Raw genomic sequence first — 60948 nt, 5'->3', positions numbered from 1 at the left:
ACATTAAGTTACACTTTAACGTTATGTTGACGTTGAATGTACATTTCAGTATGCAAGTATCACCGTTAACATTACGTTTATTTTAAGTTGTCTGAGTTCAGAGAGTGCAGTTATAGTTAGTTTCGCAACCAGATCAATTTCTGTGCCTGGTAGTATCTATCTGACAATCAGCGTTTAGTTGTGATTTCTTGACACAAAACAGCGTGTTTTTGCTGTGTCAAAATATAGAAGGATAATGGTTCCTCGTCAATTTCAGATTCCAAATTCAATTCCTCGTCAATGTCTCATGTCAATTTAATCTTTATTTAGTTCTCTCTTGCTCTCATTCTTCCTCGCTCTCCAGATATCACTTATAAATCATTAAGCAGTGATAGAGCAAACAGAGTATTATACATGTGTGTTATAAACACTATTAACACTGTCTTGTCTTCCAAATCAACTTTCATCGTCATTGACGCATGAGCACACAAGGATCAAAGCCAGTTTCCCTCACTGCTGAGTAACGTTGTGATTAATACATTTTCTGTGAGGATATGAGGTGATAGTGATTTTAGAAAATAAGACTGTTACACAGCCTCACAATTATAGGATTCATATCAAATAACTAGTTGTGGAGATATAATTTCTACAGGCGACGGTGACGTAGTGACAAGCAAAGTCCAGCTCCACACAGGTTAATGTGTGGATTAAAACTTCATCAATGCTCTAAATTGAAATGAGCTCATCTGCAATGTTCTGATCATTATCCTGTTTTACATCAAATTAATCTTTCGTATTTATCATTATTGGTGTTGTTATATGGTCTTGTTGCAAAGAACATTGAATTCATAGAAGTGATGTTGTTGCTGATAGAAAACATTTGAACTGCGCAGAGTTCAGCTCAGTCGAGGCAGGAGCAAGGAGAGGGCAGAAAGCGGCGAGATCGTTCGTGCTTTTATTATGCTCAATTTGGTCAGTTATTACAAACCCAACCGCTCGGATCCATGGTGAAGAGAAAGAAGACGTCGCCTGCTACCGAAGAGCACCAGAATGGGTAAAATTATCCCCAAAATAAACACTTTATTTAGAGGTCGAATGCACTGGAGGTTTTCGTTGTCGTTTCTGCAGGGCGCTAAACTGAAAGGCGCTCGCATTTGAATTTAGTTGAAATTCAACCCCAAATATTCGTCAAACGAGCTAAAAGACAGCTGGTTAAACACCGCGGTCAGTTGCTAAACTGTTATGATCATTGAATGTGAATAATCTCAAAACGTTAGATATATATATTTGGTGTTGTTTTGTTGGGACTGGAGAAGGGATTTGAAACAAACAGCGGCGGCCATGTTGAGAGAGAGAACGTCGTCTTTAGAAGTTAATTTCGCACACCGCTTTCCTCCAAATGTGATATATCTTCTTTGAATGTGTTTTGTCAGAATGACACTGGACTCCCGGGAAGGGATCGGTGTCGATGGGGGAAAGAAGTCGTCCAGAAAGCCTGAAGGTTGTGACGAGGAGGAGAGCGGAGAGCAGGGCAGCGAGGAGCGCAGTACAAAGGGAGACGACGGAGGAGTGGAAATCCTTAATCCATCAACCACGGCTCTCAGCCCGGGTCCACCAGCACCAGGACCCACCGGCTCGACCCAGTCCTCTACAGACCCAGCCCCTCCATGTCCCGACCAACATCATTTTCTCCGATCCAGCGTTCGACCTCCGAGCAAGCGGATCCGGAAGGATTCCATCAGCTCGACCATCAATGGACATGGCGGGGCAAAATCGAAAGGTAGGTGACCCAGCTCTGGGGAGAGTCAGTGAGGGGGTCCGCTCTCAATTTTAACTGGCCCGGTTGCACTATTTTTGTTAGTTTGTATCAAATTGTATGTTATCATATCATTTACTCATCTGCGTAGTGGCAGTGTGGTGTATTGTATTCCCTCTGGGCCCAGTGACGGGTGTGAGGAGCTGTATTCCTCTGGGTTGTGTTCAGAGTAGATTTGGGCTGCTTCACTCCCAAGTTGCAACACCAGTTCAGGGAAAAATATGAGAATTATTAGCCAGGACTTAAATTTCTATTAGGATATCATCTGAGACAGTATTTTAAATTATAATAACATTTCTTGGAAACTTGCCATTATGACATTGAAAACATCCCGACTGTTAGGACTGTCACTGCTTGTTAGAATTTTTTTTAAATGGACAACTAAACAATGACTCAACCTTTTGTATTATTATTATTATTATTATTATTATTATTATTATTATTATTATTATTATTATTATTATTATTAATTATTATTACTAGTGGACCCATGAGAGTTAGACCTCCCCCTGGGAGTTAGACCCCCTCTGGTCTGGAACACAGTTCTAGAAAGGTACTTTTAAATCAAGGGGAGAAGATGAATGACTCGCATAGTAAGCTTGTCAATTATTTTTGATCAGTCGGCTGACAAGATTACTAATATGTGCAGAGAGCAGAGCCCATGTGCAAATAGGTATTTTAAACACATCTAAGGCTTATCCATGAATTAATTTATTAATTACAAATAGCTTACCCAGCATAACTGAAACCTGGCTTAAACCAAATGTATCCGTTAAGTAAGACATCACCTCCTGGGTTTCCCTACCACATCACACACACTAGAGCCAGAAAGGGGTGTGTGTGTGGGTGGGGGGGGGGGGGGGGGGGGGGGGGTAGCAGTGATCTGTCACTGGAACTTGAGCAACATTTATAAAACTGGCTTTGCCTTGTTGTCCTCATTTGAAATCCTGTCGGTGAAGTCCCTCCAGGGCAAACAACTGCACACCTCTGTTTTTCAAGAATTTCTTATTTCCTCACAGATCTTTTGAGAAATTATTGCAGACTTGTTAATGGATTTTTATGCTGCTCGGCACATACTTGCAAACTAGTCACCTTTAGGTGACAGTCACCTTTTTGATCCCAAAATAGGGCACTTAAGTGAATGATTTCCGAGTGGTTTTGTGTCTGCCCCGGACCGGTATGTCACCTTTTTCACTCTCCATGAGTTTGCAATTTATGTCAAACTTGATAGTTAAAAGGGCTTTACGAATGGAATTAAAGTTAAATTTGACTTGGATGAAACAAACGTAAACATTTGGTTTGGTGGATTTCTCTGCTCTTCTCTGCTGGGATTCATTTTGATGTTGTTGGAAGAGAGAAATAGACTGATTGTTTCACAAAATCTATTTAAGTCGACCAAGCATCGACCAGTTGACCAAGGTTCAGCCCTACTTTCTTTCACATGATGCTATATTGGTGCTCATCTATTTGAAGCAAGCGCATTTAGGCCAGAACCTATGAGACGTACATTTGTCCCACAGATTTGCATTTGTGTTTTAAATGAACACCCGTTTTGGTTGAAAACCTACAGTTGTCCTAATAAGGGCCAATGTTGCAACAGTCTCACTGTTTGTGTTTAAACCTGCTGGCATTGTGCTCTGCTGCCTGGGGTAAACATGGCCATTCAAGCCTACCACAAGTTGGTTTTGGACCTGTGTACTGTCACCTGGCCATAGGGACTGATTTATTTTCCTGTCTCCTCGCCAGTGCTGAACCACAGAAGGGGGACCTCTGCAGGTTGTGTGCTGTAATGGCAGCGGGCAGATTTGTGTGCATGTATTTTGGGTTTTGGCATCTCTCAAAACTGGTACAGTTGTGTTTACCTTTAGCTATACTTCATGTCATGCAAAACACGTGGGGGAAGACTAGCAGAAACCTTTGGCTCAGTGCCTACATTTTCAATGTGATATCTTAAGTTGTGTTTTTCATGGCTGATGGATTTGTGGGGTCCTTGTGTGCCACAGGGGCAGAGAATGGCTCTTCCTCCCACGGGGCAGCAGGTCAGTCGGGCTCTGTGACTGGCTCCAGCGGGGGCGTGTCCAAGGCATCCAGGGGCCAAGGCACGGCTGACAAGGAGGAGCAAGCTGGGAACCAGAAGAGGGCCCGGCGCCAGTGGGAGTCCTGGAGTGCTGAGGACAAAAACAGCTTCTTTGAGGGACTTTATGAGGTACAAGTTGGAGCTTAATGGCTTGTCATTATTACTTAAGAACTGCACTTGCCTTATGATTACATACAGTATAGTATATGGGCACTATTGTGACACAAATCCTAGCTTTCTATTGGTATTTATGTTTATCACAGGACACACACAACACACACAATACCATGTCTTTACTCTTCTGTCCCCAGCATGGTAAGGATTTTGAGGCTATCCAGAACAACATTGCAATGAAATACAAGAAGAGAGGCAAGCCAGCCAACATGGTGAAGAACAAGGAGCAAGTCCGCCATTTCTACTACCGCACCTGGCACAAGATCTCCAAACACATTGACTTTGCCAATGGTGAGCCCTCCCTTACCTCTGCCTGCACCATCTTTTCTTTTATATAAAGGAGTGGTTTTCTGATTTCATGGCCCACTTGGAAATCTCAAAAATGTTCATGGCCCAGATCCACCCGTAAACAGTACCGAGGCCAAATAATGCCTTCTCAGAGCACTTTTTATTTTAACAATAAAATGCGTTGTCAATCAACACCGCACTGAAATCAGAAACTAAAAACGAGGGTCTGTCTGCAATGCAATAGGCTAATTAACAAATAATTGATTACAAATTAAATAACTATCATTCAACAATGGAGAAATGCATTCTCATAATAATAATATATATACATTTTTTCCCCCACGAAGATCGGAATGATTTGGTGGCCCACTTGCAACACCTTCTCGGCCCACCAGTGGGCCGCCATCCACAGGTTGGGAATTGCTGTTATAAAGGTTTTATGGCGGGCATCAAATGGTGAAAGTACCAGGTTCAACTGTAAAACGCACTTTGAGAATGACGCTGCAAACCTAAAGACATAAGATCCTTTCACACATGCAGCGTCACCAGAACCTTTCAAATAATTGTCTGTTTCTGGGCTTATGTGTAAACGGTAGCCACTAGCCAGAGTCAAAATTCTGTCAAAGTTGATCTGGAAACATCCCCCCTCTTAACCTAGTGAAATTCCTGGGAATCCTTTGTGACGTAAGTGTGAACAAAAGCAGCAAGATTCCCGGGTCGAGGACACAAATGGTTATGAGAGTTTTCCATAACGCGCTTTCATGAAGAGCCAACAAACCAATCGCAAGAGACTCTGGGGTGACAGAAGAGACTCTGGGGTGACAGAAGAGACTCTGGGGTGACAGGAAAACCAGAATATAAACTAATCACCAAGATCAGATGCAGCAGAGATGTTCAGAGTTTTACTTCCCATTCATTTGAATGAAGCCACAAAAATAGCCCGAAAAGTGACATTTACAAATTTTACAGTAACACGTTGGTGAACACAGATCCTGCTACTGTGATTTTCAATGGACCTTTGGTTCTGCCGTTTCAGAACGTAATTTTGCCAAATAGCATTTTTATTGATAAAACATAGTGGAGGTATACTATTTAGGAGAGATACCGGTAGTTCCTGTTTGGGGGACCCGATCTACTTTTATTTTTAAATACTAATTTTAGTGTAAACTAACAATAGGAATGCAAAATGAGGGCGGACAAATTACTGCTTTGAAAATGAGATGATATGTGGCTTAATTTATATGCAACAAACTGGCTGTATCTGATCTTGGTGATGAGCTTATATTCTGCTTTTCATGGTGGTCAAGTGCTGAATAACCCCCATATTTAAAGGGTTTCGCCTCGCTTATACAGGACAGTCATGTCGTGTGTGACTGTGAAGACATTTGACAGATAGCAGCTAAGAGTATGAACAGAGGAACACAAGTGCTGCCAGAAAAGTTAACCCGGCAATTTTACGGGTTCAATGTGTGAAAGAGGTTATAGTTGTACTTACTCGCATGGTATCGTACGTACACTAGGGAGGGAGACTTGGCCTTCTAGGCCCTGTTTTAATGGTGCTTCTTGAAACAATCTGTCAAAAAAGAAATTGGCTGAATCAAGATAAAGTGCGGTTTGAATATCAAGTCCTATCTAGTCGTACTCGTAAATTTTCCAGAGGGCTTCTCTTCCAACCACTCCTGCACTGATGTTTGTTTATACAGCAATTTGTATGGTAGGGTGAGTCTGTCTGTCCCAAAACATATGGTAAAGAATCTCACTAGATAAGCATGAGCCCCTCTCCCTTCTAATAGCCTCCTGCTGTGGTTATCTTTACATTGCATACCCATCGCTTCCTGCCTTGCTAGGTGACAGCAGTGTTATTAACATGTTCCATCTTTCCCACTCAGCGTACTCCCGAGCGCTGAAGAAGTCCTCCCAAGAACTGTACGGGCTCATCTGCTACGCCGAGCTCCGCAAAAAAGTTGGAGGACGTAAGTGAAAGCTGTGCATGCATTTGAGTGCAGGGTTTTTCCTGCATAGAGGAATTTTTGGCGCCCCCCAAAGAGGTTTTACCCGCCACCCCCCAAAGGCCCCAAATGCCTGATGACAAGCCAGACTGCATACTGACTCAAAATCAATCGTTTTACGCTATCATTTTAGAGAATTTCAAAGTTAACATCCCACATTTGTACCTTCAAATGGCTTCCTTTCTAAAAGTCGGTGGTGCTGTAAAAACACATTGCTCCATCATTTCTGACAGTAAGCATGATCAGATCAGACCCATCATGCTTACTGTCATGCGTAGCCACCCCCCATGGCCCATTCTGAGCCATTAAACCCAGCCTCCACGTGACCTCTATGTGCTATCAGTCATGAAGAACTTACGTTACAGGCATAGCCTGTGATGTCAGGTTGAAGGCTGGGTTCACCCAGGCTGGGAAAAATCCACTTTCAAAGTTGTTTGTGTGTGAGTGTTTTGGTGCAGCTACCGGTAGTTGTTTGTGTGTGAGTGTTTTGGTGCAGCTAGTTGGGGACACAAGGGAAGTAATTAAACTGTGCAATGGCACGCTATGCTCCTGGCATGTATGTTCAGCTCCTGAGGGCTGGCGTGTAGGTTCAGCTCCTGAGGGCTGGCGTGTAGGTTCAGCTCCTGAGGGCTGGCGTGTAGGTTCAGCTCCTGAGGGCTGGCTTGTATGTTCAGCTCCTGAGGGCTGGCGTGTAGGTTCAGCTCCTGAGGGCTGGCTTGTATGTTCAGCTCCTGAGGGCTGGCGTGTAGGTTCAGCTCCTGAGGGCTGGCGTGTAGGTTCAGCTCCTGAGGGCTGGCGTGTAGGTTCAGCTCCTGAGGGCTGGCGTGTAGGTTCAGCTCCTGAGGGCTGGCGTGTAGGTTCAGCTCTTGAGGGCTGGCGTGTAGGTTCAGCTCTTGAGGGCTGGCGTGTAGGTTCAGCTCTTGAGGGCTGGCGTGTAGGTTCAGCTCTTGAGGGCTGGCGTGTAGGTTCAGCTCTTGAGGGCTGGCGTGTAGGTTCAGCTCTTGAGGGCTGGCGTGTAGGTTCAGCTCCTGAGGGCCGGTGTTGTAAATGGCTCTCTGGCTTGTGTTTTCTCTCTCCGACAGTAATGGATGATAAGAATGTGACGAAGCTCAACGAACTCATCCAGCAAGGGTAAGTAGGCATAACATCCAGACGCAATACAGAGATGTCCAGCTAGTCATTGTTTGACATTTTGGATGTAAAAACAAAAACAAAAAAAGTTTGTGCATACATGCACACATTATTGTTTCGTCAAGTATAGTATAGTGAAGTATCCCATTTTAGAGTTGGCGTACATAAACATATGACTCATCCCATTTGATTTTAATTCTTGCAGTCTATGCATGTTCAGTTTCCATGCTAATATTCTGTCAATACTGTTTATTCATGTATACAGGGATATTTGAGATTTGCATTTGTGGTATAGATGTATAGAGCCCATTCTGAATAAGTTCTTAATCAGGATATGAATGATGAGAATAATTTCTGCATGTAAACGTGCTGAGCGACAGTGAGGCTCCATTGTACTCTACTGAATGGTGTGACACGGTGCTGAGAAATCATCCTCTAAACTGGGAATGGATCTCTGTCTGTTGTCCCACAATCTGTTTGCGCAGGGCCACCACTGTGCGCTCCAAAGGGAGGAACCTGCGGATCAAAGCGCCCATGTGCCGCGCACTAAAGAAACTCTGTGACCCAGATGGTGAGCATGCCCACACACGCACGCAAAGTAAACAAACATCAGCATCCAACACACTAACCCGTCTCAATGGAGAGGAGTAGGGTTTGTGTGGGCGGGGTTTTGGCGGTAACACTGGCACCATGTGGGCTGGAGGGGTTGGGTTTCCATGGTAACACTGTTGGAATAGAGTGATGAGGAGGAGGTAGTGGAGATGACTGCTCTGACCGGCTGTCATCTAGTCCTCCTCTGTGCAATAAAACACACTCAACAAAGTTGGAGGAAACATTTTGTTTCATAAAAGAACACGAAAGCAGGATCCCGCCTCTGCATCTGCCATCCTCCTCGTGTAGTCTGCCTTTCTTTTCCTTCCTGCTTCAATGCTATACAAAAAAGGAAACACTGACAAAGTGCCTCTTTCGGGTTTATTCGCTTCCAAAATCAGAAGGGAAAAACAAACGTGTTTCTCAAAAAAGCTTTGGCTGGGTGCCCTGCCACAAGCTAGTCAACAGTAAACTTACTTTACTCTCAAAAAACACGAGGAGAAACGGACCTCCAATAGTTTAATAATAAAAAAAGAGACTCTGTTATGATGAAGGCCAAAACACGTCAGTGTGCTGTCCAGCTGTCCAAACTAAATAAAGCAGGAACATGAAGAATTGAGGTGATTATTTTAGCGACTATTGGAGTAAGTGTGGTTTCTGCCCTTTCTGCAAACCAAGCGCACCCTAAAGTGTACTGGTCAATTGTTCTTTCCATGCAGTCTTCTAGCAGCACATTTTGCTTCAGTATTGTGATGTGCTGTTGTAGTGGCGTTTCTCTCTGCTCAGGCCTTGCTTCTCCTCACTGTGCATGGTCACAACAAAAACACCTTTTCTCCGGGCAGAGCTGTGTGGTACATCTCAGTCGGTCTCATTCTGTCTTCCTCTCCCTGCAGGAGTGAGTGATGAGGAGGACCAGAAGCCGGTGCGCCTCCCGCTGAAGGTGGCAGTGGAGCTCCAGCCACGCAGTAACCACTCCTGGGCCCGCGTCCAGAGCCTGGCCCACAACCCCCGCCTCAGGTCAGATTGCCTAAATGTGTCCTTCCCAAATGGCTTTATATTGTTTCTTTCAAGATTTGAATATGATGGACTTGCTATATTTTGGCTGTTCTGCACTATTGGCAAATTAAATTCTATGCGGCCTTAAAATCAACTGTCATACTGCATATCCAAGAATTAGTCATGCATTATTTATCAAACTTATTTTATGAAGTAGCAAACAGTTTATCTTTAAGAAATGTTAAATGGGGCATCTGGGTAGTGTAGAGGTAAAAGCACTCGCCTACCGCCGCGGAGACCGGGTTTAATTCCCGATAGCGGTACTTCTGGCTTGGTCAGACGACCCATGTGTGAATCCTAGAAATGTGAGAAACGTAATAAGGTTTAAAGACTGAATTACCGGTACTCATCCATCCTAACACCATCCTGCATGATCTTACCATAGCAGCTTCTTGTGCATCAAATTGTCGATCACCTGTTGCTAAACCAAGTGTTTTGGTTTTCTTTTCCAACCCAGGATGATGGTGGAGCTCCACCGGAAAGTCTCCAGTCTCATTGAGTATCTGAAACAGAAGTGGGCCTTCCATGACCAGCGGATTGTATCCTTAAATGCATCATGTGGTCAGCAAATTGTTACACGATGTGCAAACAATATTCTTACTACTTTTGGGGGATTATCTATCCCATGTGGCACTGACCCCCCCCGCCCCCTCATATCAAGGTCATACGCCATGCTTAAACGGTTTATTGGTTCAATAAAGTTGATTAATCTTTCCTACAAGTCTCTCATGATTGAAGTGTTGCCTCGACTATTTCAATCATGGAAGACCTACTTCTACAGCATCATTTAGTGCCCCCCATGCTGTTCATGCCCCGGTCATTCGAGGGGGTAACTCCATGCTCAAGTGACATCACTGATGACGTCACAATTGCTCGAGTGACGTCACCGGTGACGTCACGGTTGCTTGAGTGGCATCACTGGTGATGTCACAACTGCCCCTTTCTCCTGGTAGTATATAGAGCCCATGTCTCTATGTCATTACCCACATTCGTGCAGTCATCACTCACATCTGTGCCGGCATCCTCAGCTGCTGTTCATCATCACTGGAGCAGTTGTTTCGCCCCACCCCCTTCCCTGATCACCATCAACGTCATGGCTCCTGTAGAAATCCCTATGGGGGATTATCTATCCCATACGGCACTGACCCCTCCCCCCTCTCTCTCATATCAAGAGGAGCGTCGTCATATCATGGAGTCATAATACAATTATTTATACAAAAGTTTTTTATATTTAATTTTAGAAATATACCGTACATTTTATATAGCTAGCCAGCAGTGATCTTAGGGATCAGTGGCTCAGTGATCATTCGGTCATCCAACCAGACACCTCAAGCAAATATGTATTAATTCCCCCCCAGCAAGTGGCCTACCAACTATCAAATCATTGTTGGCGGGTTTCCTGAGCCGAGTCTGGCAGACCCCTACTTCATTCCACCTCTTCTTTTTGGAGTTCATCTGAATATTTTTTTTATTGTGGGAATAAAGAGTCTATTTTTCTGATGTTAGTGAAGGCACTTTGGAATTCAGTAATGGCGCTGCTGCACTTCCACTGTAAATGTTTGGGGGGAATGCTGATGCTCTTATGTCAAAACCACTGCAGTGTTGTGTGAGTCCTTGACACTGAGGCGTCCAGCTGAAGAGTCTTCTGGAGAGAGAGGCTCTAGAGGGCAACCAGTCCAGCGCCGCCTCTCCCAGCAAAGCCCAGCAGGAGGAGCTGTTCCTTTACCCGGCCGAGTGCAACACCATGACCATGCTGCCTGGTGTGGCACGCGTGGTCCACTCCAAGGCCTCCTGCACTGTGCACTGGCTGGAGAGCGGCAAGAACCGGCCGGGCTCCAAGGAGCTGCCTGCCGCCCAGATCCTTGGCATCCACACAGCTCCACCCCCGCGGGGCGGGGCCAGAGCTGGACGTGGTGGCGCCGCTGCTGCTACTAGTGTGACGCTAACTGTGTTGGGCGACAGTCGTCGAGCTGAGCCCCCTCTCCCTGACCCTCCACTGGACAGTTCTGCAAAAGTAGAGGAGAGGAGACCTCCGTCTTTGTCTGTGCCCCCTTCCTCTCAGCAGACTTTGGCTCCTAGAGAGGAGGGGAGTGGGGCTAGACCGTTGGAAGGGAGCAAGACATGTACTGGTGTGGAGTCCAGTGGAGTGCTTGTGGGGACCAAAAGCAAAGAGAAGTGGTGTAGCGGTGCAGAGAGCTCATCAGAGCAGTGTAGAGAGGAGCAGAACACCGGTACCTCTTCGCCAGAGGTCAACAGGACTCCTCCAGGCAAGTCTGCAGTGATTAGCTCAGAGGACGGCAGCGCCCTGGCAGCCAAGGAGCGGACTGTGGAGCAGATCAGGGAGGAGGGCTGGAGCGCCCGCGCCGCAGACAGCGTCACCTTGGCTGAGCTCTACCTGATGTTGGGGAAGCCCAGCAAGCTGCAGCTGGAGTACGAGTGGCTGCCCCCTGCAGTGCCACCCTCCTCCCGGGAAAACGGACAAGCCCTCCAGCCTCGGAGGCCCTCCAGCACACACCGCGTTCTGCGCTGCCTGCTCAAGCTGGTGGCCACCGAGGTCAACCCTAAACCTCTGGTAGGGACACATTGTTTATTATTGGTTATTATTGTTTATTAAGGCCATTTGGGCTATGGTCTTTAAAGTAAAGTACTTTAGGTAGGACTGCAAAGATTTGTCAACAACATTGTTACTTGCATCATGTCAATTTGTTGATTTTGCATATTCATAATCAATGCATCATATTGTTTACAACACGTCTGTGGCAAGCCGGAATGCTGAGTGCATCTATTCCCAATTATGGGAATACTGTAGAACTACAGAATATGGTGCTTCACGGCTTTGTTCCCACTTTGTTCACAAAGCTGAAATGGCTTCCCACAGCAACAACTGCTGCACACAGTGCACAGAGCCAACACACAGTGCACACAGTGCACAGAGCCAAAACATCTGATTGCAATTATAAGCACATAGGCACATGACACAGAGAGAAGGCAAGGGTGATAGTTAGGTAGCTTGCCATAACCGTATGCAATAACCTATTTGATCAATAAAAAAAATATATATAATGGAACTGGTAACAAAATAATCATTGGTAGCAGCAGGGCATTTTCCACTTACAGTATCTCCTAAAAGTAGCCCCAAAGATTTAAAACTAAGGGAGTCCTGATTACACGTCTGCACTGAATCTATATACATGTTAGATAAGCATCTGAAAAGCTTACCAACACTAATCCTCCTGTATAGACAGAGGACAGGAAGTTGCAGTCGTAGAACTTGAGCTTGTACTCAACAATGTGGTCAGCTGTTCCACCATGTCAGTATAGTGACATGAACTCACACTTGATTCATACACACCCTGCTTCTTCCCATGGGTCCTCTTCTTTCACTCGAGTGATATGAGTCAAGCAAATCATCACTCGTCATATCCAGATACTTCAGTACACAAATACATTAAAGGGGAAATAAGTAAATATTTTAGTATTGTCCCCTTAGCAAAAATGACTGTAATGAATCTGCAAGAGGCTGATAGGGTTGTTGATCAATTCCAGGCTTTCAAAAACTCACTGTCTGGCACATGCTGTCTGTTTTGGATCAAAAACTTCCCAACCATTGGAATTTCAAGCCACTCCCAGTCTCCTCCCCCCACCTACTACCTACCCATTCCTTGCTCCATGGATTTTCAGCTGCTCAACAATGGAATATAAAACAAATAAGCCAGTGAAGCAAATGACAAAGCAGTATTATTATTACTGCGATGTTTTGCATTGTGATGTATTACCTCTTCACTGGGCACTTCTGTTGTTTCTCTGCTCTAAAGACCTAGCTTGGTCATCTCTATTATCTAATACCCTCCTATCCTCTACCATAATATCATTTAAAAATTAGGTCTATTTCCAAAAAATAAATAAATAAACAAATGTCGCTGCCATCTTAAGCCCGAAACGCACAGGGAGCAAACTTGACGCTCGTCATTTGACGGGCGTCAATTTCTGCCCCTATAGCGCACTGCAAGCGTCAGATCTGAAATGTATACACCACAGAATGACAGAACCATCACTATTTGGGGGAAAAGGCCACTCATTTATATGTAATCAGGCACAATTGACCGATAAAAAAAAACAAAAAGTTATACCGTAGTTTTGAGCCCCTGTAAACATTTAAACATGTAAACATTTGAGCCTCTTCTAAACATGAACTGCGCATTATAACCGTAGAATCAGGTCTCCGACTATCCGCCGCAGTTGCCCTGCTAGACATGACTCAATAAACCGCTTAATCACTTTCTAAACATGGGGAGAAGCTCCCGCGCGCTTTGGAGCACAGTGCTGCTGCCTACTGCAGAGGAAAGGTAGGCTACAAAATAGGCTACAATTCTCTCCTCTGGATCAATATGTTTCAAATGCATTTATTCCTCTAGTATTCTTCTCAGAGATCGACTTCGCAGCGGGAAATATAGCCTTTTGTTCGGCACGTCATTCTGGGCAAGCTTGGGATAGAGGCTGTTGGATCATCCTACCTGTCTGTCGGTCTGCCGTGCAGAGGGGGAGAGAAAAAAGGCAGCGCTGCGGGCAGAAATTATGCAATTCTGTCCAAACTTATTCTAATCTCATCATGACATCCAGGGATAGGCTATGTTTTGCTAGCCGATGTGTTTAGAACCTTATTCTCACGTTGTAGTTTTAATGCCTGCTGTATTTAAACTGCCGTGAGAGTTTGAGGAGACACTACTTATCGAGACAGAGACGGGGATGGAAGTGGGCAGAGAGGGAGGGGGGGAGCTCAGAGGCTTTGGTCGCTGCTGGAACCTCATTTGACGCTCAAAAATCGAAACAGCTTCGGAGTACGAGCGTCAAGGCAGTTTGACGCACGTCAAAACGCTCTTGGTGTGTGTTCGGCCGTTTAAAACAATGGGTGGGCTTCCAAACACTGGGATCATCTGATGCTCCCTGTGCGTGTGGGCCTTTAAACTCCAATGATCGTATTATACAGACATGTAGAGGTAGAGCAGCAGTGTGTCATTAATAATGTCCCCTCTTCCTCCTCCAGGCTCCGGAGCTGTGCTCCACAGCCACATCACCGCTCAAGACCCCCCAGGAGGAGCAAAGCCAGGCCCTCACCCCTCCAGGGAAGGGTCCCATTGTGGGGGTCCGCAGCCCCAGCTGTGGCCGGGCACAGGCCTCTGTCCGAGGGGCCAAGCTACTCCTGCCAAACACTGGTGCCTCAGGTAAGTTTTGGTCTGTCTGACACACTCTAAACCTGCCACTCTGTCCATTAGAGAGGCATCTACTTTGGGTATAGTTGATTCCCCAATGAAGATTGTCGCTGCAGTCTTTAGCTCATTGCATACTTTAGGTTAGGGTAAAGTTGTTTAAGAATGCTTATAGTTTTGGGTTATGTGTGAGCTGATATAAAATATATCAGCTGTTTCTTGATGAACCACCAAGTCGTCTGTCTATTCATAAACTTGAGCGTTTAACTGATCATTTGTGTTTAATACTGACAGTATTATTGATTTTTGATAATGTGTTTGGCTATGGGCATTAATAGATTGCAATGCAATTGTTCCCTATATAGATTGTTTGTTGGTATATTGACACTTGCTGCTGCTTTATTTATTCTGTATTCTCAGTGGAGTGTCTAACAGACACATGCTGTCTCCTCTCCTGCTTGCCCCCCTCCTCTGCTCTCCAGGTGGGCGTAACTTGCCGCGCTCTCTGCTGGGCGCGGCCGCGGGCAGCGACTCTGAAGGCGGTGTGTTTGCAGTTCCCACCACGCTGCCACCCAATAGCTCGCGCCACTCCAGAATGTTCTCCCCCAACAAAGAAGCAGAGCTGGCCTTCAGACAGCAGCTAGACTCTATCAATGTAAGAACCTCTGCATGCACACACAGAGCTGGCCTTCAGACAGCAGCTAGACTCTATCAATGTAAGAACCTCTGCATGCACACACAGAGCTGGCCTTCAGACAGCAGCTAGACTCTATCAATGTAAGAACCTCTGCATGCACACACACAGCTGGCCTTGAGACAGCAGCTAGACTCTATCAGTGTAAGAACCTCTGCATGCACACACAGAGCTGGCCTTCAGACAGCAGCTAGACTCTATCAATGTAAGAACCTCTGCATGCACACACAGAGCTGGCCTTCAGACAGCAGCTAGACTATCAGTGTAAGAACCTTTGCATGCACACACAGAGCTGGCCTTCAGACAGCAGCTAGACTCTATCAGTGTAAGAACCTCTGCACGCACACACAGAGCTGGCCTTCAGACAGCAGCTAGACTCTATCAGTGTAAGAACCTCTGCATGCACACACAGAGCTGGCCTTCAGACAGCAGCTAGACTCTATCAGTGTAAGAACCTACAAAGTGCTTAACAAAGATGCAATAAAAAGCACTACACATCAGTATTGGTATGTAGTCTACCAGGTAAATTAATCACTTGAGGGCTGATTCCATATTTTCCTTAGAAACTTGGAAGGAAAAAAGGAACTTTCAAAACTGATGGTCACTGCATAGACAAGAAGATCATATATATTGTAGTTATGTCGTCCGCTAGTATTTGTTATGTTGTGCAAAATGATGAGGATGATATATTTGTTTGTTTGTTTGTTTGTTTGTTTATTCATTTATTCATTTATTCATTTATTCATTTATTCATTTATCCATTTATTCATTTATTCATTTATTCATTTACTCGTTAATTTATTTTCCTTGTAGATGCAGTCAGATCTTTTCCTTTCTAAACAGAGAAAACACCGGAACAGACAGCTACGGAAGCCACTTGTGGTTCAGGTAAGAGGAAGAGTTTGGTCGTTTGTGCCATCACTTTGTTTATGTTTAGGAAATTGGTAAAAGCCCAGTTACAGATGCGTGGGGAAGTATGAAAACTAATGGAAAAACATTTGTGGTCTGTTTGGAAAAATGTGAGAAAATGTAGAAACTTTTGGGTGGCAGATCCCCGCACTGCAAGTTGCGTTCTTCCAACAGAGTCCGTATATAAAATATTATTGGCTCATAGTCAAAGGGGTAAAACAAGCAACTGATCACTCTGCAGTGCCTTAAAACTAAGGTGTAGGTGCCTTTGGGGAATTTGGAATGAGTTGGAGCTGTTCAATTGTAGGTGTTTTACGTCCAGACTGCATTTTGGCTAATAGTAATAATAACATATAGCTGCATATGAGATGTCGTCAGACTGTAAACGATGATGGAAGCGGAGGTCTAGTTGGTGCGGACATATCCGCTCAACACCGGAAACCCAGAAATATCAGATCTTATTAGTCGTCAGACTGATAGACGATGGGTTCCCAGATTGGAAAGGGTATAATTGCATTATTATGCTATTATAGTATCATTATATCTGTGGCAAATAATTGTCTTAAAATGACAATAATATCCTTTATCGCAATTATTTCTGGGACAATATATTGACCAACAATCAGTAGTTGTCATGACAGGCCTAGCGTGTGCCTTCATCTGTCTTAATGGTGCATCTCTTTCATGATGTTGGCTCATGATGGAGCTAAAGTGTAACTCCTATCCTGTGTTGTCCTCAGCGAACGCTGCTGCCCCGCACTACCGGTGACACTCCTCAGCACGTGTGCTCCTTCTCCATCCTCTCCAACTCCTCCGCTACAGGTACGCCTCAAAACCGGGATCCTATCCTGCATGTTTTCGGCAGGTGATAGAAACTTGTTTGATAGATTAAAATTGTTATGAGTAGCCAAAGTTTGAAGAGAGTTGGAAAAGGTAAAATGCATCCATATTTCGGTGGTCAGGCCCGCAGCTGCTTTACACAAACACAGCGCATGCAGAACTCCACTGAGCTCGCTTTCACTTCCTGTTTCTTCCCTCAGGAACTGGCTCCTTCCGGCCAATCCAGGCTCGCCTGGCCCCTTCCTCCCGCCCCCTGCTCTCCAAAGCTTCCCCTGCAGCCTCTGGCTCTGCGTCGGCCAGCCAGCTCTCCAGTATGTCTTGGCTTGTATTGGTCTGTTTTTGTGCTATAGCAGTGTTGTATCCAATTCTGAACATCACAATACCCAAAAGCTCACATTCACAATCAATAATTTAAAGTTTCTCATCAATTAATCATGCTCCGTTTGTCTTTTTTTTGTATAGCACTTCACTTAGCTTTGTAATGTTTTTCCCCCGCCAGTCTCTGTAAATGGGTGATATAAATATATATATATTTTCTTTTCCCTCTGTTCTACTTGTCAAACAAGGCAACCTTTTTGGTTGGTCTCAGTAATAATGTTGTTACATATCAGGTATTTATGGATGATGTGTTATTTTGTGGGCAACATACAGTGTAAAATATATACTACTATACTATATAAAAAATTCACAGCAAAACGTTCCTTGTATGTCAGAACTGTTGATCCTATTTCAGGTGCCATTGACCTGGCAGCCAAGTCTGCAGGCATCATCCCTGGCAGCCCGTGTCGGGAGCTGGAACCTCCCAGCGTTGACACTAGCACGCTGCTAGGCTCTGCGCCCATCGTAGACGCCCGACCAGACACTCAGCTGCTCCAACACAATGCTCCAGAGGTCAGCAACATACGCACGCACACGCACACACACACACACACACACACACACACACACCACAAATCACAAGCTACACAACATTACTTCAAAATCACAACCATTTCTAAGCAAAGGCCTTGACACTACAAAGGCCAACGAGCCGTTCAGATTTTAAAATGTAATTTCTCCAGCATCACTATTAACCTTTCAACTCCTGACAGAATGGCCTGCCTCCACCGTCTCCTGGAGTGAGCAGGGGCCGGGACTCGCTCCTCTCCCCGCCCAGTGTAGCCTCACTCCTGGACATCTCTCTTCCTGGACCCCCTGAAGAGGCTCTGGCCCCCGGAGAGCCCCAAACACACATCAGTGACTCCATCATCGAGCTTGCCATCAACTCTGCCCACCACTATGGTATGTGTATGGGCTTGTATGTGATATGCTATTATCTGTTTCTATAAAGTAGGTTTGTTGGTATCAGATTGTTTCAGGGTTCGTACAAAGTCTTGATGCTTAATTTTAACGGTTGTGTTTTCAAAGTTAGGAATATGCTTGAATTCGAATACACTCTTGAAAAATTCTTGATTTTCAACATAATCTCGTGTTTCATCTACACAATCACTCATGGAAACCCGTTGTCATATTTGTTTGTTGTCTCCTGGCGCCCCGTCTCACACAAGCCGACTGTAGCTAGATTGACTGACATGAGCTCCAAAATGAAAAGGGGGTGTACAACAATCATCATATGAACAGTCGGATAAAATAAAATAAACAAAGTGACAATATACATTCATTGCTGTGGTATAAAGAAATACTGTAAACTGTATTTTTTGCAGTTGCATTTATAGTAACAATTTAGATGTGATAATAAAAGCTTCGGGAGTCTCTACATTTTTGGTTTAGGTACCTTGAGAGTGCTTGAAAAGTGCTTGAACTTTACTCTTTTGACTAGTGTTGCTGAAGGATTCTGGGCAAACTAAGTCTCCACATTTGAGAGTAAACTGTTGGCTCTGCTGATAGGCTGATCTTGGGTTCCAATGACATCACCAAGAAGCCCTTTCTCTCCCAGAGTTATTCTCATGCCCAGTCCCCAGCCGGGTTTAGACTGAACAATTGGATGAGACTTAGGCTGAACTACAATTCCCAGAATTCTGGGTGCTTAGTTCCTCTTTTAAAAGCTGTACAAACCCTGATGTTTATATGCACATTCAGTTTCCACAGGAATCTTCTGGTCTCATGTAAAATTAATCGTGTAAATATTTTCGAACAATAGACATGATAGAGGAGAAGATTATTGTTTTGTTTTGTTCTGGAGCCAATGACACGACTGAGCAGCCAAATAAGCCTCTGAGCAGTCGGCCATTGGAACACACACACACAAGGTTGAATAAGCCAGCTTGCCTGTTGTGTTTTAGGCGATGAGGCTGCTCTGTCCCCAGCCAAGCTGAGCACCAGTGACAGCTCCAAGCTGTTGGCCTCCTCTCCTCCTGTCAGCCCGTCCCGGGGCTGGATCCCCTCGCCCAGCCACGACCCCCAGTGGTACCCCAACGACTCCTCTGACTCCACACTGGGATGCCTCCTATGTAAGTGTGTGTCTCTCTCTCAAGCACACGCGCACGCACAAACACACACACACACAAGCCTCATTTGCTGCTTTGAGTCACAAAACAGCTGTTCTTCCTTTTTTGGTCTCATTTTATGTTCCGTTCCATTGCACCTGCACATTATCCTGAATCTTTTCTCAATAGGGCAAGGTCTCTTTAGCTCCCCAAAATTGGCAGTGATGATGCATATACACGTTTACGCGATAAATGATATGAAATAAACTTTCACTCACAACTAACGCTTCCAGCACGATCTGTACAAGGGATGCACGATGATATCAGCACGTTTGCTTTCAAATGAAACCTCGCCATTAGCTCGAAATTAACATTTCTGCCGATATGAAAGGCTGATAAAATTACGCTGTTGCAACTTGTGAAATAAGCCTGTTTAAGTAGGATGAAAGAAAATGTTACCTAAAAAATATGGCATGTTTTACAGTAACCAAAGTTCAAGTAGTTTTCTTATTTTGCCCAGTGAATGTGTACATTTTGAAAAGCATTGTATTTATTTATTTATTTATTTATTTATTTATTTATTTATTTGGTGGGCCATCATGATAAGAGTAGGCATAATAATGTGTTAATTCCACAACAGGATGGGCTGTGGTGGGGGCGGGGCGGGCACTGTGCGCATATATCTGCATCGGTAATCGGACAAAAGAGTTGAGGGGGGGTGCTTGGCATATCGGATTTTGGCAAAAAAAACAGTATCTTGCATCCCTAATTTCACGGCTTGTCCTGTGTGCGTCGACTGAACTGTCTGCAATTATTTTCATTCTTGAATAATCTGTTGAATTTAACATCAAAAGTTCGAATGAATTCTAATCAACAACACACCATTTGCATTTTCCAACATTGCCATGTGACAAACATTACAAAATCTAAATGTCAACTTTGTTGACCAATGTACAAAAGTTCCATGCAGTGTAATGTCAGCTAAATATGATGGCACTTCAAGTTTTTCAAAATGCACAAAAAATAAAATAAAAAATAGATATATATCTTGAAGTAATTAAATCTATTTAGTAATCCCACCACACTACTGTGCCACGGTGTTTCAGATAAGTTCTGTTATTCTAACCATTACAGGACCTTTGCTTTAGAATGAAATGTCAGCATGTTTACGTTATCTTGACTTGGACTATCTATCTTTCTTTGGGTGATGTCTCCAGCTGAGTGGAGCAGGTGTTCAGATGGTGCTGATGCTGAAAACAGGGCAACAGAAGAAGCAGAGAAATGGATGATGTATTGGTGCGCTCATGTGGCAGAATAATGATGAATGCACGTTCATTGCCCAATGCGCTGTGCGGTCTAGACTACTGCCTTTCAACCGAGGGGGAGTGGGGGTTGAATTTTTCTAATTTTGAAGTTTGAATTGAGCAAAAACTTTCCAGAGAAGACATTTTGCCTTAAAACGCTCACTCTCTCATAAATGCACACTGACAGCCTGAGTTTTCCACTTGCAGCGATGTCTCATGAAGACAGCTTTGTTGGTTATAGTCTAACTCTCATTCTCCCTCTCTCTCTTCCTTCCAGCCAGCCTGGTCTCTCCTGATAAGAGCCGGCGGGCCACCCTCACCCCCTCCGGCCCCTCCAGTGGTACTGCCCTCCTTGGTCCCAGCCTCCTGGACTGCAACTCCCATGACTCTTTTCAGTCTCGTGGCCTTCCGGATGTGGCAGAAGTAAGTGAGCCCTTTTTCATAAAATGACATGCAAATGTCAACAAGCAAATTAAATTCCACGCCTGATCATTTCAGTCATGGGTGCTGGGAGAAACAAATTTGTAACCTATGAAGCTCCCGCATACCATCTACTTGCAAATTGCAATTTATTGTGATGTTTCGGTCATAGACCTATTTTTAAATTATGTGCGTTACCAAGTAATGCAGCAAGTAGGCTGCACCAGTAAATTATATTGTTTGAAAAATTTACACATTTCTGACAATCTTTCTGTTTTGTCCAGTTCTCATGCTTTGCCTTTTACTACAAAATGTCCTCTGTGACAAGGACTCCAACTTCATTGCTCTCTCACCATCTGATTAAGAACTTAAGCAAATGATCAAACTTGTCTTTTGTCTTCTCCAATCCTCTCAAATGTTTTTTTGCGCTGCTTTTGAGCCCATATTCCTTGTTGTCAGCAGTATTGTACATTGACCCCTCTTTAACTGTGCCTGCAGATGGACACCCAGCTCGCATGTATGATGAGCGAGAGCAGCGTTGACTACATCGCTCGCTTCAATGACCTGGCACAGGAGCTGGCCGTGACCGAGCCCTCCATCCCTCCGCCCTGACGACAGGAAGTGGCCCCTCGTGGCCCCTCCCATCCTCGGCCATCTGGAGCGGATCAGCGACAGGTGCCGGTCATTTAAGTAAGGGAGGCTGTGGAGAAAGACCGGTCGGCCCCAAAGCCGCCACCCCTGACCTGTTTGTAAAAGTGCAATAATAACAGTGACGGTGGCCCTTGACCTTCGTCTAGCGTCGCATCGTTCAAAGCAAGTGAGAAACGTGTTGGTTTCACTGAACTGTTCTTTTTGGTGAAATGCCCTTTAAAGAGAAACACTTTAGAAAACAACTGCGTTTACAAAACACAACCTCATGTACAGGGGGAAAAAATACTATGCCATATCTGAACAAAATATTTTCACTGTTCAGTCTCTTCTTGCTCTGTCTTTGTCCGTTTGTCTTCTGCTCTCTGTTGGATCTACCCTCAAAGTGTGTAAATGCGCCAAAATGGGCAGTTTAGACCCCAACTGGCGGTAAACAGCTGGTGGTAAGGTTTCTTTTAAAGTCATGGCAGTGAACAAGAGGTTGAATGTGAAGAGATATTTCTCCTAGTTTCTCTTAGTTCCAGTTAAACCGTGACCTTGGTTGCAAAAGTAGAACACAAGCTAGCAGGGCGGGTGGAAGCAAAAGCCCATGTCGTTTGCTTGCTTCTTTTCACATGCTGCCGCTCCGTGGGGGGATCAGTCTATGATAGTGCAGGGCAGGCTGCACTTGAACATCAAGGGGAGCCAACCAGGATGTGGAATGAACTGCAGCTCAAATATGGAGAGAGGAAAGCCTGTCCTGGCTATCAGGTCGTCCTATGCAGTCCGTCACATGAGAGCCATTTCTGTTGTCTACTCCGCATGGTAGTATTCCACCTCCAGCTATATCCAGCAATAACATGTACTTCAACTTTCTTCTTGCAAATACCCCGAGGGTTCTCTTTCTACTCTTTCATTTAAACCAGTCATTATTACTGCCAGCTGTAACTGTCTGAGCTCACTAGCTCCTACCTGCAGTCCTAATTTGTTTAAACAAAGACTCCAACCAAGCAGTTTTCAGGAAAACAAAAGAATATGTGTAGACTTCCTGACCTTCATGTGACCAAGTGGCCATTCATTTAAAATGGCAGACTAAAATAAGAAATGTGATCTCTTGATGTTTTTCTAGTAGTGTTACACTCAATTCAAGCTCCACAGTCAGGGGAGATCTTCCACCAGACAGTGGAAGAAGCAATGTAAGTGAATCTAACACTAAAGCCATGGTTGAACACTCCACTTATTTAAAGGGAGAGCATTTTATCTTTGAGTCTTTGATCTCTAGTCGAACCCGCTGGTTGGTTGTGCGAGGTGGTTTGATTTCCCATTGACTAATACTAGACACTATGGCCAATGTCAATATGATTGGCCTCTAAAAATACTAAACCGTCTATTTACCAGTAGTTCACTCTTTATGTGAGAAGGTTAAAGGTTACTGGATGTTTTCATTTCAAGTACGTTCTGTTAAAGTGGGGCATCCATTTTAACTGTTCCTTTCCCCATGTAATTGCACCCTTGTAGTGTACTAGTGTTCAGTGAATGCACACAAGATGTTGTGATGAAAGGATGCAGAGCTTCTTTGGATTTCAATTAACCAGCGTTAACGATGTGCAAGTTGCAATATTGTAAACATCTTGTCTCAGCATTGTTTCTCTTAGTCTCTGCCGGTGTGTCATGGCACTTTATTGTCATTCCATAAGCAGGATTTTCCACTTAAAACATCCGTCTCCTTCAGCACCACGGGGCTGAGGGGGCTCTGAAAAGGTTAATGTGACTACTTGCCTAAATGACTGTATAAAGTCGAATCATCTTGTGATAAATATTCATATGGGAATGATAACATCTCAAAATGGGCTTGTTCTTCTCACACAAGATAAGATGCTATGAAGATGTTTTTTAATTAAGAAACAGATAGGTTTTGTCTTTGAATCGGGCATGTATATATATTTTTCTTTTGAAAGATTTATTTGTACAATGACGATTCCAGTATTCACTGCGCTTTTGTAACATTGTAAATTATTTTGACTATTTATTGTTAACATTTACAGAAAGGTGTTTCTGTTTAACTTAATATTAAGATGACATCTAAGAAGCAAAAACCTGTTGTGTAAAGTTTTCAGTTTGTAAAAGGTGTTTTTATTCTGTGTATAAAGATGGTTATGAAAACTAATGCCTGTTTGCCTCAGTATGTACGGTTGTATGTAGGATGTGTTTCTTCAGTATGGCCAGTTCATACTGAAATTTAAACTTATTGCCACATACCACTACTCCACTACTGTTAACACAATACCACAAAACCTCACCTTTTGAACACGTTATCCATATGATTGGGAAATGGAGAACTGATTAAAATATCTTATAGTCACAAGGAAAATAGAAAAAATCTGTATAGCTGAACACATGCCAGTTTATAAACTGACATTTGGGCATTTATCATGAAAATGAAACCGTGAGAGAGGAGTTATCTTCATGCAACCCCCACCCACCAACCTTGATCTGGATTTCCCCTCCGAACGTCCTGGCTGGTTTGGGCCTTCTCTAAACACCAAGCTGGTTGCAGCTTTTCACAAATTATTTCGCCTCTACATATTTAATAAACACTTTGTTTTGACGGCCGCTGTTGTACTGCTCATCCTTCTCAGTTTCAGCTTGTCATTATCACTGAGATAAAATAATCTTGAATTATATGTGCTTTATTTTTGCCATGAAGATGACCTACAATCAAAATGTCTGGTGCTGTGCCAGCTCTCAAAGAAATGTGACAGTGATGTTTTCAGTGGGGGCTTTCCCCCAGTGCACGATACAGCCTTATTACGATTGTAGCATGGTACACATCTGCATCAGCATTAATCTAAACAACTAGAAATTGATTATAAGCATAAGTTTGCACTGTTAAGGCCATTTAAACAAATTATTTATTTTCCCATGTGTAATGTCCGAGCTTTATTTTCAGAGACTTGTGTCATCACGTGTAAAAGTGCTCTAAACTTGTCAATTATCTCATCTAAAGTTCTAATCAAAGTAACAATTTATGCACGATAAAGCATTATACAAAATCTTTTGTATAAATATTTGATTTATCATGATATAAAAGTGCGTGCCTGGGCAGGCTTGTCTGGAGCCCGGACCATCAGCACTGGGGCCCCACAAGGCGGTGTGCACACCTCCACTCTTCCTCCTCTACACAAACAGCTGCACCTCAATCCACCCATCTGTCAAACTCCTGAAGTTTGCGGACAACACAACCCTCATTGGTTTTAATCACCAACGGGGATGAGTTGGCCTAAAGGAAGGAAGTGGACCACCTGGCTGGTGCAGCCAGAACCACCTGGAGCTGAATGAGTTGAATGCACTAAGAACTGTAGAGATGGTTGTGGAGGAGCCCAGCCCCAACCGCACCCTTCACCATGTGTGACTCCCGTCAACACTGTGGACTCATTCAGGTTCTTGGGAACCATAATCTCCCAGGACCTCAGGTAGGACATCACCGCCATCAGAGGCTGTTCTTCCTGCTGCAGTTGAGGAAACTATTGCCGCAGAAAACGGTCCAGATCTACACGGCCACCGTGGAGTCCATCCTCACATCGATCACTGTCTGGTTTGCTGCCTCCACCACCAAGGATAGAACCAGACTGCAGTGGATAATCTGGTCATCCGAGAAGACCATTGGTTGCAGCCTGCAGTCTCTCTACTGGATCTGTACCACACCAGGACCAGGAAGAGAGCAGGAAAGTTCATTGCTGACCCTTCCCATCCTGGTTGTGAAGACCAACTGCCGCTAAGTATACAAAACGGCAACTGGACAAGAACTTTCTGATAAGGACAGAATGTGTGGAAAAATAATTTGATAATTTTACTTTGAGATTGTTATTTGTTTAGTAGTTAATTACACCAGTGAATATTAAAAAAAGAAATTATAATACGAATTGTAAAATAATTTGGATTCGGTTGAACAGTGCCACTGTGTGGACAAAAATTATAATTGCAACGGAAAAAACCCAGCTGATGGCAATTAAGAGAGCAGACAGCTGCTCACTCAGAAAGTCAGAAGCAGACTTGAGTGAAGCAGGGAAAAATCCTTGAGAGAAGCAGAACGAGAGGAAATTCAACTGTTGAACTGCAGAGAGCTACTGGTATGTAGAAGATGGTTTATTTTTTGGTTCAGTTAATATTTTGAGAAGGAAAACATTAAGTTTGCATAAATAGTGTTTGTTAACGAGCACATGGCAAATGTTTGTAAGCTAGCAGTGTGTGAGCTGTTTTATGCTATGCTAACCTAAAATCAAGATTGCTTGTGATGGTTGAAGAATTTTGACAACTAAATGAAAGCATTGTTTATTTCATTTCATTTTAGGTTATCAACCTACATGTACATTGTCTACTTTGTCTGCAAGACTCGATAAAAAATCAGTAAAATAAAGACAAGACAAGACAGAAGAGTTGTTCCGTGCGTCCTCTGTGGGGAAAAGGCTTTTTTCAAGTTTAAGCAGAGTTGAACCAAAGAAATCCCAGAAAACCTGACACTGGTCACCACCACCATCTCTTCCAAAGACAAAAGGTTCCGGTCCATCAGGACCAAAACCTCACGCCACCTGAACCGTTTCTTCCCCATGGCAGTGGGGCTCACAAACAAGCCCCCTGCCCTCACTGACTCTGGTACACCCTCCCCCACTTCCCCTACACAAATATGTGCAATACTATGCAATTCTGTCAATATTTGCAATTCACATACAATACAAAGCTTATTAGTGCTGCCATCTTGTACAAATTTTTGGTTTGCCACACTTGGTTGTTAATGTTTATGGGCTTGCTTGGCTGAATTGAACTTGAAAGGAAACTTGTCTTAGCCGTTGGTCAACAAGACACAGTTGGCATTTTGTCGATGACAATGCTTTATCAACCCATCAAAATCACTGGTCATGTAAAGCCCATGTGAAGTGAATGCCAGCAGTTAACAGCACCACTTGCTCAAAACATCGCTACAGCATTGAGCTTTGAGTTTCCTCTGTAATCCACAACACTAGATTCTAAGGACAAAAAAACAATGGTTTTAAAACCATAAAATAAATGGTGTCCGTATCATTAGAAAACAGTTTATTATTCAATTGCATTAATGCTTGATACAACCCTGTAAACCCACAGCTGTTTGGAAGGAAAAGCAACATTGACCATGAGAAGAACCTGTTATTTGCTGGTTTACTACATTGTGTATCAAATGCTAGACTAATAAACAAACCCCAACTCGTACACTACGAGCATTGCAGGCAGTGTGAGTTGGTCTACAAAGTGTTATTGATATGCTGAAGCTATTCACATCCCATGTCTGTTCACAGTTTCATTGCGTGGACCCTTTGACTCTCGTATCTCGCTCTCTCTCCTGCCCCCCCACCAGCCTCTCAGTCCTCGCCTGCCTCTGCATCAGGCCCTCTCACTGGTCTTTAGCTTTGCCTTCCTTGCGAGCGCGAGAGGACATGAGCTTGAAGAAGAGGGCGGGCCACAGCGTGCGCAGGTAGACGGCGAGGGAGGGCAGGGCTCCTGCCAAAAGGACGTCTTTGCTCCTCTGACGGACGGCCTTCAGGACTGCCTGAGCCACGTCCCTGGGGTCCCGGCCCGAAGCTGTGGTCTGGTCCAAAGCTGAAACCCATGTTGCACAGGAGGAAAACATGTTACATTAATTATACTAGGGAGTCCACTTTCAACATTGATGGGTTGTATTCCTGGCTGTGGTTCGCAGTACTTCTCTTTGTCTTCAAGTGTTTATCTTACTGACTGAATGGCAACACGATCAATACTAACAATGGCTATGCTCACACTCACACGAAGGCCTGTTGATATTTTCACAGTAATGTACACTGAAATATCTCTCCTATAGGAGAACATTAGTCTAATCAATATGATGCATATAGAATGCTTGCTTACATCAATCCACTTGTGTGTGCAAGCCCCCAAAATGTATAACATTTGTATCAAAGTAGATTTGATCAAGTTTGTTAAACAAATTTCAGTTAAAAAACTCCAAAGTAAAATACAATGAACAAGTTGTGTGATCAAGATAAATCAGTTATACAACTTTGAGAAATCACTTTTTGTATGTATAGCTGCATCAGTGTACTAGAGAAAAGCCTCACCCCCCTTCACTCACTGGGATTAAAAACTGTAAAGGACAACAGCAGAAAGCATACGACAAACTGCAAATGTCTAACTACTTAACGTAGTCACACACTTGTATCTGTCCATTTCATTGTCTTACCTCCATACTTGGTGCCGTCCCCTGTGACGGCGTTGACCGACAGGTTGGTTCGGATGTACCCGGGGCTGATAACGCTCACTGGAATCCCGTATCGCTCGATCTCCGCCCGCAAGCAGTCAAAGTACGCCTGAGTGGCGTGTTTGGAGGCAGCATCTGACCAGAGAAGTTACAAAGTGTTCCAATGAGCTCGGCACACTGACATAGTCTTGGTTACGTTTTAAATGATGAAGGATTACTCACAAGCCGATCTGTAAGGAATGGCTATTTTGCCTTGGACACTGCTGATGACCACAATGTGGCCACTGTGTCGGCGAACCATGGAGGGCAGGAGGGCTGCAGAGGGAGGAGGGAAGAATTTAATTGAGGAAACAATTATATACAATATACACAGAAATTGTGTAATGTTATGTAAATAGATAAATCTAAATTTGGTTATTTTGACATGCTGTTATCTTGTATTGTAAACTTTATGTTGAATTTTTCTTCCTTGAACCAATATGACAAAGTCCAAGTGAAGAAGCCAAATTGGATGTTTTGGATTTCTAAGATAGACAATATCGGATGAGAGAATGATAGACAATCACTTTTATTGCCACAGTAGGTGACAATAACTTATTGTAAGTATGCACTGTAGCGGTCAAATCAATAGACAACAATTAGAAGACAAAAAGGGATAAAATGACAAAGAAAAAAAGTGCAATTCAATATATACAATACACTGTACACATCGGATTCTCTCCTCGCTAACCTTGAGTAAGAGCAATGGGCCCAAAGTAATTTGTTTCCATGACATCCCGCTGAACCGAAAGGTGTGTATCCAGGATGTTGCCACGGTAACTGATTCCAGCATTGTTGATGAGGATGTCCACCTGGCCATAACACTTGAGGATCTCCTCTGCAGCCTTGTCCACTGTCTCTGTCTTAGCCAAGTCAAAGACCACCGTGCTGGGGACGCATGTCTGTGTAGAATAGAATAGAAAAATATTCATTCAGTCAAGCTTCCAGTAAATACCGAAGGGGCAGGCTTTCTTGGTCGCATTGACATCAATGGCTAAGTACTAAAAACTGCAGTTCCTCTAATGGCCACTTGAGACTGGCTGCAGAAGCGAGTCAGTCCCCATTCACCCTCATGTTAAATTGCCCGAGTTTACAGCATAAATAAATAAAAATACAGCCTGGTTCAAAAAACGGTTTTGGTCTATATAGGTAATTTCACTTTTCATGACAACTGTACAGGGGGTGAATTTTTACCCGTTAAGTAAAATAGACGATAAAAAAAGACTGTTTTTGCCGTGATTGACAGGTTGCCTGTCCAGTGACTACGCAGTTCAACCAACATAGACCAATTGCAGGCAGGGTTGCGGCTCTGTGGGAAAGGGAAACCCCTGGTCTCACGCGAGCTGTGCGAGATGGCAGCAGCCAAAACGCCGAAATAGAGGTTCAGAACGGGAGATCACAAACCAATGGGTGACATCACACACCCATATCTTTTATACAGTCTATGGTAAATACCCGTACTTACAAAGACAAACACACAAGCACTTTAGCACTCAGCACTTTACAGTCAGCTCAATTCGGACACTGGTTGCATCTGACTCTCTGTGTGTGTGTGTGTGTGTGTGTGTGTGTGTGTGTGTGTGTGTGTGTGTGTGTGTGTGTGCGTGCGTGCGTACACACCTGCCGATTTCCGTCTGCTGAAGCTGCTGTGAGCTCCTGGACCACCTGCTGCAGCCGCGCTGCATCTCGTCCACACAGCACGAGCCGAGCCCCTGCAGCATGGAAGACCCGCGCGCACTCTACAACACAAACACACTTCTTGTTCACAGTAAGGCAATTTCAACACGTTACATTATCTCACTCCTACCCAAATTAAATGAACTGATGTCTATTCATTTGACTGAGCGTAGGAATATCTGACTACATGTATGCTTAACTGATGGAGTGAGGACTCACCTTTCCCCAGGCCTGAGCTGGCCCCTGTGATGACCACCACAGCATCCTGGACAGAAGCCCCTGGTCTGAGACGGACCAGTATCCGGTAAAGCAGCATGACCCCCAGACTTGCCAAAGCCAAAGGCAGCATGCCTCCTCCCGTCACACGCTCCATGGCTGCCACGCCCCCCCTCCTGCTCTACACACGCTGCCTGGGAAACAAACACACACTCAGAGAAATCAAAGTAGGGAGAGTTTTTTTCATTGCCTGCAACTCTTAAACGCAGCATAAAACATTCAAATTCATTGCTTTTGTATGAAGATATTTCACACTAAAGGTACTTCCGAGACAATTTTCCCTGACTATATCACAAATGAATTGCAATAACGGGCATAGGCGCTACGCTATATCATGCAAAAGAGTTACTTTGTATTAGCAGATGTTGTTAACCCCCAAACCAAAACCTCCCAAATTGTAGCGTATGAAATTGAATGACCTAAACTGGGGCAAGGCCTACCATTTGTAACTGTGTTATTACAGGGATGTTTTCTAATACAAATGCATCATCTCAATTAATTTAGCAGGTTGACACATTGCCATTGAGTCATAGGTGACTCCTGAGCTCTGTTACATCAGAGGTGTGACATGATGTGGTAGAATCTCTCTACCATATAGGTCTGTTATTTTGGCACTGCATTTGTAAACAAATACTATATTCAGACACAAAAATAACTAAAAGGGGATTTTGACAAGCCAAAATGTGACCTTGACTTGTGTATTCTGTAAAACCTTATGCCATGCCCCAGCGGCAGTGGCGAATGGATTGTAGATGTTTTAATGTCCAGGTCATTTAGTTAAGCCCCTGCCACTGGTACTGTTTCCAAAGCACAGCACAAACAATCAGCATAGCAACAGTGACAGCTAACATCATGTCATATCAGTGACAGGAATACTATCATCAATGCACATGATGCACGCACTCATGCAAACAAAGTTGTGCACTTGTGTGCACACAGGCACTGTGCCAGTTCAGTAGAGAGCATTCAAACACTAAGGCTTTTCCCCTGCATGAAAAGAAGAAAAACGCAAACTGAGAAATAGACTATGAAGGGCATTGCACATAATATGCCATTTGGTGTATGCTTTCATCGAGGTGCCTTATAATTCTTTTGATGCATGCCTACACCAACAGTGTAGGTAGGTATACTATGAACATTATCATTAGTATTAGTACTGTTGTCTTATTCTTACTATTATTATTATTGTATTATTAGTATTACTACTACTACTGCTACTATTATTAGTTTACTACTATTATTACTATACTGCAGTATATAAGGAAATAGTAGGTAGCTCAGATATTTCACTTTACTAAATAGTACTTGAGAATGACTGATGGAGAAGGCATATGTTTTGTGACACTTTACTGAACATAGGCTATGTAACTTCTATTGTATTATTTTTCATTGTTATGGAACAGTCCTATGCCTCTTATAATATTTGATGTTTATGTTGATATTTTTCCATGCCTGAGTAAGAGCAATTGTAGCATGCCCCAATTTCCCAATCAATCAAGGGATCAATCAAGTTTGTCTGATTCTGACATGCAGTGGGCTACACTTGTAACCTAATGGAAATTTTTGTTTTAGAGTAGACCTGACTTTTTATGACAGTTGAGTCTATGAAAAGTCTTTCCTAGGTCTACTACTCCTATAATGATAAGCTTTGCATATTGTCATATGCACTTAGGGATCTAGAGATTAGAGTAATGATGACCAGTCATATTCCTGGAGCAGAGAAACACAGTGACGATTAAAGTATTAACGCTATATTGTTAGTTAGTAACAGTCTCTCCTCCCTCTCAACTGGCTACTGCCGACTTGCCCTTGAGCAAGGCACTTCACCTGCTGAGCAGTGCCCAGCCCAGTGCCCATGTGTGACACACAGGCACACTTTTATTACTATTCCTTTTTTAAGGGAATCAAATTATGGCTTGGTGGATCGGGTGTCTGCTAGTGAATATTTGTTAAAATCCTACAACTAACGGAGCATAACGACGTTAGTGTGCGATCTTGTCTTGCTAGGCAGCAATGCAAGCTAATGGCAGGACAACTTCACTACTAGCTTCCACAGTTTAGCCGCTGTATGCTAATGCTAAGCTAGCATGTAGCTGAGCAGCGTGCAGCTCACCTGTTGGGCTGTTGTCCTGTCGTACAGCACAGTGGTGTGGTGTGGTTTGGTTTAGTGACTGAACCTGGATTGAGCTCGGAAAAAGAGGACATCAGACAGAAGTGTCAAGTGTGTTTGTTGTAGCGCCAGCGGCAGTGCCAGTGACAGTGAGTGTATGGTGTAGCGTCACTTCGCTATAGCGTGTCTGACTCCCAAGCCAAAGGTCGGTCGGCGGTTCGTATCCACCCCTGGGCAAGCCCCTAACATGGGTTGCTGCAAGTACCACCTACACAACGCCGTTACACGTAAGCTCAGACAACTGCATCATTCAGACGGGATGGATTGATTGTGAATTGAAGCACTTTGGGTGGACACCTTTTTTTCTTACTGTGAATGGCTGCATTTTTTTAAACTACTACATTCCAGTAGGTGGCGATATCACAGGGGCGGTATGCATTTAGATTGTAATCTGCCAATAATCGCAAAGAAGAAGAAGTGAAGAACCTCGCGTCAAAGAGCATGGAAGGAAAGAGACGACACTCCGGCCATTTTTGGAAACAGAATGCGCCTCGCAGTGGTCAGCTGCGGTAGCGCGGGCCCCTATAATCAGCCTCTCTAAACAGTAACTCAACGGGAGAACACTCTAAATTTCGTGGATTCACATCTTTTCTGGGCGTACTGCAAATCTTGATTGAAGTGGTGTAGTGCAGGGATGTAAAACAACAACCATATTGTGGAAACTAAGCAAAAAATTTCTTTTTTTTCTTTTAGTTTTTTCAAGATAAATAGTAAATGCAAAGGACCCGAGGTTAAAACCACGGCAACGGACTTCTGACGGAGTGGTCGACAGCCGCATTAGCTATTTATCTTGAAAAAACTAAACAAAGAAAAGAAAAATTTTGCTTAGTTTCCACAATATGGTTGTTGTTTTACATCCCTGCACTACACCACTTCAATCAAGATTTGCAGTACGCCCAGAAAAGATGTGAATCCACGAAATTTAGAGTGTTCTCCCGTTGAGTTACTGTTTAGAGAGGCTGATTATAGGGGCCCGCGCTACCGCAGCTGACCACTGCGAGCCTGTGCGAGGTTCTTTTGGCGCTGTCACGCTTCCAAAAATAAAAAATGGCGGAGGCTGCTGGGCGCTGATGTTGCAATGGGGCAATATGGAGCTGTCATTTCTTTCCATAAAATTTCTTTGCTCGCGTCACCTTACGCGTCACCAGGCTCGTTCAGGACGAACATCCGACGTCGGACAAGATGGCGACCGGTGTCTAGACCATGGATGTATTAAGGTCTAGACCAGAATAACCCCCATGCAAACGTGGTGCTCTTTGTCAGAGAAAGAAAAACGACGTTTCCCCCTCCTCTTTTACATCGCACATATTTTAAGTGTGATCCCTGACTCCTGTCGCTCTGGTGGTCAGTTTGCAGCTAACGCTAGCTATCGGTTAGCAATAGCGGTTCGTTGAGTCTTCGGGCCACCTCAAACTCTGTTCGCTTTCCAGAAAATACCGTGGTTACCATCCCGCTGGCGCTGGCTAGAATGTAGAATGTGTTCACTTTGAGGAAAATGAAAGTCACCTCCGAAAGTAAGTAATGTCAGCTACCTTTAGGCTAACTTACAATTAGTGTTGGTTTACTAGACTTAGTTCATACTGTTTTGTTGTAGCCAATAACGTTAGCAACTTTACATTATCCATCAGTCACTGAACGCCGCCGAAACTAAGCTCGTTGAGGCTTGGTGCAGTGCAGGACAGAATGTGGTCGGTGCTGTCTGCCTATCTTACCGGGTGTCTTTAGCCATACACACACAGCTCTGCTTTTCTCTTCTCCTCTCTCGTGCAGCTGATGCCAGGCTGGGAAAGCCTCGGGCTACACTCGGTGCGCACCAAGCATCAATCACTCAGCCGTTTCTACTTCCCCTTTAGATGTGGCTCGGAGAACTAGGAGCGTGGGCATCGTATCCCGGCTTCGTTATGCAAAGATGGGGAAACACTGACTGGAAGTTGATAGTGATAATTAACACATGGATACGATATTAATTAATGCTAGGCGTTGACGATTAATTAATCCATGATGAAATAGGCCTGGCCTACTTAATTAATAGTCATTCATATATGACTCAGTCTGTTAATCAAACATACCTTTCATTAGTTGATGATCAATTAATGGCTTAATTAATCATGAGTCATACATTAACTGATGATGAGTTAAGCATGCACATTTGTGCACCATATTTGTAAAGTGTTAGGCTACTGATATTTATTTTTGCGTCTGTTAGTTGTTTAGTAAGCTAGCTACTGTAAGTTTGCTAAACAAAGTTGAATGTGTTATAGTTCTGTTTCTCTTACAAGTCGAAATGTGCAACTTTTCTGTCACTGGTTTTAGCAATTCAAGTGAGACCTGTTGGGTACTCAGTGTCCGCTGCTCCATAGAAATATGGAAAGAAAAGTCAAGTCCTCACACTGAAAATAAAGCTCCCAGGTCAGTTTATTACCATTTCCACCACACAGGTCTTTATCATTCATCATCTGTGTGGTCGAGACTAGGGATGCAGCGGTATACCGTTTGAAGGTATACCGCGGTTTGAAAACGTCACGGTATCAAAACCACTAAAATTTGCCGTCATACCTTCCCCACAGTATCAGCTGTTTCCCCAAAACAAAGTGCCCAGGTCCAGCTTACGTGGCTCCTCCCCCTGGCTGCATGCCTACCTAGACTACAGCACAGTAGAGAGGAGCCACAAGGACCCCCCTGAACTTTCCCCCATCTAAAAAGACGACGTCGGCTGTATGGGAATATTTCGGCTATTGTAAAATCACAAATGGTCCGCAATACCGCGATACCGTGAAACCGTGGTATTTTTGTCCAAGGTTATCATACCGTCAAAAACTCATATCGTTGCATCCCTAGTCGAGACGTTAATAAACTGACCTGGGAGCTTTATTTTCAGTGTGCAGACTTTCTTTTCTTTTCTAAGTTTATCATGTATTTGTCCTGCAGTGCACCTGACCTGCTGAGCTGATGTGCGCGCCCTACTTCCTTCTTCATTGCTCCATAGAAATGCCATGCTACCCCGAATCACCGCTCCTCATGTCAACCCCAACCCCTGCTAAAAGGCAACACATCGAGCACAGTAGCCCGCTCAAGCCCAGCCCAAACGAATCCTGCTCCATAAAAGAACCTCAGGATTCCTCCTATGCTCCTGATGTGATGCTGTCACAAGAGGACCATGAAAGGTAGGCTGCGGTGCGGCGGTTGATAAAGCAAATGTGAAGCATTGTCTCATCTACACACTGTAATCATAGTACAGCAGTGCACTCTCCCCACTTAAAAAAAATAGCTCAACAACACTGACATTGTATTTTTGTGTTTTTGGCATAATTTGTTAAATAGGTGGAAATATAACCAGGGATGTGATCTAAAATAGAAAAACATAAATTTTTCATTTCAGCTTGACTTGAGCAAATGTGAAGCATTGTCTCATCTACACACTGTAATCATAGTACAGCAGTGCACTCCCCCCACTTAAAAAAAATAGCTCAACAACACTGACATTGGATTTTTGTGTTTTTGGCATAATTTGTTAAATAGGTGGAAATATAACCAGGGATGTGATCTAAAATAGAAAAACATGAATTTTTCATTTCAGCTTGACTTTAAATCTTGAAGTGCCATTACACAGAGCAGCCGTACCTCCAGACCTCCAGCAGCTGTTTGTCATTAAAGAAAAGGTTCCCGCTGAGCTGCAGGAGTGGAGCCACAGTCTGGACTACGAGGGCCCAAAGCCCCCACATATTAAAGAGGAACAGGAGCAACTCTGGACCAGTCAGGAGGGAGAGCAGCTTCAGGAGGACCCAGAGCCCCCACACATTAAAGAGGAACAGGAGGAACTCTGGATCAGTCAGGAGGGAGAGCAGCTTCAAGAGGACCCAGAGCCCCCACACATTAAAGAGGCACAGGAGGAGGGAGAGCAGCTTCAAGAGGACCCAGACCCCCCACACATTAAAGATGAACAGGAGGAACTCTGGATCAGTCAGGAGGGAGAGCAGCTTCAGGAGGACCCAGAGCCCCCACACATTAAAGAGGAACAGGAGGAACTCTGGACCAGTCAGGAGGGAGAGCAGCTTCAAGGGCTGGAGGAGGCTGATATCACCAAGTTCACATTCACTCCTGTTCCTGTGAAGAGTGAAGATGAGGAAGAGAAACCTCAGTCCTCACAGCTTCATCAAAGCCAAACTGAGGAGAACAGAGAGGCAGAGCCTCTAGCCAGCAGCTCAACTGAACAGATGAAAACAGAAGCTGATGGAGAGGACTGTGGAGCATCAGAACCAGCCAGTGCTGACTCTTCTGAGACTGAAGACAGTGATGATTGGACGGAAACTAGTGAACCTCAGTCTCTCTTAAACTCACAGAAAACCAGTGAAGTTCTTGGGAATAAACACTTTAGTTGTTCAGTTTGTGGTAAAAGATTTGTTCGTAATGGAGACTTGAACAAACATAGGCGAGTCCACACAGGAGAGAAGCCATTTAATTGCTCAGTCTGTGGTAAAAGTTTTGGTCAAAAAGGAGTCTTGAGCAGACACATGATGGTCCACACAGGAGAGAAGCCATTTAATTGCTCGGTCTGTGGTAACAGTTTTGGTCATAAAGAAAGCTTGAAAGTACACATGAGAGTCCACACGGGAGAGAAACCATTTAATTGCTCAGTCTGTGGTAACAGTTTTCGTCAAAAAGGACCGTTGACAAAACACATGAGAGTTCACACAGGAGAGAAGAAGCAATTTAATTGCTCAGTCTGTGGTCAAAATTTTCTTCAAAAAGGAGACTTGAACAGTCATATGATAGTCCACAGAGGAGAGAAGCCATTTCATTGCTCTGTCTGTGGTAACTGTTTTGGTCATAAAAGAAGCTTGAAAGTACACATGGAAGGCCACACAGGAGAGAAACCATTTAATTGCTCAGTTTGTGATAAAAGTTTTGGTCAAAAAGGACCATTGACAATACACATGAGAGTCCACACAGGAGAGAAACCATTTAATTGTGCAGTCTGTGGTAACAGTTATAGTCAAAAAGGACACTTGACAATACACATGAGAGTCCACACAGGAGAGAAGCCATTTCATTGCTCAGTCTGTGGTAACAGTTTTGGTCAAAAAGGACACTTGACAGCACACATGCGAGTCCACACACGAGATAAATCTAATTGCTCACACTGTGGTAAGAGTTTTGGTTATAAAGAAACCTTGAAACAACACATGAGAATCCACACAGGAGATAAACCTTTTAAATGCTCAGTCTGTGGTAAATGTTTTGGTCATAAACGAGTCCTGAAGAGACACATGATACTACTCCACACAGCACAGGTCACTTAATATTGGGGTGGACAATATTTCACTATTATTGTGACACCCTCTTCTATTCTATTTCTCAGAAAAAAAAGAAAAAAAATCATAATTGAATTGGTACCCCCCCTGTCCTTCCTTGTTGTCTAATTTTGTTCAGTCACTCGTCGTTCGCTTTTGTTTCTGCCTCTGGGTTGTGCAGTCGTCCCCCCTGCTGCAGCACCCTTGTGTTGGCCCACAGCCTCGATGAGATTATAATGTACGGAACACTTGTGTGTAGGGATGTCACAATATATCGTCCCACAATATATCGCGATATCAAAACGTGACAATATGTATCGTTGAGATGAAATCTCATATCGTGAGAAAAAGAAGCTGAACATGGTGGCACTGATCTGCATCTGATTGCATGCTCGCTCTCCTTTTCATTGCTTTGTTTGAACAGACGAGGGACGTTACAGACACGGAGGATGAAAATGGTGAAATTACTCAAATTAGCTTGGAGGATGCCCCCTCAATTTACAAATCGATCGCAAAAGGATATTGTTAAAATATCGTATCGTTATCGTGAAGCCAATATCGTGTATCGTATCGTATCGTGAACTGAGTGTATCGTGACACACCTACTTGTGTGTCTATGTATGTACATACATAAATGTCTTTGTGTATTGGTATGTGTATATAGAGATACAAATTTAGTAACTATGAAAGATTAGGTGTTTTTTTATAGTGAGAAAGGGGTAGGAATAAATCAGTGTGCTTACTTCTTCCTACTCTTTTTCGAACGTGTAATATTTAATCTGTGTTGCTTATGAGTTTGCCTATTGAGTTTATTGTACTCTTTTATTTGATCTATTTTTGCTTTCGTTTTGTTTGTTTTATTTTTGTTTTTAAACTTTTACATGTTTGAAATAAAGATGATCAAATCAAAAACTGCATTTCAATTGATATACTGCAGTGATACTCAACTGGCGGCCCGCGATGGAATTGCAAAAATAAAGTTTTTGAACGCAACATACAAGATACCCGCTGAATAAGTGTCCAAATGTTCATGTAATTCTGGCCAATACTCACACTTCTGTTATAGCATTTCACTCTGGAATATCTTTCAATAATCTATGATTTAGCTGCTAAATTGTCAAATACCGCCGTCTGCTCGCTACCCAGGCACTTATGTAATGTATGTACTTAACCTAAGTAACTATCCGGTGTGCACAACATTGTCAGACTAAACTCCATCACACCTACAATCCGCTACAGAAAAATGTATATTGATTGTTTATTAACTGGCCCCTGGCCTTCTATCATTTCACGAAAGTGGCCCCCGGGCAAAGCAGGTTGAGTATCCCTGATATACTGTATTGTTATTGAAAAGTTGCATCAGGCATCGATGCCTCATGAAGCTCCTTGAGATTTAGGAAAAGTGGAGGCTGTTCATCATAGTTGGAAGATGGAGATCATCAGAGTATTTCAAAATCCAACATCAGCCAAGACATTCACCGATACTGTTTATATATATGTATTGTAGCGTTCCAGGTAATCCAGGTATTACCTGTAATGTGATGTGCAATAGAAGTGTCTCAACTGCAGCTAGGAACTAATGTGTGCGGGTGTGTTCCTAGGGGAAACGGGGTATATAGGACCAGCGGCCGCTAGGCCGGAGGTCAGTCTAGCTATGGAGCGAGCTGAGACGGTCGCTGTGTGTAGAGCTAGCGGTGTGAAGCTAGCTGCTAGGAGCTAAAGGAGCCTGTGAATAAAGAACCTGTACCAACTACAACTCTCCGTTCCTTGGCGTATCACCGATACGTTACATTGGTGTCAGACAGTAAAGCGGTAGCGCCTCTGATTCGGTCGAGAGGGGAGAGAGTGAGGAGGAACGGCGGAGGAAAAGTTGGAGATCAAAGGCTCAAGTGACCTAGCGGTAGCAAGCTAGCTGTGTGAGCTAGCTGCTACGAGCGCCACGTGTGATGGTGCGCTTAGAAGAATGCCTGTCGGCGAACGGGAGAAAAGAGGAGCTGACGACGGAGATCAGCTCGATGCTGGCGGGCATGGAAGCCCGTGTGTTGAAAGAAGTCAGACGGCTGGTGGAAGAGACTCCTGCCTGGGCAGTAGAGGTGATGCGGACGCTGCAGGAAATCATGCAGCGGGTGGATTTGATGAGCGCGGAGGTAATGCAGTGTGGAGAACGGCCGGAGGAACCACAAAATAGACTGTGTTGGAGCTGTGGGGAACCGGGCCACGTGGCGAGGTGGTGCCGAGGCGGTCCCGGGAGACGGACCGGGTATGCGGGACAACGACATGGACAGCAGGGAGCCTGCTGGGCATGCGGCGCGATCGGACATTTAGCCAGAGAATGTCAAGAAGCTGTCGGGGACTGGAGAACAGCGGGAGAGGAGAGACGTGCAGGCGGCGGACAGGTGAGGCTTTGTTGGACTTGCCAGTCGCCTGAACATTTAGCTAGAGACTGCACTAAGAGTGTGAACGCTGGAAGAGACACACAGCCGGGGGAGCAGCCGGAGCAACAGCCAGAGGAGCAGCGGAGTAGCGGAGCAGTGAACAGCCCGAGGGAAGCGGGAGACATCACCTGCAATGCTGTGGCAGTCGGGGAAGCGACACTCGAGCCTGCGGGTGAGCCTGGGGGGTTACCGCCGGGGGAACCGGCCCAGCCTAACCGCTACACACCCCCCACGGTTGCACTGCAAAGAGCCGAGGTGGAGATCGACGCCGGTGGTGTTTGCCCTGCTGCCCTCAACACGCCGCCCCCTGGGGGAGCGGGACAGGAGGACGAGCGAGTGCAAGAGCTGGACGACGACATGGCCATCTGGAAGGTCGACTTGCGCGAGTGGAGACGCAGGCAGGCGGAGGACGCGGATATCGGTCCGGTGCTCGAGGGGGTAACGGCCGGATGCCGGCCCCCTGTGGAGGAGATTCGCTTGTGTTCCGGTGCCACGAGGGGACTGTGGAGCATGTTTCCGGACCTGTATCTGGATCAGGGGATTGTGAAGAGAAAGGGGCACGGACGCACGGGGTTCCAGTGGCTTGTGCCTAGTTGCCTGCGAGGATTGGCGCTACGGTGGGCACATAAGGGCCTTGGATCCAGTCATTATGGGCCCGAAGAGACACTCAGCAACATCGGTGGCATGTACTACTGGGGCAAACAAAAGGAGGACGTGCGGAGATACTGCAGTGCGTGTGAGGACTGTAGAGCACAGAAAAGGGACCGAAAAGAGTCACCTTGCGAAGGGCTAACCCCACTGGGGGTGGAGAAGGACTAGTGTGCTTCAGGTGGGACAGAAGCTTTGAAAGGGGGGATGGAAATGATGGTGGTTTAAATTAATGTGTAAAGAAGAAAAGAGAAATAAGGTAAATGTTGGGGTTGTCGAACTGAAATGATATGTGAGTTAAATTGAAGATGAGTGTAAAGAAAAGAGGGAAAACGAAATAAGGTAAATGTGGGAGTTATTGGTGAATTGAAATGTGTGTAAAGAGAAAAGGGCTATTGGAATGGGAAAAGAGGAAGGAATGAAAAGAAATGCAAATGGTGGTGGTGGAACGAAAATTAAGAAGTGTGCTGAAATAATAAGAGACAAATTGGGGGAATACAAAATGTTGTGGGGTGGTGTGTTTTGGTACAGGGGGATATGTGTGGGTTGTGGGTGTCAACGTGGGCATTGACTAATGTTGGGTGAGGAGTATGTAGCGTTCCAGGTAATCCAGGTATTACCTGTAATGTGATGTGCAATAGAAGTGTCTCAACTGCAGCTAGGAACTAATGTGTGCGGGTGTGTTCCTAGGGGAAACGGGGTATATAGGACCAGCGGCCGCTAGGCCGGAGGTCAGTCTAGCTATGGAGCGAGCTGAGACGGTCGCTGTGTGTAGAGCTAGCGGTGTGAAGCTAGCTGCTAGGAGCTAAAGGAGCCTGTGAATAAAGACCCTGTACCAACTACAACTCTCCGTTCCTTGGCGTATCACCGATACGTTACAGTATGTATATATATAATATGCTACATATTACTGGTTACTTTCATTTGAAAGTAATACGTTACTTTACAGTATTACTGTCTGTGTAGAGGTACTTATTACACTAGTTTACACTAGTTACTAATAGCTGTATAACTGTATGCCTTCACAATCCCAATAGAATTATTAAGTCCTTTATGTGTAGTGTTTTGTCACTACTGATCAGTAATCACTATTGAATTTCTTGTAATTTCTACACAATACCCTTTTGAATTACTATTGAATCACTGTATGATTATTATTACAGGGTTCCTACGCAAGTATGGAAAAAATAAAGGAAACTCGACCCTGGATCATTCTACATGGCACAACACTAACAGAGCCTACCGTTTATATTGAAAAGTCTCTGTTTGCCTTTGGTGCTTTCAGCCGACCAATGCGCCTGGTCGCCTGATATTGCTGACGTGACGCATTAAGGTTCCCAATCCCACCAATGACAGTATTGGTTTTCTTGTCAAGACACGCCTTACTCTGCCTCTGACTGGCTTACCTGAAACCCAGAGGTTTTCAAAGTGGGAGGCGGGCCTCCCCAGGGGGGCTCTAAACAGTTTCAGTGGAGGCTCAATGAATGGAAGTGAAAAATATTACCTTTTAAAATGAGATCTCATCGAATAGCCTACATTACATTACGTCATTTGGCAGACGCTTTTATCCAAAGTGACTTACAATAACACATTTTTGTCAACAATAGAGCAATCAACTATGCAACACAGTCTATGACAACTACAACTTCTGAAGGAATGGTGGTAAAGTTTAGTTAGTTCGTTTTTTTTGAGAGAGAGAGAAAGAGAGACAGAGAGAGAGAGAGAGAGAGAGAGAGAGAAATGTTAGTTAAAAAACGGCCCAGATGGAGCCTGATAAGGTGTGTTTTAAGTTATCGCCGAAAGATTGGCAGTGAAGCGGCTGTCCTGACCATACCCAGCGAGCACAAAACGTTTTTTCAACGTTGATTTTTAGTTGAAATCTGGGTGATATTGGGTTTGAACGTCTAAGACCTAATTTCACCCTCTTTTCAACCGGCTAAAATGCGGTTACAACGTCAACGTGTAAAAAAACACAATTTGGTGCATCATATTGTTAAAACATTTGTTGTAGCTTGGAATAGAGGCAATATTGATAGTGTGTGAATTGGCATTTGTCCATTTTATTGTGTAACTGAGAGTTGAAATCTGGTCTTTACGAAAACTACATTTCAACGCATTTTATGTCACATGAAATATCATAAATATGGGACTATATAGGCTATGTGGTGCCAGCAAAAAGCTTCCAGGACACAACTATGGTTAATAGTTTAGCGCAATACTATAAAATAATGAATTCAGTTCCTGCAGCAACGCAGTAACGCAAGTACTTACTTGCTAGCTATACTAACCGTGACTGACTAGACTAGACCAAAGCAAGTCTGCACCGGTCTGCACCAAGTGCGGAACGAGGTGCTCTGGGCACGCTATGTTATTGTACAGACTGTATACAGGCTCTGTGTACCTCCTCAGTCTCTGGTGTTAAATGAAGTTAACCTCTGAAGCCATAGGCTACAGCCTATAGACAACACACACACACAACATAATTTTAGTCTGTTACATTAATATAATAGTCTCGTACACACATCACATAAAATAACTTGTCCTCCGATGTCGACAATCATGTAGTCTACAAGTTGTGTGCGAGATAGAGTATATATGTGCCCAGCTCTCTACAGAGTATAAGAAAATATATAGCTCAGCGCGTAGAGCGGACTGGCTTGAATGTGGAAAAGAGGGGTTCGAATCCCGTGTGCGCTGCTGAATTTTTAATTTAATTTCCTGGTGAAATATGGTCTAAATCTGAACGTTCAATAAACGTCTGCAAATAGTGGGTGAAAAAACTTTCACTTTCAAACCTTCCTTGCACGTTTTTTCAACGTTGACCCTAAACGTTTTTTAAACGTCTTTTCAACCGAAAAATGCTCGCTGGGTAGGAGGGAGCTCGTTCCACCATTGAGGTGCCAGGGACGAGAAGAGTCGCGATCGGGATGAGCGACTTTTGAGCCCCCGTAGCGAAGGAGGGGCGAGGCGTCCTGCACTGGTGCAGGAGCGAAGGGAGCGGTGAGAGGTTTGGAACCTGACCATAGATTGCAGGTACAGAGGAGCTGTCTGGTGTACTGCCCTGTAGGCCAGTACCAGTGTCTTGAATTTGATGCGTGCCGAGATGGGAAGCCAGTGAAGGTCCCGGAAGAGGGGAGTGACATGAGAGAAAACACGAACCAGCCACAACAGCCACCACGCCCCTCTCTCTCCGGTCTCACCGTCTCACCAAGCTTTGTGGCTCTGTCGGAGGAAGATTGGGGACGGACCGGGACGGACTCATTTTGATGTCGTCGGGCAAGATGGCGACCGGCGATCTTTAAGTCGAGCTGAAATGAAAAATGTACCCCCCCCCCCCCCCCCCATTTTTTTTTAAGATCACATCACTGGTTATATATTAAGTGTGATCTCTGACTCCTGTTACTCTGGTGGTCAGTCTGTCTCCGTCCGACCGGCGGCAACTGCGCAGTGCTGACCGAGCTAGCTAACAGGCGGCTAACGCTAGCTATCGGTTATCAATGGTTCGTCGTTGCGTCTTCGGGTGTTTGCCACCTCAAACTCTGTTCGCTTTCCCGAAAATACCGTGGTTACGGGCCCGCTGGCTAGAATTTATTCATTTTGAGGAAAGTGGTGTCTGTGACAGCTCCAGATTATGCGCCAGGCATTTCACAGTGGACTGCTTCAGCAACTTAACGGAGCACACGATGGGCTTCGTCTCTCTCTCCCTGACAGATAATGCTGTGCCGTCGGTGTACACCGTGGGGGCCTCACCTTCACCTCCGAAAGTAAGTAGGTAACGTCAGCTGCATTTAGGCTAACTTACAATTAATGTTGGTTTACTAGACTTCATACTGTTTTGTTGTAATAAGGTTAGCAACTTTACATTATCCACCAGCCACTGACAAAAGATGTGGGCTGCCAATATACTGCTCCGTGTATGAAGAATGCTTCCATTCAAGTGTCTTGGCCAAGCCCAACGCCGCCGAAGCCAAGAAGACGGAGTAAAGGTGATATTTTGCCTATTTCTTTAGCGTTAGCTAACGATAGTTGTTTAGTAAGTTTGCTAAACAAAGTTGAATGTGTTATAATTCTCGTACAAGTCGAAGTCTGCATATTTTCTGTCACTTGTGTGTGGAAGAAATATAGAAATTATTCATCATCTGTGTGGTCGAAATGTTAATAAACTGACCTGGGAGCTTTATTTTCAGTGTGCAGACTTTCTTTTCTAAGTGTATCATGTATTTGTCCTACACCTGACCTGCTGCTGAGCTGATGCCCTACTTACTTCCTTCTTCATTGCTCCATAGAAATGCCACGTTACCCCGATTCACCGCTCCTCATGTCAACCCCAACCCCTGCCAAAAGGCAGCACATTGAGCACAGTAGCCTGCTCGAGCCCAGCCCAAACGAATGCTGCTCCACAATGGAACCTCAGGATTCCTCTTATGCTCCTGATGTGACGCTGTCACAAGAGGACCATGAAAGGTATGCTGCAGTACTGTGTGTGTGTGTCCCGAGTTGAAAAAGCAAATGTAAAGCATTGTCTCATAATACACACTGTAATCATAGTTAGTACAGTAGTGCACTCCCCCCACTTCAAAAAATAGCTCAACAACACTCATTGGATTTTTGTGAGTTTTTGGCATACATTGTTAAATAGGTGCAATATAACCAGGGATGTGATCTAAAATAGAAAAAAAATAACATTTTTCATTTCAGCTCGACTTTAAATCTTGAAGTGCGGTTACACAGAGCAGGCGTACCTCCAGACTTCCAGCAGCTGTTTGTCATTAAAGAAAAGGTTCCCGCTGAGCTGCAGGAGTGGAGCCCCAGTCTGGACGACGAGAGCCCAAAACCCCCACATATTAAAGAGGAACAGGAGGAACTCTGGATCAGTCAGGAGGGAGAGCAGCTTCAGGAGGACCAAGAGCCCCCACACATTAAAGAGGAACAGGAGGAACTCTGGATCAGTCAGAAGGGAGAGCAGCTTCAGGAGGACCAAGACCCCCCACACATTAAAGAGGAACAGGAGGAACTCTGGATCAGTCAGGAGGGAGAGCAGCTTCAGGAGGACCCAGTGCCCCCACACATTAAAGAGGAACAGGAGGAAATCTGGATCAGTCCAGAGCATCTTCAGGAGGACCCAGAGCCCCAACACATTAAAGAGGAACAGGAGGAACTCTGGACCAGTCAAGGAGAGCAGCTTCAAGGGCTGGAGGAGGCTGATATCACCAAGCTTTCATTCGCTCCTGTTCCTGTGAAGAGTGAAGATGAGGAAGAGAAACCTCAGTCCTCACAGCTTCATCAAAGCCCAACTGAGCAGAAGAGAGAGGCAGAGCCTCTAGCCAGCAGCTCAACTGAACAGATGAAAACAGAAGCTGATGGAGAGGACTGTGGATCATCAGAACCAGCCAGTGCTGGCAAGACTTCAGACTCTTCTGAGACTGAAGACACTGATGATTTGACAGAAACTAGTGAACCTCAGTCTCTCTTAAACTCACAGAAAAACAGTGAAGTTCTTGGGAAGAAAGACTTTAGTTGTACAATTTGTGGTAAAAGATTTGGTCGTAACGGAAACATGACCAGACACATCAGACTCCACACAGGAGAGAAGCCATATAATTGCTCAGTCTGTGCTTGCAGTTTCGGTCGTGAAGGAAACTTGAAAGAACACATGAGAGTCCACACAGGAGAGAAGCGATTTAATTGTTCAGTCTGTGGTAACAGTTTTGGTCATAAAGGAAACTTGACAAAACACACGAGAATCCACACAGGAGAAAAGCCATTTATTTGCTCAGTCTGTGGTAACAGTTTTGGTCAAAAAAATCACTTGATAAGACACATGAGAATCCACACAGGAGAGAAGAAGAAATTTAATTGCTCAGTCTGTGGTAACAGTTTTGGTGATAAAGGACACTTGACAACACACATGAGAGTCCACACAGGAGAGAAGCGATTTTATTGCTCAGTCTGTGGTAACAGTTTTGGTCATAAAGGAAACTTGACAAAACACATGAGAATCCACACAGGAGAGAAGCCATTTAATTGCGCATTTTGTGGAAAAGGTTTTGGTGATAAAGGAAACTTGACAAAACACATGAGAATCCACACAGGCGATAAACCATTTAAATGCTCAGTCTGTGGTAAATGTTTTGGTCATAAACAAATCCTGAAGAGACACATGATACTACTACACACAGTACAGGTCACTTAATATTGGGCTGGACAATGATTTCACTATTATTGTCTATCAGTGGGAACATATTGTCAGACCATTGATCGAGTGATTGCCATAAAACTTCTGTTCTAAATGAATGATAAAATGCAAATCATTAGTGTATTAAAATTATTGAAAATGATTACTTGTATTTTGTGGTGGGGTTGTGTCGCAGAGAGGACAGAGATCGGGTTAGTTGGACAGAATTAAACTGGGAAGTAATAAGTAGAAGAAGACAAAAACGCCAAACATCGGATAGCTCTTTCCTACATGTTGAGAGTGATCCCGGATGATAAGTTTAGCAGTGGACCAGTCCCCTCTTTAGGGTGGGGGTGGCCCACTGTGGGAACCCACACAAAACACCCTCTTCTATTCTATTTCTCAGACAAAAAGAGGAGGGGGGGGGGGTCATTGAATTGGTAGCCCCCCTGTCCTTGTCTAATTTTGGTCACTCCTTGTTCACTTTCGTTTCTGCCTCTGGGCCATGTGGTCGTCCCTCCTGCTGCAGCACCCGTGTTGGCCTGACTTGTGGATGGGTTTGGCCCTGGCTGGGTGCTTGATGGGGCCCACTATGAGATTATGGATGAAATGTATGGAAAACGTGTGTGTCTATGCATGTACATACGTATACATGTGTATGTGTATTGATATGTGTATATTATATAGATAGACATAGAAATTTGTAAATATGAAAGATTAAGATTAAAAAGATTTGGATATAGTGAGAAAGGGGTAGGAATACATCAGTGTGCATACTTCTTCCTACTCCTTTTTGAACATGTAATATTTAATTTGTGTTGCTTATGAGTTTGCCTATTAAGTTTATTGCTGTAAGGGGACTGGAAGAGGGGCGTTCTGCCTCCCTAGTTAACAAGAGGTCGAGCTCAGTTTTCAGTGTCAGCCTATCCTTGTATACGCCAGAAGATTGATTGTTTAAAAGCAAGATATCAAGGTTAGCGATAGCCGTTTCTAGCTCCTTTTGACATGCTCTACGAAGTTTATTAGTATGTAGTGTATGTGAGATAATTTTCCCTCTAATGAAAGCCTTAAGGGTTTCCCATAATAGAGATGCAGAAGTCTCTTCATTTTGGTTGGTCTCACAGAAAAAGTCAATAGATTCAGAAACATATTTGCAGTTGTTTGCATTGGTAAGAAAGAGAGGGTCTAAGCGCCAGGTTCTGAATGCCCTAGGCTTCAATTTAAAGTGGAGATCCAAGATCACAGTAGAATGGTCAGAGACAGTTATAATGGGGAGTAATGAGTGGATAGAATAGATGAAATAAGTGATTTATCAATAATAAAGTAATCTATACGTGTAAATGAACGATGTGCATGGGAGAAGAAAGAATATTGTCTAGTAGATGGATGTAAAAAATCTCCAAGGGTCAATGTAACCGTACTGATCCATAAAAGCAGAGAGAGTCTGGGCCATTCTAGTAGCTGCCACTGGTTTTGTACTAGACCTATCCAAGAGAGTATCAGTCACACAGTTCATGTCGCCTCCTAGTAGGAGTAAGTGGGAATTCAGATATGGAATGGAAGCCAGCAACAGTTTCATTAAGTTTTGGTCGTCCCAGTTCGGGGCGTAAACAGACACGACCACTGGTTTCTGGTAGAGTGTACCAGAAACGATGACATAGCGACCATTCGGATCAGTGATTACATCTTTAGAAACAAATAAACAATGGTAGAGCTGTTAAAAATCTGCCAAAACACACATCTCACTGCGCCAAAATACATGTTGTGCTTCGGGTACTCACCACTTGATGAAATATTAATCCAAAATGCACATAATTGGTCTTTTTGGAAGGAAAAGAGGTAGCCGGCACTACTTTCCAAACATGGCCGCCGACCTCTTTTCCTTCCAAAAAGACAGATTATGTGCATTTTGGATTAATATTTCATCATGTGGTGAGTACCCGAAGCACAACATGTATTTTGACGCAGTGAGATGTGTGTTTTGGCAGATTTTTAACAGCTGTACCATTAGCCTCCATTCTATGGCGATAATTACTAACTTCACGACTGTAGCTCACTGTAAACTGAGCGGACAGTGCCGGTAAGGCATGGTGTATCTTGGTTATGTTTGGGGGATGTGGCAAATGAGCTAAACTTCCAAAATCTAATCAAGCCGAGAGCTCATGCACATTAAAATGCCCGTGCACTGGAGCTCGTGCCCGCAAGAGGCATGGTTTTTAACAACTGCCAATCACAATGCAATATGGACTGCTCCAACTTCTACAGCGCCAGACACGCATATTTCCTCATTAATTGAAACCGCAAATAAACATCCGCGTTGGATATTATTAGTCTGTTCCCGAATGACTGTCTAAAGTTACCACTTTTATCCACACCAGTAATTTCTTTGAAGAGCGGTTTCTGCCTCCACGTAGGCTTGTACAGCAGCTCAATTCACCCTCTCAATAAACTCAATAAAACCGGCATGTCTTTTGTGGAAGCAATGTGTAATCTATCTCAGTCCAAAATCCATATGTATAGACCATTTAGGCTCAATGAATAATAATGATCTCATGATGTGTTTAGTCGCACTGATTGAATAATTCCTATAGGCTAATCAATAAAAAAAAGAATGATAATAAAATAAAAAAATGCTTCTGAACTGAATCGACACGGTACGTGCGGGCATAGATTTAATTTATAAAAAAATAGCTTATTTTGTGGTCACATACAGTGGCGGACTGCATAATCGGGCACGTCGGGCAAATGCCCGGTGGCCTGGCCTGGCCTGGCCTGTGTCCCTCCTTCTGTCCATTATGGCACGGACCGTCCTTCCGTCCGTTATGTGGTGGCCAATGGTGACTGATGATGTGACATTAGTTTTAAACAAAGAAATCAAAGAAAACTTCCTTTTAAAGGCATGCGGTAAAGTGATGGTACCGAACTTTGGGAACTTCTAATACCGAACCGTTTTTAACAAAAAGTATCGAAATAGCATTAAAACTTCGGTACTCCGATATCCCCGGTCTCCAAGGAGCACTCCACTGAACAGCCCTAAGGATAAGAAGGAATATTGCCAACATCAGTATCACATTTCAGTTTGGGGAAGGCATGACTCAAAATTATATTAAATGTATATTTTCCATACCTTGCTCAAATCTGTGGCACAGTGTGGACTCCCTGAAGATCCGGGAGTCGTGCACCGACCCTGGCCACTTGGCATCCAGGCTGGTGATTAGTTGTTGATGGTCACACGTCATCTGCAAAAGCATTTGGGATTAACTGCACTTCCACATAACATGATTTCAATGTGCATTGAAGTGTGGTTCATGCAGGGGGAAGTTTATTAGTCACACATCATGTATGACACAAACGTGCACAATGACGTGTGTAAATCTACCCAAAATATGGAATGGAAAATCATAGGGTACATACATGGGCAAGATGTAGCTATTCATGTCCAACTTGAATGTAAAATGTGAATTGTGCATGACAAATGATCATTGCAGGATTTACCTGGATGTTGAGGCTGTGGAATGACTTTCTATTCACAAAGTCCCCTTCATTCTCACCCAGAGGTGCAGTGATGGGGATGTGGGTGCAATCTATTGCACCCAGCACTCTGGGGAAGCCTATGCCAGGAGTAGGCTACATTTATTATATCATTTATGCATCATGGGCTCTACACACTGTATAGATGGAGTCAAATGCTATTCTGACGTGTGACGTGTGCGTGCACAGTGCGAGCGAGTGCGTGTGTTTTGTTGGCTAAAAGTCCAAAAAACGTCAAATTTTCTTCGCCGAGGGTCCCTTCCTGGCCACCCCTTCATAAGTCTGTGCCCCACTTGTGCCACCCTGGTAAAAACAAGGCCAGGTCGAAACCTGGCATAGGGCCGTTGTACCAATTTCGGTACCACGGTAAAAAAAAACAGACTGATATTTCTTGAACATATTCTCCTTTATTAAAGTATGCAACCATTTTCAATTAACAAATGGCATGTAGCCTTCAACTTTAAAACAAAACAATGTGCTTCTGCTTACTTCTTCTTACATTCAACTCTGTATGGCAGTGAGTACAGACAGTGCAACACCAGTGGCATGTAGCCCTCAAGTATTTAATCTTATTATTATATTAAATATAATTTAATTTATTTCACAGAATTGCTGGAATCCTTTTTTTTCAACGGTGTATATTGGTATTTGATCGATGCATAGGAATTCTGCCAATGCCCTATCACACTTTCTTGCTTCATGTGAGTCATATTTCCTCTGCTTTTCAAAAACATCAGGAATTGTCTGCTGGGTGGTCTTTTGGGCTCCGCGACTTGTGCCTTCCTCTTCATCTTCATCTCTCGCATACTGTTAAATGGAAAGTAACGTCAGTGAGATTTACTAAAATAAAGAGATGATAAAGACAACTGCACATACACACATGTAGAGTGCAAGCAATTTTATGTAGCTAGTTTTAATTCACGGACATGTTTCACCCGAAAGAAGCTTGTATTTATTTTGATGCCATGTTGAACTATGGCTAAGTTCGGCTATTAGCCGTGTCCCATAATGTTTCCATTACAAACATTGCATGCACACGTGTTACACTATGCTAGCTAACGCTGTACCAGGTATTAGCCGGGTCCCATAATGATTCCATTACAAAACACGTTAACTAGCGCAAACGTTTTTTGGTTACACAATGCATTGCCAGCTATCTCAAAAACGAATGTGACAGGATAAGGTCTGTTTGATATGTTGTTAAACGTGTTATTTTACACCGTTTGAAAGAAGTAACCCACCTTGAATTATTTGAACAGGTCTGGGTGCCTGTCTTTCAGCTGCTTGGCGAGATTGGATGTGCTACCCAGTTTGGTTTGGAACTCCCTTTCACACTTTTTGCAGATGGGACTTTGGGGACTGATATTTCCAAATTATGCGACTCTTTGCATTCTTCTTCTCAACAAGTTGAGTTGTTGGAATAGGACAGGAGCAGCCGCAACCGAATGCTGTCACATTCACAGCTGCTTTACATTAGGACAAAAAAGACGATACATGTCAACTCCTCAAAAATGGAATTACCGCCACCTACCGGACTGGAAAGCGGAAAGACATTACATTGCCTGAATCCGTGCTAAAATGGTCTGGGCGACAGAGTGGAATGTAAGGGCCCTGCCGTGCATTCTACATTGCTTGAATCCGTGCTAAAATGGTCTGGGCGACAGAGTGGAATGTAAGGGCCCTGCCGTGCATTCTGCACAACGGCCCCAAAAAGTCTGGACACGCCACTGCCTCTGTGCTCATTTCATTGGCTGATGTTCACGGACCTGGAAACCAGACTAAACGCAGCGGTCAAGACTGTCTACATCAGCGCTGGTCTCTTTTCTCTCCTGGTATAATAGCTGGGTTGTTTTCTAAAAATCACATTAAAAAAACGCATTTACGTTTCAAAAGTCATAAAAGTGATTCACGTTTGTGAAGATTATCCTGCTGAACCCAAATACTCTCATAAACTTTTGTTAACCACAGACCTTATTTTATACATTTAAGTGAAATCCCCATTCTAAAAACCCATTGACTTTTCCCCGTAAGATCCAGGAAGTCCGGGACTTCTGCCTTCCGACTACAAAAATAGCCTACGTCATCCCTGCGTTACTCTATAGTGATGTCATAATATATCTGATGATGTCATAATGTGTGTGGGGGGATTTCACACTTGGGCAAATGTGATGTCATCAGTGATGTCATCAGTGATGTCACTCGAGCAATTGCAATGTCATCGGTGATGATATCAGTGAGTGATGCTGCATACTCATCAGGAATCTGGTCAGTCAAGAGCCGATGAGCGGGCGTATCGGTCTGTGTGCAGCAGAGATCCAGTCGTTAAGCCATGGCCCAGTGCACAGAGTCTTCTGGGAGCCTCGGGATGAACGGAGAGCTGAGAAGGCAGAGGAAGGTGGCTGTCATCACGGGCATCACCGGACAGGATGGATCCTACCTGGCCGAGTTCCTGCTAGAGAAAGGCTATGAGGTCCATGGCATTGTGCGCCGTTCCAGCTCCTTTAACACGGGTCGTATCGAACATCTGTACCAGAACCCCCAGACACACACCGAGGGCAACATGAAGCTGCATTATGGTGACCTGACGGACAGCACATGCCTGGTGAATATCATCAACCAGGTCAAGCCTACAGAGATCTACAACCTGGGGGCTCAGAGTCACGTCAAGATCTCCTTTGACTTGGCTGAGTACACAGTTAATGTGGATGGTGTAGGTACACTGCGTCTGTTGGAAGCCATAAAGACGTGTGGCCTGAGCAAAAGTGTGCGTTTCTACCAGGCCTCCACCAGCGAAATGTACGGCAAAGTAAAGGAGAACCCTCAGAAAGAAAGCACACCTTTCTACCCCCGCTCACCTTACGGTGCTGCTAAGCTCTATGCCTACTGGATCGTGGTGAACTACCGAGAGGCCTATAACATGTTTGCCTGCAATGGAATCCTCTTCAACCACGAGAGCCCGAGGAGAGGTTCAAACTTTGTGACTCGAAAGATCAGCCGTTCTGTAGCGAAGATTCTCCTGGGCCAAATGGAGAGCTTCAGCCTGGGCAACCTGGACTCCAAGAGAGACTGGGGCCACGCCAAGGACTACGTGGAGGCTATGTGGCTGATGCTGCAAGAAAAGGAGCCAGAGGATTTTGTCATAGCCACGGGGGAGGTGCACAGTGTGAGGGAGTATGTGGAGAAGGCCTTTCAGCATGTGGGCAAGACCATTGTGTGGGAGGGCAAGGATGAGAAGGAGGTTGGCCGCTGCCAGGAGACAGGGGTGGTACATGTGAAGGTGGACCCCAAATACTTCCGTCCCACTGAAGTGGACTACCTACAGGGTGACAGCACTAAGGCACTTCAGAAGTTGGGCTGGAAGCCAAAGGTGACTTTTGAGGAGCTGGTGAAACAGATGGTGGATGCAGACATCCAGCTGATGAAGAAAGATCCAAATGCCTAACGCCAAATCTGTCCATGCAACGGGGACGTCTTGTTAAGCACTCCAGCTCTCCAGTCAATGGTGGAAGAAATAGCCCTCTACTTTTAGTCACCTTGCTTTTATATGATGTCCTTGTACTTTGTTATGGTGAGGGAGTCCGTTCACACCAGCCGCACGCCACACTGTGCCATGCCAACGCCACGCCCAACCGATAGATTCAGCTTCTGTTCTATTTTCCAAGCATGCTGTGCGCTGATCCCCGAGCTGCCAGGCAGGCAGTCAATGCAATTTGTGAGGGGTGGGAGGGGCCGGAGCAGCAGCTCCGAGCCCAGCGCTGAGGAAAAGACACTGCAGAATAATAATAATAAACGTTGCCAGTCGTCTTTTCAAAGGCCTGGAGCAAGGCAGCGACCCCTTCGAATGGCATGACTGCCTTTCTGGGCATTGGGATCTACCCATCAAACCCAGCGCACATCGACGCTGCCCTCTTCACACCAAGTGAAATGATGCAGAGAGAGCATCACGAAAGACCTCCTAGAAGCCCCACCAACCCATCACCCTCAAGGTCCAGGAAGCAGCAGTCTCATTTAAGGTCCAAGAAAGACCAACCACTACCCCAGGGTTACCACTACCCTAACCCACTACCCCGAAGAGATGAAAACCACCGTACAGGAACTTCACAAGCAATGAACCTTTCTCCTGCGTTCAGGAGAAGTGCCAGAGACAAATCCCAAGAAGGAGGAGGAGCCATGCCTGAGTTTTGTTTTCCCAGAAAGTCCGTTAAACCGAGTTTTGTTTTCCTAAATAAAAAGTGAACAATAAAATAAAAAATAACAATCATGTCACGCCCCCCAGTCTAGGGTTTGGGGTTAGCAACATGAAACCACACAAAAACAAGTTCAAAGTGTACGAATATGGATTTATGATTTTCAGATGAATATGTTTTAGTTATGATTTATATATATATAAATACATCATTTAAGATTACTTCTGACTCCTGGCTCAATCTTTTGATCTCAAGTGATTTTCTTCAAGGGGTTCACTGTTGACCTTTTGGCTGTTAAACTCCATTCTACAACAGTCTGTGTAATAAGATGCTGTCCAATAGAGAGCCGCAGGAATGAGTCCGGAAATCATCGATGCTAACACGCCTGGTTCTTCACTGTTTTCGCCTATGGGAGTTTTGAATGGGTTTTTGGCGCGATGCGGTAACGCTTTAGAATACAGCCCGCAAATAAGCATGTAGTTATAGTATAACAACAGGGTTTAAGGAGTGTAGTTATAGTATAACTACGGGGTTTAAGGAGTGTAGTTATAGTATAACTACGGGGTTTAAGGAGTGTAGTTGTAGTATAACAATGGTGTTTAAGGAGTAGTTATAGTATAACTACGGGGTTTAAGGAGTGTAGTTATAGTATAACAACGGGGTTTAAGGAGTGTAGTTATAGTATAACTATGGGGTTAAAGGAGTGTAGTTATAGTATAACAACGGGGTTTAAGGAGTGTAGTTATAGTATAACAACGGGGTTTAAAGAGTGTAGTTATAGTCTAACTACGGGGTTTAAGGAGTGAAAAAATACTTTAACTAGAGGGTAACAAGATCTGTACTTATAGTCTAACTACGGGGTCGCGGGCTGTATTATGAAGCAATTAAAAACGTCAAGACAGCAAGAGAGCCAATCAAATCAAGCTGCAGCACCAAGTGACAAGCGACATGACTACAAGCGACTAGTGCTGCTCTGGTGTGTTTGTGCCATTACATAGCGAGCTCTGGGTTATGGAGCACGAATAATTGTCCAGATATACTATGAGGCAGGGCTGTAGTCGAGTCCGCCTTGGTCGAGTCCAAGTCAAGTCATTGGTGAATCGAGTCCGAGTCGAGACCAAGACCAGGGGGGAGTTGAGAGGGTCGAGACTCGAGACCAAGTCCGAGGAGGGGGTTGAGACCGAGTCAGAATGGTCGAGACCAAGACCAGGGGGGAGTTGAGAGGGTCGTTAATCGAGACCGAGTCGGAGGAGGGGGTTGAGACCGAGTCAGAATGGTCGAGACCAAGACCAGGGAGCAGTTGAGAGGGTCGAGACTCGAGACCGAGTCCGAGGGGGGGTTGAGACAGAGTCGAGACCAAGACCGAGTCGGGGTCGAGACAGAGTCAAGACCAAGGCCGCAAAACTACAAGTCCATTTCGAGAACAATACCATAGCAATGTGCTATCCAAGGGTACCATTCTATTTATTGACTAAAATGGCATATTTTTGTTTATGACCTAAAATAGAAGGGAGGTTTTGAAAGACATTTCAACAAAATTAGCATGTTTTGAGGACACAAATAATTGTAGGCACTGGCAGCTTATGCTCATAACATACAGTAGCCGCACCTACTATAAGTGTATTTCGCCTACTTTTTCTTATTGCTCTCACCATTTGATTGACTGAAAATATTCTTACCTCTGCATGACATTTTAATTTCATCAAGTTATTGAAATAAATCGTATGTCTTCGAAAACTGCATAACTCAGCACTTTGGCAGTCCCTCCTCTACATACCTGAATGAACATCACATGTCAGTCTGTCTAGTTTTTCTCACTATTTCAGCAGTATGTGTTTCTGCTAGGGCAGTGGTTTTTAAAGTGGGGGCCGCCAGGGGGGCCTCAGCAAATTAATGGAAATGCTTAAAAAAACATCTTTATGGGGAAGGAAATGATTCAGTTATATTTGTTAATACTACAGTATAATAGATAAAGAATATAATATATTGTTATTATATTTTATAATTATATGTAGTGTAGTGTTAACAAATATAATTGAATCCTTGCCTTCCACATAAAAAATGTGCCATGCCCATCTGTCTAATTGCCTGCCAGTCGTCATCACATTCATTGTCATTTCCCCCTGGTGTGGCTACAGTAGTCTGACTCTGGTACAATGTTTATAATGAAAAACAGAAGAGAAAATATTTGAGATACAAATGCGATTATTAGGTTATTATTACATTAAAAAATATAATGAAATATATTCTGAGGTTGTATGGATATAATTTTTTAGACATTTTCAATAGAATTGTCAATGGGTTTTTAAAGACATCTAATGCTATTTTGGGGGCCTTGGCATGGAAAAGTTTGGGAACCCCTGTTCTAGGTCACTGGCAGGCAGGTAATGGGTCATCCACCATTACAATAGCTGTTGACCATCACCCCCAACAGTAACAAAAGCAGTTGACTTGCCAAAACTGAAACAATAGCCTATGAAACCAACATTGTCACCAGACATAGGCTACTCAAAAACAGACAAACAAATAAGATCCCCCCCCCCCCTAATAAATGAGTATTTTAATCTGTTATGTGTCTGAGAGTAAAAAGTGAGAAAATGACTAAACATTCCACAACATTCAATTTCGGGCATTCAAAGACACACAGACACACACACGCACACACACACACTCTTCTCTGCTGCCAGACCTTACACAACTCACTGATTAGGTTTACCTGCATGTGACAACTTAAGTGCTAACTTAAAATAAGACTGATTCATGCTCTGTACAGCTCATGGCTATAATGGAGGCAGTGGAGAACGCCTGAGTTGTATCTTTGGACGACTTTTCCCCCCTCTCCATTACACTCCTCCCTCTAGAGTAGACAACGCGAGAGGCATCAGTGTGGCACATAGAGGTCGGGTCACATTCACAATACTATCACTACCTCCATATTTTGGAGCATAGGTATTAAATTCTCCAGCACATCTATCATTTCAGTATCCACTGTCTGTCATTGCAAACAATCTGCCTGGGCGGGCCGTATGGATAAATAAATCATCCCTCTCTTTAGTGGATGGTCTGTTGTTGTGTGCAGGACGGCCTGGATGTCACTTCAGGAGCCAAGGAAACTGTGACAGCTCTTCCAGGCCGAGCAGACAGACAGCTGTAATGGGGAAGCAATGTCTGGAGCTGGAGAAGGGCCCAGCACTTATCAAGACTGTCAGAACAGGGTTACGGCTGGCCTGTTTCCATGATCATGCATCATCATTAGCATTATATCATCCTATTGGTTATGATGGCCAAGGCATCTTCACTCCACAAGGCCCAGCAGTACTCTGAAATAGCGGTTAATAGCCAGTCCATATACAGTATCTGCATAACTGCTGTAGATCAGCAGTGGGTCAGCTGACAGATAATTGGCCCACTCTGGTTACAAATCAACACACTACTGATAAGGTGGGTCTTTTTGAAGCCCTCTGAGCCCTCGTGCGCTCTGCGTGACGGTTTTGCTATCCCTGCTTCATTTCTGCTCATTCCACAGTAAGTAGGTTTGCTCCCTGCAGATACATTCTGTATGCAGAAACAGCAGAGTACAAACTACAAACATTATTGTGAAATGTAATTACAGCACCTCATCATTAAACTTATGACTTTGATTCCTCACTGAGGTGAGATGGAATTCTGTCTCAGTTTTCCTAGTCAGAAATACTTCAGAGGACAAGCTGATGATGGAAGACATTTTACAGAGCGCCTGCAAAGTCAGTGTTGAACTTAAACACTTTGTGCCAGGTCCAACACAACTACCACAAGCCAAGGCTGAGCTGACATAGTGAATGTGAACAAAACAGAGCCCAGATTGTGACCCATGTTGCTCTTCTGCAGCTTGAGGCAGCCAAGGTCATAGTGATGAGGTGCTGCTTCAGAACTTGTTTGATACAGCTATGCAATTCACTTCTATAAGCATGATTCTATAATGCAGAAAAAAGAACACTATATATGTTTTCCTTCAGACTACAGTCACAATCAATAGAGACAGTCCGCATCTCTGCGAACGCCCACAAAATGTTAAACGGCTGGCGCGCGAGTGGGGTAAAACCGCCGATATATCTCATGGGCTGACTCACCAAAAGACAGCGCTGCGGCTCTAAACTACAGGTTTGGGGGTTCTAGAGCAGAACACAAGACGTCTGCTCAGATGTGCGTTTACTGCGGTTGTTAAATCCCCGATCGTGTCTGCCTGGGCTGGGCTATCAGCTAAATTCTAACTTTGCTGAATGGATAGAACGGGGGAATTTACCCCACCCTGACCCCGCCCCCAGCAAGGCTGAGCCAGCTAACCCAGCGTCTATGACGAGACGTGGCCTCAACCTATGGGAAGTTTTTCATTCCTTTGCCCTAAAATGACTTGGCATTTCCTTTGTTGGAACAAAAGGGCACTTAATGTGATGATGCATGAATGCCAAACAGTTGAACTGATACTTCTTTCAAGTATTGTGGTGACTTTCCTGGTTAAAAATAGAAATTAGTCAATTTTCAGCAACTCTACTGTAATAGGGGCACGGTGGCGCAGTGGTAGGGCTGTCTCCTCACAGCAAGAAGGTCCTGGGTTCGATTCCCGCCTAGGACGTTGTGGGCATGTTCTCCCCGTGCTCCCCTGGGGCTCTCTCCAGATAGGAAATCCCTGCTAAAAACAGGCAAAAAATATATATATATACGGTACTGTAATCTTTAAAATATTGTACAGGTCATATTACACAAGTTGTGTACCACTTTTCCTTGATTAAGTTAGATTCTCCATTCATGTCGGAAAGCTCTACTCAAGGACTTTCACATTTCCATTCTACCCATCATGCCTGTCTGATCCTCACAGCTTAGTTGTTTCCGATAGTTACAAATATGTATGATCATGCCTTTTCGGTGAAACGCACCAATTTTTGTTGTATCTTTTTAAGTGATTTACACCAGATTCTCCACCTTTTTATAGTGATCAATGAAATGTTTTAATTTGCTGTTGCATTACATTACATTTCCTGCAGTCAAAGAAGTCACTTTCACATAAGTCAATAATCCCCTTCTACATTTAATGGGACACTGACATTTGGCTTCATCATCATCGGTGACAATAATCTGGCCAACACTCTCACACGCATCAACAACTTGCGTCTGGATTCCACTTCATCATTAAATTAGCTTTTTTTTATCATTGCCTCTCAAGTTTACTTCATACATGACACTCATTTGCCATTATCCCATAATACATTTTTACCTCCTGCTGGAACCAACAATATGAAAACCATTGATATACAAAGCAACTAATAACCACCACTGGATATACGTATGTAGCTATACAGAAGTGTATTCCTGAATTTGCTCTGTCTGGTCCCACTGGTTGAATTATTATCTGTAGTGTCCACAATTGTCTGTATTAGTTAATGTTTCAGATGATTTTGCTTGATCTTAATGCAGAGTCCATTATTAAAAGCAAATTGCCTGTACATTAATGAGAAATGTGAATTTCAGAAGTTTTTTGTTTTTACTATACCAGATGATGACATTCACTTCAGATCTCACTCGCTCTTTGTGAGCAAGAAAATCTACATGAACAAGACACAATCTCAAATAAGGTGCTGCTAATTGCCCTCTTCGGGACATCATGTAGAATCCATTTAATGAATAAAATAAAATACAGAAAGGTGAGTTTGAAATATCCTAATGTTTAATGAAAGGGTGATGTACTGATCAGCAAGAAAGGGGTACAGTAAAACTACGAGGGGAAGGGCAAAGAGCTTGGATGTACTCAAAACATGTCTGCCCGCTTCAACCGCAACATGATTCAGTCCACAGGAACTGCTTCTATACCCTTGTGCACTAGCTTGGTGTGTATCAAGGAGGCGCGGGGGGGAGGAGGCGCAAGGGTACGATGAAGATAAGTGTGCTGATGTTGTCACATACAAGTAAAGGAAATGGAAGGGGGAAAAAACAATTCCTTTTTGTTTTAACTATATCCCTATATCCCTCTGATCAATCAAAGTTCAAAATGGAAGCACCCCCCACGTGTGTGGAGCTAACCGCTGGGCCGGATCATGGCGTCCCATCTGCATACTTCTGGGGGTGGATAGGTTCTGTTTTTTTGTTGTTTTTCCTTTTTTTCTGTTGGTTCTTAAACCCTCTTCAGAGTGCGCTCATACCGCATAGAGTTCGTACATCTTCTTGGCGCAATAGGCCAGCGCAGCCAGTGCTATCGTGTTATGGAGTCTCTTTCTGTGGACGTCATCCCTGCGTACCAATACCACGGGCGAGGAAGAGGTGAGCGTGTGCAGGGGCAGCCGCGAGAGTTTTTGGCTGTCGTATTCCACCTGGTACTTGCAGCAGGGGTCAAACTGCCAGGAAATCCCGTAGAGGGCGGCGCAGGCCACGCTGAGGGCGCCGGCAGGCAACGCCACGTAGCGCGAGTATTCGGGCGGAAGCGAAAGCGGCGTCAGGAGGCAAGCGGTGCCTGACAACACGGCCGTCTTGTGCAGGCAGTTGCCCACGGCGATCCAGCGGGCCGTCTCGTCGCCGATGCGCGTGGGCTCGATCACAATGTATTTGTACTGGGCCTCCAGTGCCTGCTCCAGCTCGTACTCAAACTGGTCCTGCGCATTCTCCCCATTGTAGATCTCGTGCACGATGTAGCAGTCTGTCGCCGCCATCACTCCCCTGCACAGAAACAGAAAAATGG

General features: G+C 44.2%; 3 protein-coding genes and 1 pseudogene across 4 annotated transcripts in view; 2 read left to right on the top strand and 2 right to left on the bottom strand.

Annotated features, from left to right (window-relative positions):
* Window positions 1-910: 910 nt before the first annotated feature.
* Window positions 911-23669, top strand: cramp1 (cramped chromatin regulator homolog 1). Its single transcript, XM_083648867.1, has 20 exons — window positions 911-1033; window positions 1413-1759; window positions 3799-4001; window positions 4184-4337; window positions 6224-6307; window positions 7426-7474; window positions 7960-8045; window positions 8959-9082; window positions 9579-9660; window positions 10755-11693; window positions 14166-14343; window positions 14811-14983; window positions 15836-15910; window positions 16672-16753; window positions 16972-17082; window positions 17505-17662; window positions 17863-18052; window positions 19054-19221; window positions 20779-20924; window positions 21420-23669. The coding sequence occupies exons 1-20, from the start codon at window positions 984-986 to the stop codon at window positions 21531-21533; spliced, it is 3513 nt and encodes a 1170-aa protein (XP_083504993.1). The 5' UTR covers window positions 911-983; the 3' UTR covers window positions 21534-23669.
* Window positions 23670-26037: 2368 nt separating this feature from the next.
* Window positions 26038-32174, bottom strand: dhrs7b (dehydrogenase/reductase (SDR family) member 7B). The gene is made up of 7 exons (XM_083648690.1): window positions 31919-32174; window positions 29749-29939; window positions 29473-29591; window positions 28544-28754; window positions 28036-28128; window positions 27796-27948; window positions 26038-27179 (listed from the first exon to the last, which is right to left on the bottom strand). Exons 2-7 carry the CDS (start codon window positions 29900-29902, stop codon window positions 26974-26976), a joined length of 936 nt encoding a protein of 311 aa, XP_083504816.1. The 5' UTR covers window positions 29903-29939; window positions 31919-32174; the 3' UTR covers window positions 26038-26973.
* A 20210-nt stretch (window positions 32175-52384) lies between these two features.
* Window positions 52385-53512, top strand: LOC310787635 (GDP-mannose 4,6 dehydratase pseudogene; annotated as a pseudogene). The gene has a single exon. The product of its transcript is annotated as a GDP-mannose 4,6 dehydratase pseudogene (transcript).
* A 5734-nt stretch (window positions 53513-59246) lies between these two features.
* Window positions 59247-60948, bottom strand: part of tmem11 (transmembrane protein 11) — a 3949-nt gene continuing 2247 nt past the window's right edge. The window contains exon 2 of the mRNA XM_083649762.1: window positions 59247-60926. Coding sequence (XP_083505888.1) covers window positions 60410-60926 — 517 coding nt within the window. The 3' untranslated portion in view covers window positions 59247-60409. The remainder of the gene's footprint in view (window positions 60927-60948) is intronic.

The sequence above is a fragment of the Poromitra crassiceps genome (genome assembly GCF_964638095.1).
Source record: "Poromitra crassiceps genome assembly, chromosome: 13".
Taxonomy (NCBI): domain Eukaryota; kingdom Metazoa; phylum Chordata; class Actinopteri; order Beryciformes; family Melamphaidae; genus Poromitra; species Poromitra crassiceps.
The sequence above is the reverse complement of the archived record's forward strand: the minus strand, read 5'-3'. Positions and strand labels throughout refer to the sequence as shown.

Excerpts from the sequence above, each read along its gene's own strand:
- dhrs7b (XM_083648690.1), bottom strand. The coding sequence starts at position 29,902 with ATGGAGCGTGTGACGGGAGGAGGCATGCTGCCTTTGGCTTTGGCAAGT. Across the intron at positions 29,592-29,748 it reads CAGCTCAGGCCTGGGGAAAG|AGTGCGCGCGGGTCTTCCAT; the intron begins GTGAGTCCTCAC and ends TTTGTGTTGTAG. Across the intron at positions 28,755-29,472 it reads CAGCAGACGGAAATCGGCAG|ACATGCGTCCCCAGCACGGT; the intron begins GTGTGTACGCAC and ends TATTCTACACAG.
- cramp1 (XM_083648867.1), top strand. The coding sequence starts at position 984 with ATGGTGAAGAGAAAGAAGACGTCGCCTGCTACCGAAGAGCACCAGAAT. Across the intron at positions 14,984-15,835 it reads AGCAGCTAGACTCTATCAAT|ATGCAGTCAGATCTTTTCCT; the intron begins GTAAGAACCTCT and ends TTTTCCTTGTAG. Across the intron at positions 19,222-20,778 it reads CACACTGGGATGCCTCCTAT|CCAGCCTGGTCTCTCCTGAT; the intron begins GTAAGTGTGTGT and ends TCTTCCTTCCAG.